General features: G+C 33.9%; 5 protein-coding genes across 7 annotated transcripts; 4 read left to right on the top strand and 1 right to left on the bottom strand.

Moving 5' to 3' along the window:
• Positions 1-978: 978 nt before the first annotated feature.
• LOC107609680 (uncharacterized) lies at positions 979-2,933 on the top strand. Its single transcript, XM_016311695.3, has 4 exons — positions 979-989; positions 1,200-1,312; positions 2,612-2,751; positions 2,892-2,933. Exons 1-4 carry the CDS (start codon positions 979-981, stop codon positions 2,931-2,933), a joined length of 306 nt encoding a protein of 101 aa, XP_016167181.1.
• A 13,423-nt stretch (positions 2,934-16,356) lies between these two features.
• On the top strand, positions 16,357-17,801 carry LOC148550756 (protein FAR1-RELATED SEQUENCE 4-like). The gene is made up of 3 exons (XM_088494613.1): positions 16,357-16,508; positions 16,593-16,602; positions 17,271-17,801. Exons 1-3 carry the CDS (start codon positions 16,357-16,359, stop codon positions 17,799-17,801), a joined length of 693 nt encoding a protein of 230 aa, XP_088350739.1.
• A 14,766-nt stretch (positions 17,802-32,567) lies between these two features.
• Positions 32,568-34,495, top strand: LOC107610110 (uncharacterized). The gene is made up of 2 exons (XM_016312185.3): positions 32,568-33,012; positions 33,106-34,495. The coding sequence occupies exons 1-2, from the start codon at positions 32,851-32,853 to the stop codon at positions 33,775-33,777; spliced, it is 834 nt and encodes a 277-aa protein (XP_016167671.1). The 5' UTR covers positions 32,568-32,850; the 3' UTR covers positions 33,778-34,495.
• Positions 34,496-38,648: 4,153 nt separating this feature from the next.
• LOC107606920 (DNA mismatch repair protein MutS, type 2) lies at positions 38,649-49,090 on the bottom strand. 3 transcript variants are annotated; one of them, XM_088493613.1, is made up of 22 exons: positions 48,700-49,090; positions 48,487-48,615; positions 47,827-47,994; positions 47,656-47,739; positions 47,435-47,485; positions 47,133-47,189; positions 46,969-47,051; positions 46,727-46,850; positions 46,590-46,649; positions 45,775-45,978; positions 45,206-45,353; positions 44,017-44,144; positions 43,716-43,763; positions 43,498-43,628; positions 42,714-42,796; positions 41,946-42,049; positions 41,383-41,453; positions 40,237-40,538; positions 39,634-39,820; positions 39,319-39,483; positions 39,114-39,231; positions 38,649-38,938 (listed from the first exon to the last, which is right to left on the bottom strand). In XM_088493613.1, the coding sequence occupies exons 1-19, from the start codon at positions 48,988-48,990 to the stop codon at positions 39,663-39,665; spliced, it is 2,424 nt and encodes an 807-aa protein (XP_088349739.1). In that variant the 5' UTR covers positions 48,991-49,090; the 3' UTR covers positions 38,649-38,938; positions 39,114-39,231; positions 39,319-39,483; positions 39,634-39,662. The 3 variants fall into 3 exon arrangements, with proteins under 3 accessions (XP_088349739.1, XP_088349740.1, XP_088349741.1); XM_088493614.1 differs by having other exon boundaries at positions 39,428-39,483; XM_088493615.1 differs by lacking the exons at positions 38,649-38,938; positions 39,114-39,231; positions 39,319-39,483 and having other exon boundaries at positions 39,700-39,820; positions 40,166-40,538.
• An 8,038-nt stretch (positions 49,091-57,128) lies between these two features.
• Positions 57,129-69,385, top strand: LOC107606921 (uncharacterized). The gene is made up of 4 exons (XM_016308924.1): positions 57,129-57,239; positions 57,345-57,675; positions 57,760-58,221; positions 68,973-69,385. The coding sequence occupies exons 1-4, from the start codon at positions 57,129-57,131 to the stop codon at positions 69,383-69,385; spliced, it is 1,317 nt and encodes a 438-aa protein (XP_016164410.1).
• The last annotated feature ends 2,704 nt before the right edge of the window (positions 69,386-72,089 follow it).

Below are 72,089 nucleotides of genomic sequence, written 5' to 3'. Positions count from 1 at the left end.
TCTTGATTTGGAGATTCAATTTACCTATTGAATTTTCATCTTTTTTGCTGGTCACTGTGGTTTGGTAGGGTTCCTATTTGATTTATTTGTTTTGGTGAATTTATACTTTGGATTTACCAGCTTATTGTTTATTTTACTGTTGTTAATGTGGAATCATGAAACTAGAATCAGAACAGTTTCGGTAATGAAAAGCTTCTAGAGAGAAAGAACTTCTGCAAGTATGCCAAGCTTCCTCATTTTTTCATGATTTTGTTTAATTTGTTCACAATACTTTCAACTAACTTAAGGTGATAAAAATTTGCTACTTTTTCTTCAAAAAAGAAAAAAAAAGGAAAGTGTGAATAAGCACGAGTTAATACTTAATTTAGGGTACAAATTATCTACTTCTTTGAAGCTTTCAAACAACTCATATTCAATAGGTAGAATTAGTATACATAGATGGCCATGCTTAGCTGGACTTGTGTCTTGTGCTAGTATGATAGCTGATCATGATCAATCTAACACTTCCCAACATGATTTACCTACATGCACTGCATTATTCTCTATGGCCTTTATTGGTTCTATGTTTTGTGAAACAGTTAAGGAAGGAGGGAAGGAAAAACGAGTTTGAAAGGCACAAGCTGCAAGAATTAAATCAGCGCCAAAAACTGGTGAAGGTTCCTAGTTGTTAGATGATAGTTTTTATATAATTTTTAACTTGGACTTTTTTGTTTACACTAGAGATAAATATATTAAGATTGAAGATTTTGTGATGGTGATGGTGGCTTTATGTGCATTTATTTTTTCACCTTTTATATGCAACACCTGTACTTAAAAATAATAGCCTTTTACTTGAATGAAAGATATGGGGAAGCTTGAATTTATTGCATCACTACGAAGGTTTTACTATGCCTGAGTTGGCCTGTTATACTTTTTTAAATGCATTTTAATGCAGCAAGCAACTAACTCTATGTAGCTGGTGGAAGTTCTGATTCAACTATGCATGAGATGTGAGTATAAATATTAGAATTGAGTTGCTATTGTCTAGTTAGAAATTCATAGACAGGGAGGCATAAATGAACTTTGGCTTTGAGTTGTTTTGAAAATTATTGCAGCTGTGAAAATTTATCTGGTTTACTGTTAAGTATAAGATACAAGCTACATCTTCAAAATTTGTTTCTGGTGAGTCTGTCTCTTATAGTTCTTATAATTTTCTTCAGATATGCCTCAAATGTGAATTTAACTGGCTTGTGTCGTACGTCTCAATTAAAAGTTGTAGATTTTTCATATAACTTCTTTGTTGGAGCTTACCGAAATGTTTGCATGTTCCAAGGTACTTATTTTATCCTTACCTTTATAATGCTCTTTAGCTATTGGATAAGTGTGTGATGGATAGAGATCTGATTTACTAATTTTCCATTATATATATATATATATATATATATATATATATATATATATGAAGCTTGTTCTGTTTTATTTCCTTAACATATGGATCAAGGCTTTCAAGAGAAGAAATACTAGATAAAAATTTAAGGTGAAAGGCTAGCAGGTAGAGTGGTAGTCATATGCAAGAATTTGTTATAAACTTCATTGCAGAATGGGGAAAAAACTTACTATCTCTCACTAATTTGTTTTCAATTTCTGTTTCCATGTATGCATGTATTATCTTTCTTTTTGTGATCTTTGTATAGTGCTTTGATTTAGACCCATTTAATGGAGAAAAAATAAATATTAATAAAAATAAATACGTAGAGAGAATATATAAAGAAAGATTAGAATATACGATAATAGTAGTTGGAAGGAATAAGGAGAACAACAAAATAATGCACCAATTGTACTGTAGTATGAGAAAAAGCTTAATAATGAGGTAGCTCTATTATGAATTATCCATTAGCATAGGAAAGGTTACAACAATAAAAAGGTTTGAGAAATTAGTATATATGGATTTGTTTACTACACCCAACATATTTTCTATTCTGTCTGTCCCTTAAGGGAACCAATTTATAAGCCTCTACTATTCGCACCATACCAATACTCAACAAGAACAAGTCATAAAATAAGCATTGCATTGTAAATCATTTGATTAGTGAGCCCCTTTGACCTTACAATACCTTAAATTCACCTACTAATATTTTTAAAAAAAAATCTTACTCTAAATACCAGTAAACCTGTAACAAAATAGCAACACATATAGTACAACATAATATGAGTCTCAATTGAACTCGTTTTGATTTCAAGATAGGAAAGAATTTCTTCAGACATTACATATAGCTGATGTGTGCTTTCTTGAATTACAAGTTTTGAATATCATGTTGGAGTTTTTTTCCTTATTTTTTGTTATTTTTATTTTTCCATATAAAGTTAGGATCCTAATCATTTTTCATCTTTAGTGCATTCAACTACTGCCGAACTATAATATTTAATATTTTAATAGAGGCAAGAGTGGCATTCAGTTCTACAGTAGATGGAAGTTTAGCTGAGGAAGCCAAGTCCATCAATACTAATTTTCTTCTTCTATGTGGCTCAAGAAATCCAAAAAACAAGAACTAGTGATGATGTAACAATCATCATATCATGAATTTCCATTGTCAAGATCAGACATGACAAATGTTTATTTTGTTCCTTATAGGAATGAAAGTTCCAAGGGAATTAGCAAGTATTGCTTTGAGCATGCACACGAAGGCTGCATTGTGGTCTCGGTTGGAAAATTCGCCAAAGCAGAGCAAGGTTCCAGTTGAGAATCCCCTTTGTTTTAATTTTATAAGAAAGGTCTGTATTATCATATGATTACCATTGTGTTCTTATGGTGGAAAGTTAGAGCATTTGTTTTTGTGCAAATTTGGTTCTTTGAGCTATCAAGTGTTTTTTCTTTAGTCTGACAATTTAGCCAATTTGCATATTGTGCTTAGGTACAAATTAAAGAAGAGTTTCGGTCATGGATTATATGGTGAAGTATGGTTAGCTTTTCATTGGAATTGTAATGAAGGGATTAATGCTGCAGAAATGAGCAACAATGACAATAATAGAAATAACAGCTCAAACACCAATGATTGCGAGGATGCTTCCACTAACTATACTTTGTACATTTTGAAGCGTTAACGATTTAGAAGCGTTAATGAAAACTCGCAGGCGACATTTCTGTCTTAAACAACAGTAGTACCTGTTCAGGATGGTTTAGAAGTCTTAATAAAAGTTCTAAATTCCTCATTTCATTTCCATGTGAGTGCCTGCTCTATTAGCAATAATGATATATAATTTTTTTTTGCTCAATTAAGTCCAATTCTATCATATTATATGCATTCTTTATTGCTTTGTTGATTATTTAGCATGAGAGGCAAATGCTTACTTAACTCTATATATGCTTGCCGAACATTACAGTAATAAACAATTGTATTAGACTTTGCATATGCTATATACCATATATATTGCTTTAGACTTTACCTAAACGGTTTACTTTAATAATTTACTCATTTTATTCAAAGGGAAAGAAGAACAGAGGGTTATTTATTTAATTGTTGCCTATAATTATTGCACTCATTACCACATGTGAACATATAGATCGATCAACTTAAGAATCCCCAATATACTTTCAAATTGTAGTTTATTCTTTTATGCAAGAAATTGATCTTATGGTTGTGAATCTTCAATATACTTGTGAACATATGTTATGGATAATAACTTGCTTATTTCAATGTGTACATGATATGGTTGATAGAGACCGAAATCGCGGTCGTGGACGTGACTGAGGTCGAAAGGGGAGGATCACGTGTCCCCCCACCTCCTCCTTTTACTTTTTCAAACTCCCAGAAAAGCGCAGCCTCAGGTAAAAAATCCCCACCTATTTTGTAACCACTAGGACAATCACAGAGTTCTCAAAGGGAGGATGATTCTAACGATCTTGAGGACTCAGATGATTGTTTAGATGAGTACGAGTTAAGGTTATTTACTTTACTTTGAATATTTTTGTTGAGTCTACAGCGGAATTTTGACTTCTAATAGATACAAAGTAATATGAAATTGAACACTACTCACAATAATGCACTCGCTATATATTTTGTAAAGAGGAAAAACAATATGAAAGATTTTTTTAACTAACTCTATAAGATGATGTGAATAAGGATATTGTTATTGTTACTGATATCAATTACAATTCTTGAGACGTATATATAGTATCTCTATGCTATAACTTCAACGAATAAGAATAAAATTCTCCAACAAAAATTCCTTACTAAACATTTTTTTTACTTCCTAAAATTACTCTTATCCTTCCTTTATTCTCACAATTCTCCACCTCGGTCACAATTTGAAATCTATTCAAATTTTGGACGATCAAAGTGTGGTATTCATATCTGGTTGCATCATTTTTACAATGACTGCCTATGTACCCTTGTTCAGGATCAAACCAATCGTAGTTCTTCTATTTTTCCATGTATTGCCTAACATGAAGCAATATTGAGCAATTCCAAACAGTGTTGGAACTTGTTTCCTGATACTACTTTAGTCAACATATCAGCAGGGTTTTCATCTGTGTCTACTTTTATAAGAGAAATGTTACCTTTCTCTATAACATCGCGCACGAAGTGATATCTTACATCAATATGCTTGGTACGAGCATGATGAACCTGATTTTTAGCCAAATGAATTGCACTTTGACTATCACAACTCAGATTCACGCAATCTTGCTTCAACCCCAAATCATCTAGAAGATCCCTTAGCCACAATGCTTCTTTCACCCTTCTGCTACTGCCATGTACTCAGCCTCTATAGTAGATAGTGCCACTATAGCTTGTAACATTGATCGCCAACTAACTGGAGCACCTTATATTTTATATACATAACCAGTCATAGAACGTCTTCTATCTAGATCACCAGCATAATCAGAATCAACAAAGCCGCTCATTTGACATGATTTTCCACTAAAGCATAAACCTGTGTCAATGGTACCCTTCAAGTATCTTAATATCCACTTGACTGCTTCCCAGTGTGCCTTACCCGGGTTTGCCATGAACCTGCTAACAACACTGACTGCCTGTGAAATATCTGGGCGTGTACACACCATAGCATACATTAGGCTACCGACTGCACTAGCATAAGGTACATTTTCCATGTAAGCCTTATCCTCTGCTGTTGTGGGAGATTGTTTACTAGAGAGCCTAAAATGTGGAGCCAACGGCGTTACCACCGATTTAGCATTTTTCATTTCAAACCTTTCAATGACGCACTCAATGTATCCTTTTTGGCTCAAGAACAATTTTTGGCTTGATCTCTCTTTTTTAATTTCCATGCCTAATATTTTTCGTGCAGCACCCAAGTCTTTTGTTTCAAATTCTTTACCAAGTTGAACCTTTAACATATCTATCTCTACCTTGCTCTTAGAGGCAATAAGCATGTCATCCACATACAATAGAAGATAGATATAATCACCTCCAGGAAGCTTACGAATGTATACACAACAATCATAATTATTTCTGGTAAAACCTTGTTTTAACATAAAGGAGTCAAATCGCTTATACCATTGCCGAGGAGATTGTTTCAATCCATATAGCGATTTCCTCAAGCGACATACCTGACTTTCTTTACCCTCAACCTTGAAACCATCAGGTTGATACATGTAAATTTCTTCCTCTAAGTCACCATGCAAGAATGCAGTCTTCACGTCTAGTTGTTCCAACTCAAGATCACCATGAGCGACAAGACTTAAAAGCACCCATATGGAAGTGTGTTTCACCACAGGAGAAAATATCTCATTGTAATCAACACCTTCTTTCTGTGCAAATCCCTTTGCTACTAACCTAGCTTTGAATCTTGTACCATCTGACTTAGTAGGATCTTCTTTTCTTTTATACACCCACTTACAACCAATTGCAGTCTTTCCCACGTGCAATGGGACCACTTCCCATGTCTTGTTCTTATAAAGAGATTGCATCTCTTCCTCCATAGAGACCAACCAACTCTCTCTATCTTTGTCTTTGATAGCATGTTTGAAGGTGACCGGCTCATCATCCTCCACTGAGAGTGCATAATTTACCAAGTTTAGCTGCCCATAATTTCTCAAAGGCTTGTCTGACCCAAACTTCTGAACAAATTTATAATTCCTCTTTGGCCTAGTAGATGCCAAAGAATTCTGCTGCTGCTGTTGTAATGCATGTGCATTTTCTCGCTGAATTTCTTCATGATCAAGTTCATCCTCTGCGTCATCTCGAGTAGCATTAGGATGCTCCACCTGAACATTATTAGAGTCTATTTGTTGGTATTTAGACTCTATCTCCACCACTTGAGTATTTGAAGTTTTTCCAACATCACCATCATCTGGCACCACATCTTTAGACAAAGCTACCATAGATCGTTCATCAAAGGTAACATCCCTGCTAATTACAAACTTAGAATCATTTACACTCCAAAGGCGATAGCCTTGAACCCCTCTTGGATACCCCAAAAAGATTGCCTTCTTAGCTCTATCATCAAGCTTATTATCTTTGACATGATAATAGGTTGTGCATCCAAAGACTCTGAGTTTCTCGTAATCTGCATGTTCCCCTTACCATACCTTATAAGATGTGTCTCCATCTAGAGAAGAATGTGGGGATCGATTCACTATGTAGCAAGCTGTAGCAACCGATTCTGCCCACCATTCTCTGCCTAACCCAGAATTAGAGCGCATACACCTTGCCTTCTCAAGTAGCGTACAATTCATTCGTTCGGCGACTCCATTCTGTTGTGGTGTTTCTCTAACTGTCCAGTATCTTGCAATGCCTTCTCGGTCACAGAACTCCTTGAAAGCCCCATCTGTGTACTCTGTGCCATTATCAGATCGTAGAGTTTTCAGCTTCCTACCTGTCCGGTTTTTAACCATTGCTCTCCACCGCTTAAAAGTATCGAATACCTCATTCTTATATTTGAGGAATTAAATCCAAACATACTTGGAATAATCATCAACAAAAGTAACAAAATACCTGGAACCACCCTTGGAAGTAACTTTAGCCGGGCCCCAAACATCAGTATGCACGTAGTCTAACAACCCTCTGCTTTTATGCTTGCTTGTAGAAAACTTCACCCTATGTGCCTTTCCATACACACAATGCTCACAAAATTCCATTTGTGGTTTCTTCATATTCTTCAACAAACCTTGTCCACAAAGCAATGATAGACCTTTTTCTGACATATGTCCAAGCCGCATGTGCCATATTCTTGTGCAATTTGTTTGATCTCTACTTCCACCGATTTCAACTGCTAACTCACCTGTGACTGTTGTCCCCAAAATAGAATAAAGATTACCGTGACGAACTCCCTTCATCACTACCAAAGAACTACGAAAAACCTTTAGTACCCCTTTTTTCACAACTATTTTGCAGCCATTTTTCTCCAACAAACCTATGGAGATAAGATTTTTCCGCAAGTCTGGAATATGCCTCACATCCTTTAAGGTTCTTACTCCTCCATCATGCATCTTGATTCTTATAGTACCCAACCTCACAGTTTTACAAGCATGATCATTGCCCATTAAAACTGTGCCACCATTTATGCTTTCATATGTAGTAAACCACTTCCTATTTGGACACATATGGTGAGAGGCTCCTGAATCAAGAATCCACTTACCGGAGATTCATAAGATTATTCTGTTATAGAGTAACAATCCTCCTCATCATTTGAGATGTAGCTTGCTTCTTGCTTTTCTTTTGGGTTGTCGTTGTTCTGTTTCTTGAAAGTTATCTTCTTATTTGGATAATTTGCTTTGAAATGTCCAGCCTCACCACATTTAAAGCATGTTCTCTCCGTGTGAGGTCTAGATTTTGGCCTAGACTTTCCACGCTCATTACCTTTTCCTCTTTCATTAGTCCTTCCCCTAGCCGCGAACAATCCTTGTGCTTGATCATTATACTCTCTTCCATTTGAAGATGACATTACACTTGTAGCAACAGATCATCTGCTAAAAGTGATGCCCTCGTCTCATCTATGGTCAGAGTGTCACCCACCAGCATCAATGTATGCACCAGATTTTCATAGGACTTCGGTAATGAAAGTAACAATATGAGTGCTTGGTCTTCATCATCAACCTTCACATCTATATCCTTTAAGTTTGATATGATCCTGTCAAACTTATTAATATATTCTCGGATTGAGGTGCCTTCCTCCATCTTGCATGTATACAATTTGGATTTTAAGTAGATCCTGTTAGTTAGAGTCTTCATCATGAAGTTACTCTCTAACTTTAACCAAACGCCTGCTGCAGTTGCTTCTTCATTTACCAAAAAAGCAACATCCCTCTCAAGGCATAAGATTATTGCAGCCCGCACCTCAAGATCTAATTCTTCCCAATCCTCATCTTTCATTTCCTCCGGCTTTTTCTCTTTTCCTGCTAGTGCCTTGTGTAATTTTTGTGATATAAGCAGATTTTTCATCTGCATCCTCCAATAGAAAAAATCATTTTTCCCATTGAACTTCTCGATTTCATATTTGCCTACTTTGACATTACTACTAGTAGAAGCCATTATATTCAAAATTAAATTTTATCACTCAAATAATGAATAATATAACGTTGACTCTTGATACCAATTGTTGAGTCTACAGCGGAATTTTGACTTCTAATAGATACAAAGTAATATGAAATTGAACACTACTCACAATAATGCACTCGCTATATATTTTGTAAAGAGGAAAAACAATATAAAAGATTTTTTTTAACTAACTCTATAAGATGATGTGAATAAGGATATTGTTATTGTTACTGATATCAATTACAATTCTTGAGACGTATATATAGTATCTCTATGCTATAACTTCAACGAATAAGAATAAAATTCTCCGACAAAAACTCTTTACTAAACATTTTTTTTACTTCCTAAAATTACTCTTATCCTTCCTTTATTCTCACAATTTTGTATTATTAGTGTATTGCAATTTAAACGAATATAAGTCTAAGTTTAGTTATTTATCTTGTCTTGAGTCTTTATGCTAGAAGATTATTTATTATTTTGATAAGTTTGTAAACTCATTATCTAATATTTAGTATAAATTTTATTTTTATATTTAAAAGTTTATTTGTCTTGTTATCTAATATTCTGTATAAATTTTATTTCTATATTTAAAAGTTTATTTGTGTTAATTGTTTACTATTTTTTAAATAGAAAAAATAATTAAAAAATATAGTTATTAAAATCGATGGTAGTGTTGTCGCTTTTTAAATTTAAAATAGACACACACAAAAAATATAGACAAAGAATTTGTCGGTATTTAAATAATTAAATCGACGGCAATTATGTCGATTTTATTAAGCAGGTAAAATTCTCAAGTTCATATTATAGACAAAAATATTGTCGATTTTATTGAATCAAATATCGACATAAATGGCATCGATTTTATATAATAATATTGACGACAAAGTTGTCGATTTTAGTAAGAAGGTCAAATTCTCAAACTCATATTATAGACGGAAATACTGTCGATTTTATTAAATTATTATCGACGGTTAGGCAAGCCGTCGATTTTATTAAATTTTGAAAAATCGACAAGCTTAATAGCGACCACCTCCGCCGTCCATTTTGCCATCGAATTTTAATATTATTGACGGCTTAGCGGTCGATTTGCCGTCAATTTTAACGATGTTTCTTGTAGCGTAATCTCGCAAACGCCAGGTTTCAAGAAGACAATAAGCACACATGTGATCATCTCGAAGATGCGTCTATTAGTACCATAAAATATCTAAAAAATTCACATGGTGGATGAATAAGTCCGCATATATCATCTTGAATTCTTTCTAAGAATTTAGGAGACTCAAATCCAATCTTTACTGATGATGGCCTTAAAATTAGCTTTTCTTGAGAACATGCAGCACAACAAAATTCACTAAATTTAAGAATCTTCTAGATCTTTAGTGAATGTCCATGGGAGTTTTCAATAATTCTCCGCATCATAGTTATTCTCGGATGACCCAATCAATCATGCCAAATTATAAATTCATTTGGGCTGGTAAACTTTAGGTTTACAATGGCATGTGATTCAATTGAACTAGTTTTAGTATAATATAACCCAGATGAAAGTGAGAATAACTTTTCTAATATAACCCTTTTATTTGAATCAGGAGTTGTTGTGATACATAAGTACTCATAATTTTCCTCCTTCATTGTTTCAATATGATATCCATTTCGGCGTATATTTTTAAAACTTAACAAGTTCCTTAGAGACTTAGTAGACAATAATGCATTATTTATTATAAATTTTGTTCCTCCAGAAAATAAAGAGTAAAACCCCTCCCCAGTCCCTAACCATTTACGAAATTGACCTGGCGCCCCCTCACCATTGGAAATTAACAACGCGGTCCTTAACCATTCTCTCTGTGTGACCAAAAGGACCCTCTTACCGGTACTTCTGGTTAAGAGGGTCCTTTCGGTCACACAGAGAGAATAGATAAGGACCGTGTTGTTATTTTCTAATAGTGGGGGACTAGGGAGGGATTTTACTTAAAATTGGAAAATAATAAAAAAAAATCATTGTTTTAAGTTTTGCATCTAATACATTCTGCCATATTTTACATGTGAACGGAGAGCAAATAACGTCAAACTTAATAGATAGCACGAAATCATTAACAACGAGACTTAACACAAAAGTGATAATTATTTGGGTTGATTAAGCATTATTATGTCTTGGATTTAGGGTTTTAAGAACAACATGTATGTTTTATATTGTTGAATCTAAAAAAAACTTAGTTCAAGATTATTATTCTATACACCTTTTTCTAGAAAAATTAAACTGCTTTTCTTATTAGTGAAATTAAATTCATCAACCATAATTTTAATAGTAGGGTTACATGTAGAGACTAAATATTCTTTTTATATTTTTAGAAGTGATATTTGTTTCATCCAAATGTTCGTGATATGACTAATTAATTTTAATTTAATTTTAAGTATTTTAATTTTGTTTATTTAGTTACTAATTTGAATTTTATGTCAGAGGATTTAGAGTTTTCTTTATTTAACCTAAAGTTGAGTGAGTTTCTTCGATTTAATTTCCAAACTAGTGAACAAATTATATTGAGGTATTTCTTTCTTATTGCATCGAGTAATTGAATACAAAGAGAATCAGTTGATCTTTTATTCAATTTCTTGATGCAACAAGAAAGAAATACCTCAATCTAATTTGTTCGTTTGGAAATTAAATCGAAGAAACTCACTCAACTTTAGTTTAAATAAAGAAAACTCTAAATTCTCTAACATAATTAGTAACTAAATAAACAAAATTAAAATACGTAAAATTAAATTAAAATTAATTCATCATATCACGAATATTTGAATGAAACAGATATTACTTCTAAAAATCTAAAAAGAATATTTAGTCTCTACGTGTAACCCTACTATTAAAATATTTAGTCCCTAACCATCTAGAAAAGGACCTGGCGTCCCTTGACCATTAGAAAATAACAAACGATCCTTATCCATTCTCTCGTGTGACCAAAAGGACCCTCTTGTCGGTTTTCAAGTAAAAAATAACCGGAAGTACCGGTAAGAGGGTCCTTTTGGTCACACGGAGAGAATGGTTAAGGACCGCGTTGTTAATTTCCAATGGTGAGGGGGCGCCAGGTCAATTTCGTAAATGGTTAGGGACCGGGGAGGGGTTTTACTCGAAAATAAAGTTATAACTCTTCCGAAGCCTTTTATCACATTGCCTGAGCCAATAATAGTATTAACATATTCTTCTTTTGGTACAAGATGTGTAAAATATATATTACTTTTGAGAATGGTATGCAAACTTGCACTATTCGCAAGACAAACATCTTCACTATATGTCCTTGTCATTTTTTTCAAAGACAAATAATAATAATAAAATGAGTAAAAGTATATGTGCAGTAAAATTATTTTCTTGATTATTTTTCTAAGAAGTACTGTACATAGTATCATATACTAAAAATTTTATTATTATTATTTTAGAACTTGGGCCATTTAGTAATTTTTAAATTTATAAACATAAATATTTTATTAAACATTTTTTATATACGTCATACTTAAAATTCAAATGCATAGAAAATAAAATTTAACAAAAAGTTTTTTATATTATTTATTTACATGAGTACTTAACAAAGCCACATATTAAACTATTCCATCATTGATTAAATGAATATTTCCTTCAGGATCCTCAAAGAAATCAGATACTTCATAATGAGTGGTGTAATTTTCAGCAACATCATTTGAAACAAAATTCGTCTCTTTTCCTTTGTTGTCCTTTTTTAAAGATGCTTTATAAAGATCGACTAGGTGCCTTGGGGTACGACAGGTACGTGACTAATGGGCCTTTCTACCACAACAGAAATATTTATCCTCTGTTGATTTATTTTTCCCATTGTTTCTTTCTTTATCCCACTTCTGGTGAGATTCTTTCTTGTGAACATCATTTTTCTTCTTTCCATAATTTTTCTTGTTACCAAAATCTTGCCATTTACCTTTTATAGGATAATGATTTGTCGCATTCACTTCAGAAAATGGGGCGGCACCAGCTGGGCGCGCTTCATGATTTTTTAAAAGCAACGCATTGTTGCATTCAGCAACAAGAAGGCAAGAATTTAGCTCAGAATATTTTTTAAATTCTTTTTCTCGATACTGCTGCTGCAGGAGCATATTCGAGGCATGAAAAGTCAAGAAAGCTTTTTCTAACATGTCATGATCAGTTATTTTTTCTCCATATAATTTCATTCGTGAGGTAATTTGGAACATTGCTTAATTGTATTCATTTATAGATTTAAAATTCTGTAGATACAAGTGTGTCCACTCATATCGAGCTTGAGAAAGTATCCCTGTCTTTTGATGATTATACATTCCTTTAAGATTTTTCCACAGATTTGCAGGATCTTTTAGTGTGAGATATTCATTTTTCAATCCTTCGTCAAGGTGACGACGAAGGAATATCATGACTTTGGCTTTATCCTTTTGGGAAGCATTATTTTCAGCTTTAATAGTATCTCCAAGATCCATTAAATTAAGATGAATTTCAACATCTAGTATCCATAATAAGTAGTTATTTCCAGATATATCAAGAACATTAAATTTCAGATGAGAGAGCTTTGACATAATCAAAATTTATTACCTTAGTCTTCCTAAATTTTTATTAGAGTCTCGTGCTGATAACATGTTATAAAATGAATAAATAAGGAAGATGTACTAAATATAAAATAAAAATATGTAAATAAAAAACTCTAGTATTAATATTCACTAATATAATTGACTTAATATAATAGAGATTATTCATACATTTACTTAATATATATAGTAACATAAAGAGAAGAAGAGGAATATCAACAGTATAGAAGGAAAAAGGATTATTGTTATTAATGTGTGTTCTGACTTAACTACGCTACTCTATTTATATACATATAAGGGGTCACCATTTTCAAACCTAATTAATTATAGAGTGATGTTAGGTAGCCAAAAAATAATTACAATATAGAAATGTCAAGTAAAAATTTCCATTCTTTTGATAAACAAGTGACATACACTTCCTTATCACTTATTCTTCCTATCACCTACCATTTTGTTGCATGCTTGGAGTCATTAATGTTCTTTCCAAAATCAATTTCAGTTTCTCCCAAATCAAATCCCTAACATCTCTCAATCACATTATTATCCATTAAAATGCAATAATTCTCTCCAAAAATTATGAAAGTTAAATTAAAAATTTTTAACAACTTCTACTATACAACTTATTTTACATATAAACTATTAAAAAATAAAATATAAAATATAAACAAAAATAAAAAAATAAATTTTTAAAAATAATTATTAACTCGTCATATTAAAATCAATAAATAAGCATACATATGAATATTAAATAAAAATATTAAAATAATTAAAATCATGACCTATTAATGCACATATGAGATAATTTAAAGAATACAATAAGACGTATAATTTAAAATTTGATAATATTAATTATAAAAATTTATTAATTATAGACATCATATGTATGAAATTATGAATATTATGAGTACAAAATTATGGATGTTATTAATATGAAATTATAGATGTTATGTGTATGAATTTATGGATGTTATGGGTAAATTTATCAATTGAATAAATTAATTTAAGAATTTGATAATTTTTTTAAATTCAATTATGATAAAATTTAAAAACATATGTGTTAACTTTATAATTACTTATGCAATAACTAAAAAATGATATGTGTATGGATGTAATATCTAATAAACATGAATTTAATTTTTAGATGTTAGTTGTATGTAATTATGGATGTTATGTATATGAACGTATGAATGTCATGTGTATGAACTTAGTTAGTACAATATAATTATAAATGCACATAAAACAAACAAAAAAATTAAATCAGTTTATTACCATACCTTATCAAAACTAGTATAGTTTTCATATTCTCAAAAATTGGTTGACTAACAACAACTTTGTCGGGTGAGTCCGTTTGTTGTTCAAATTCTTCAGCACCTTCTACCATAGGTACCGTATTCAGGTTGAATTCAAATGCCATATTTGCAATGATAAAGATGACTTCTTGTAAAATTTCTTAGCCTATTCTAATTGTGCTTGCAATGGTATTAGAGTTGTGAATTTTGAATGAAAATAATTGAATTAACAGAAATAAAATCATATTAGGATAGCTTTTAGATTTTATATCTCCATTAGATGATGATAAATGACTTAACAAAAATAAAAAATTAATTACAATTAATTCGTTTAATACGAATTATCATTGCCGTTCTTTATAATTATTATTAGTCTTTATTGTATTCTTAAATATAAAAATCAAATTATAAAAGAAAATATTTAGTATTGATTACAAGAATGCCTAATAGTAAGGAATATAATACTATAATTAATGTCATTAATAAGTGAGGATGATAAGAATATGATAAGTGGATTGATAGGAGAGTGAGATAAAAAATAAAACTGTTATTAAATTATATAAATGAAGTAAATTATAGAAAATTTTGACTAATTATAGCTAAAAATTTTTCTTTACCAAACTTTATTCTTTAATTATAATCTCTCTTGATATCCTGAGCAATATTAAAAAATGGACATCCATCTCATACTTATCACAAGAGTAAAAAACATTTTAAACGAAAAATACATTTTCGAAAAAGCTCTACATCCATGTAAAAATTACATGGATGGTATCCAAGTACCTTCCACCCCACACACTCGTTTGTTTTACATGCGCCTTACATAATCTATATAACGTAATCCTTATTTTTTCAGATCAACCTTTTTCAACGTAAACATTTCCATATAATATAAACCTTTTTCGCGTTTTTCTTCTTCTTCTTCTTCCTGTTCTCTTTCTTCTTCTTCAACCTAATTAAATTCGTTGTTCTCCTCTATTCACATTTTTCTTCTCTGTATTATGGATCTGGATTGACTTCAATGCAATTAGCTTCGTCGTTTATCTTCTTCTTCGTTTTCTTCTTCGATCTGCACTTTTGAATTGAAACAATGAATGAATCAACTTCAAATCAGTTGAATGAGTGCGATTTGGATAATTCTTTCAAAACGCATCAATTTGATGAGGTTTGGATTATTGAATTTTGAATCGAATTCAATGGAATGAAATTGCTAATTTTATTTGAAGTGAATTGAATGGACTGAGGTGATCTATATCTGAATTGAATTGAATTGAACTGATAATATGTAACTGTGAGTGTGAGTAACTGTGAGTAAATGTGTGGTTCGGTAAGTACTAAAGAGTTGATTCACCATGTGCATGTGTTCGGTTCGGTATGCAGAAAGGAGTCTAAAAAAATTAGACGAATATATTCTGTTTTGTTCCCTAAGCACTATATAATTGTTTCACCGTAATTAAGATTTTGGTTCACCATAATTAAGATTTCGATTCACCATGCAGACGAGCTGTGTTGTGGATGAAAAATTTGTCCCAAAGGTGGGAATGATTTTCAAGACACTAGAAGAAGCTGGAAAGTTCTACAAATATTATTCCAAACTTGCCGGTTTTTCTACCAAAATAAGGAACACGACTCGGGACGGAGACAATATTAAGAATCAACTAATTGTATGCTCTAGAGAGGGGAGGTGGAAATCAAAGATATCTCAAACTTTGAAGACAAACCCTTCAGCTGGGTTAAATTGTCTGGCCATAATTTACATACACATAACATCCTTGTTGTCCAGACCAGGCTGAGATGCTCAAACAAAACAGGGAGCTTAGCATGTTTGTACGTCGCACCATTGAAACCCACGAGGAAGCAGGAATCAGACTGAGCAAAACTTACCAACCATTTATGGCTGCAACTGGCAGCCACCGTGAACTAGGTTTTATAGAAAAGACGTCAGGAATAACACCACAAGGGAAGTATGGAATATTTCCGAAGAAGACGATGCCAAAGAATTTGGGAAGTACCTAGTAAGAATGAAAGAGAAGAACCAAAATTTCTTCTTTGAGCTCAACCTTGAAGGCGATCACTGCATTAAACATGCATTCTGGGCTGATGCAAGAAGCAGAGCTGCATTTGATTATTTCGGAGACGTGGTTTCGTTTGACACCACCTATAACACAAATAGGTATTCGGTTCTTTCAAACATATTTTTGATGTTCAGTGAGTGTATATATTTCGGTTCACCACCTTGTGCTTGTTATTTATGCAGGTACAATTTGGTTTTAGGTTCTTTTGTTAGCGTGAATCACCATGGCCAGTCGACACTTCTTGGATGTGCGCTGATGAAAAAATGAGGACATCCAATCATTCAAATGGCTATTTGAGTGTTGGCTACGTTGCATGGGAGGGAAGGCACCAAAAGGTATTCTTACCGATCAATGCGCATCAATTCAAAGGGCAATTGAGCTGTGCATGCCAACAACAATTCACTGCTGGTGCATCTGGCACATTATGAAGAAAATTCCAAGCAAATTGAATAGCTACAAGGGACACAACGAAATTGAACAAGAGACGAGCCATGTTATTTGGAACTTGTACACAAAAGAAGCATTTGACAGAAATTGGATCGATTTCCTTAGAAAGTACAGCCTCGGAGGTAACAAGTGGCTTTCAGGTAGTTGAGATTTTAATTCGAATTACTTTTATGCTTATATCTTTTTTCCCAAAGCATGCACTATTTTCGGTTCACCAGACCTAATGGTTTCAGTTTGGTTTGCAAAGCTGTACGAGGATCGCCATATATGGATTCTGGCTTACTTGGATCACCACTTTTGGGCCGGGATGAGAAGCACACAAAGGAGAGAGAGCATGCATTTATTTTTCAACAAGTTCATCACACAGAATAGCTCCTTGAGATAATTCATGAAGCAATACGACAATTGCCTAGCAAGCAGAGAGAGAATTCGATGCTGCAGATTTTCACACCGTGATACCGTGTGCAACAAAATCAGCAATAGAGGCACAGTTTCAGCATGTATATACCCATGAAAAGTTCAGGGAAGTTCAAGCTCAACTCAGAGGTAAAGTGAACTGTATCACAAGATCAATCCATTCCACCCTAGGTTTCACAACATATGAAGTAATAGAGCAGGTTTCTAACTCCACTAAGTTTGTCGTCACCTACGACGCAGTATCACGAGATGTAAAGTGCCATTGCTTGCTGTTTGAGTCTAGGGGCATATTGTGTCGCCATCCCCTAAGTGTCCTAAGCTTTGAGCGAGTGGATAACGTGGCACTGAAATACATATTGGAACATTGGAGAAAGAACATAAAGAGGAGGCATACACACATCAAAAGCAGCCAAGATGAACCTCTACTGGAGCCAAGAAGTAAGAGATTTGACGAATTGGTGTTTCGGTCACACAATATATGTGAATTTGCATCCGAGTCTGAAGAGTTGACCGGAATTTTGCACTGAGCATTTGACAAGGTCATGGCGGAGATGGAAGAATATCAAGGGAGAAGCAAAGGAAAAAGTTTTTTAACCCACGAAGAAGCAACATTAAGCAATGTGAATGACCTTCAAAGCCTACCACTTGTCAAAACAAGAGGTCGGCCCGAGAACAGACTTGGATCAAACCTGGAAAAAAATATCTCAAATGCCATGAAGAAAAAGAAAAAGACAGCTCCAAATAAGGTAAAATTGACTTGCTTTTGATTATTTAAAAATTCAATTGTTTATTTTGCTAATATACAATTATGTCTTTTCAATTGTAGTTGAACCTTTTAGACTGCGGATCATTGATTCAGTCAAGCTCCACTCTTTATAATGCACCAGATATGAATTATCCAAGAGAGGATTGTACAAGTTTTAGTTTTTATTAATATAATTTTTTGTTCACCCATGAGCAAATTTCGGTTCACCATGGTTATAGCAGGTTTAATTTCTGAATGTTGATAGTCTTTAATGAATAGTCACTTTTTTTGTGAAATTCTATATTGATATATGCAGTTTTTCGATTCGTCTAGTGTATTAATTTCTAAGTTGAATAATTAGAATTTGTTTTTCGGTTCAGGGTTTAGAGTTCGGAGTTCAGGGTTTAGAGTTTAGGGTTTAGGGTTTAGGGTTATGGTTTTAGGGTTTTAGGAATTTAGGGTTTATGGGTTCAGGGTTCAGTGTTTAAGAGTTCAGTGTGTTTCAAACTTTCGGTTCGCCCAGTGTATTAATTTTGGTTCACCGTGTTCATGGTTGAGGGTTTAGGGTTAGGGGTTTAGGGTTTAGGATTTAGGGTTCAGGGTTTAGGGTTCAAGTTTTAGGGTTTAGGGTTTAGGGTTCAGGGTTCAGGATTTAGGGTTTAGGGTTTTGGGTTTAGGGTTTAGGGTTTAGGGTTTAGGGTTTAGGGTTTAGGATTTAGGATTTAGGGTGTAGGGTTTTGGGGTTATGGTTTTAGGGTTTTAGTGATTTAGAGTTTATGGGTTCAGGGTTCAGTGTTCAGTGTTCTGGTTTTAGTGTTTAGGGTTTAGGGTTTAGTGTTCAGGGTTTAGGGGTTCAGTGTGTTTCCAACTTTCGGTTCGCCCAGTGTATTAATTTCGGTTCACTGTGTTCTTTTGGAGTTCGTAATGTATTACTAAATACAGTGATTGCAATTACTGAGAACCTGGAATAAAACAGTAGCCAGACAGTTCCAACAGATGAGTAATTCATCTTGAATCAAATATAAATATTTACATTTGATACATACATTGATATTAAGAATAGATATATACATTAACATTGACATATACATTTGAAAGAAGCATTTTTTGCGTTTTTAACAAGTTAAACAAAATATATACAACTAGTATATGGATTGTTTGATACATACATTAAACAAAATATTGTTAATTACAACTAGTATATGCTATTCTCTATCTAAATCCCCATATGTGAATTTACAATAAGGGCTGGAGAGGACATCAGATGGCTTGGAAAGTCTTATTACTTCAGATTCCCAAATCACTTGGTCTCTGATTTTGTTCATTTCATGCAACAGAAGATTTGGACTATATTGGTATCTGAAGTCATCAATCTCTTTCTATATTTCAAGTGAAATGAATTAGTTACATAAGAAATGAACCCAAATGAAATAAGAATAATATCATTCAAAGCCCTAATCATATTGTAAAAATGCAATCACAATAACCCTAAACCCTGAACACATTAAATATCAAGTAAATCAAAATCACATTAAATAATAACAAATTTCATTCAAAGCCCTATTTATACTGTAAAAATGCAATCACAGTAATCCTAAACCCTGAACAAATTAAAAGGAGGCCACCAAACCGAAAAACATTCACTTGGTGAATCAAAATTATAAGAGCCACCGAACCAAAAATTGTTTATGTGGTGAATAAATGGTGATCAAATTTCAATCAACAAAAATAGTATTTCTGCATGGAAAAGAACTAGTCAATAGAGTAACAACCAACTTCAAAGTCCTAGTTACACTATCAACTGAACTGCATGAAATAAGAAAAGAAAGAAGTTTATTAATTTAGAAAGTACTTACTTGTGTCCAAGCTTTATATTTATATCTCTTCCCGCTTTTGATTTTTCGTGGATCTATTGTTTCGAGCCATTTCATCATGTATATTTCACAATCATAGCTAAGCAAGAATTGAGTATAATACGATCAATAGTATACAAAATAAAATATATTAAAAATAGCACTATAGAAGAGAAAGATTCGTACTCTGTACGTTAACCATCCAATTGGATATACGCTGCTTCCTCTCTCAGTCCATCCTCCATTAGGGGTTCCGCCCAGCGTACACCCTCATCTGGGAAAATTATTAAACCCTAAAGAGACAAAAAAGGTAAATAAACAGAACCGACAATAGTGAACCAAACTCCTCTCATGTAAAGAATAATTTGAATAATTTACAAGAAAATAACTTACAACAAATTTGTTCAGTTGCTTCTTCGAATCAGGTATATGTTCTGGCAGCTTATTGACAGGGTCAAGGACATAGAATTTTTTTTTGTTGACATCAGCAATCTACGACTACCAATGCCCTCCATTGCAAATTGGGACAAATAGCTGAAGTTTTGAAAAATTATAGAATATTTCAGTCGAAACAATAGCAAACAAGAGAATTATCAAAGAATTTTTAGAAATTACAACTTACAAGTGGATGCGATGCAAGTTTCCTTTTGTGAAGAAACTGGCGGTGGTGGGCATACTGCTCAATATCAAACCTGTACGCCTTGTTTGTCCTCTTATCAGTGCACTCCATGCCATGTGTTCCCAACATAAAATTCTACAAAATGAACATCAGTTAAATAACATTTCCACAGAATCCAACACAATTCATATGCTGAATAAAACGTGAAAAACATTCAATCATCAAGAGAGAAGTTTTCTTCATGCAAAAGAACTCAACAGAACACATAAGAATCAGGTGAACCAATATTAACATTCTGACCGAACCGAAAACGAATCAGCAGTGAATAAGAAATTTAGCTTACCACAATATCTAGAGGCACAATGTATATTTGTTCCTGATACCGCCGAACTTTGATTTGGTTGAGAATCATGCTATGTATACTGACAACCTACACAAAGAAAAGTTATGAGATATACTATATAAGAATGTTTAGAAAAATTATTATTGTTAACGCAATTGGGAAAGAATTTACCGAGGCATGCACTTGTTCTTTGGGCATTATGAGATATACTGTATAAGAATGTTTAGGAATTTGCACATTGAAAAATTCACACTTCCAAAGGTTGAGAACGAGTTTCTTGTCGAAACTCAATGATTTGTAGCTCAAAATCAAGTGTAGCTCTAGTGGCATTTAAACACATTTTTATTGTGATTAATTAAACAAGAATTATTACCTAAATCTAAAAGAGTAACATAAATATTTTTAACTTACACTGGTGGAGTTTTAGAAGTCTTTCTTGGGAAGATTTTCTTTTTTCTAAAATATTTTACTGGGCTTTCAGGCGTATTTTTCCTAAAAAAAAGATAACAAATTAAAATTTGAAACCAAGATTCAAAGCAGAGGTCTAGAAACACGTTAAATTCATTTTTGGGCAACCACTGAACCAAAAGTATAATATGCAGTGAACCAATTTACCTGGTATTGCTCACGGTATTTACAGAAGGTGTAGAGCTTCCTTGAGTCTGTAACAGTTGCTCGCTATGCAGATTTACAGTCGGCACTCTAAGCAAGATAAATAAATATCAGTAATTCATTCTAGAGGAATTAGAAAAGGTTGTAGCAAAAGTAAGCAAAGAAAGAAAAAGAACTTGGTAATAATAAACTGAATCTTACGTTTGAGAGAATTCATTTTGTGCCTCTGCTGAGTCAAAGTGATCCGGAGCAATGTTTGTTGACTGAGCTCTATCATTTCTTTTCTTTGATCTTTTTTCCCTTATCATCTCCAATGCTCATTTTCTTCTTTCGGCAGTATTGTCTTTTGCTTTTTCAGTTCTGAAAGTTCATAAAATAAGTATCAAGGAACCTAAAATGTAAGTATCAATAAAAAATGATTCGAGAAACTTACTCCTTGTTAGATTGGGCTTGTGTTTTTGACACCCTTTGCAGTTGTTTTCTTTTTATTACGGGTGTTTTTTCGATTTCATTTTCTCTGGAATACAAACAAACACATTGAATTTATACCGAAGACAAGACACTAACAATGAAGTCAACCAAACTGACAGACACTATCGAACCGAACTAAACTAAAGTGCTAAACCGAAAGTTAGAATCTCACCAAATCGAAATTAATTCATTTGCTGAACAAATATTGATACATATGCAATCAACAAAATGTCTCACAGAAATTACGCAATACTTACTGGCTTTCAGATTCGCTTGTGTTCTCTGAATCTATTGGCACATGCTTTGTTTTTTTGGTTTGTTTTTTAACCACTTTCGGTGGTTGTTTTCTTTTCTTTGTTTCGGTTTTTTTTTTATTTCTTCTTCGCTGCAATACATATGAACAAGTGCATAAGAACAAATTTAAGCAAATAAAAGTTAAATGAAATCAATATCAAAATTAAACTTACTGGCTTTCGGATTCAGATTCAGAGAATCTTTCCTCTTCCGAAGAAGAATCCATCTCGATCGTTTTCTTTTTTATTTTCTTTTCTTTTTCTTTCTTGTCCAAGTTAATTACTTGTTTTTGTTTTTTTTTCTTTCTGTACAGAAGTCCCTACAACAGAAACAAAGACTCAATTATTTAATCATCAAGAAAACACATTAACAATCTGGTGAACCAAATGAAGCAATCCCACCGAACCGAAAAATATTCATATGGTGAATAGTACATGACAACTATTTAATCATCAAGAAAAATATTTCTTAATGCAGAAACATTCAAATCAACAAACTAAGAATTGCAAGTAGGACAAATAAATTAATTATAACCTAAAACAGAAGTTTATTTAGTTAATAGAGTATTTTAAAAGCATTTGAAAGCAAATTTTTCGGAAAATTTTAGTAGAGTATTTACCAATGGTTCTGTTGCTTCGGTTGAAATCCGTTCAATCATCATTTCCCTTGTCCAATGGGCCACCTATGGTGCAGGGGGAGCATCAGGTGCAAACGGGCAGGGAAACTTCGTTTCGTGGAAGTATATCAACATTAATACAAAAACGCAGCCATCAACAGACTGTTTCTTCCCCCCTTTCTCTTGTTTTCAACTCATTTCATCAAGAAGTTTAGCACATGCATTGCCCAATCCCATTCTCGAATGTTGTTCACATGAAAGATTGGTGGCTTATGGATTGGGGAGGCCATACTTACCGTTGTGGGGGGCAAGAAGCACTTTTGTATGAAGACAACAAAAGTCCTCTTGAATTTTTCTGGTTCTCCTCCCCTTCTACACTCATGTCCAGCACATTCCTTGTCTGCTAGATTCAAGTTGTTGTAATCAACCTTTTCAGAAAAACGATTCCCTACAATATTTTAATAGCAAAAATTAGTCAAAAACAGTCAATTTAATTTTCTAGACACCAATGAACTGAAAATAAGCAGTAAGTGGAAAATGTATTACCTCTGTTGGTTATGCCGAGGGCAGCTGTTACTTTCCGAGGAGTGATGTATATTTTCCCCTGGAGAGTTTTCAAGCATCCTTTCTCTTCATCAAACCGATCAAGCAATTCTTTCAACAGTGTATTAGAGACATTCATTTCTGGGACATTTGTCAGGGCACACTACAAAAAAAAAGGCCTATGGTCACGGTAAAAAACCGTGACCATAGCTAGTAAAAAGGGTGACCATAGATCTATGGTCACGGTTTTGGACCTATGGTCACGGTTTTTTACCGTGGCCTATTCCGTCGTGGCCATAGGTCTATGGTCACGGTTTTTTTACCTATGGTCACGGTTTCTATGGTCACGGTTACAATTTTCAAATTCTGACACTTTAGGCCACGGTTTTTAACCGTGACCATAGGGCAATCTATGGTCACGCATAAAAACCGTGACCATAGCCATATCTATGGTCACGGTTTTGGCCGTGACCATAGCCTCTATAGTCACCCTTCCTTAAAACTATGACCATAGCGTCTATGGTCACCCCTCCTCAAAACCGTGACCATAGCCTTATCTATGGTCACGGTTTTAGCCGTGACCATAGAGCCTATGGTCACCCCTCCTCAAAACCGTGACCATAGCCATATCTGTGGTCACGGTTTTGGCCGTGACCATAGCCTCTATGGTCACCCCTCCTTAAAACCGTGACCATAGCCTTATCTATGGTCACGGTTTTGGCTGTGACCATAGCCTCTATGGTCACCCCTCCTCAAAACCGTGACCATAGCCTTATCTATGATCACGGTTTTGGCCGTGACCATAGCCTCTATCACCACTCCTTAAAACCGTGACCATAGCCTATTTTGTTTTATGAGATTTAATTTTATTTTTTAAAGTATAATCACATCCCAAAATGATGATAATCACAAAATAAATCTAAAAATAAAAAATAATAATCAACAATTAAGATAAGTTGTGATTAAATTAACCAACTAACATATCAATAAAATTATACATAAATTAAGTTATAAGTAATAACATTTTTAGATCTATACTACTAGTATAAGTAATTCAGCTCCATGTGCATTGGGCTGGTCTTAGTCTAATATTATACAATGGGTGCGTGAATGTGTTGATTGATGGTGTTAAGGTTGTCTACACATGCCAGCCTCTTCTTGTTAATTAGGCCTCAAAGTGGGAGCATGATCGCCACCATAGTAGCTTCTGAATCCAGACACCATTGCTGAGAGTTGGTACCAGAATCTGTCATGGAAAATACATCAGCAGTTGCACATGCAATAAAGTCCAAAGCAGCAAGCTGCATTAACATCAAACCTTCATTGTTAAGTATTAGTAATCATGCTTCAACTGAATTTGAAAATTATTAACATGAATATTTATTACCTGAGAAGAAAAATTCTTAAAAGGTTCAAGTTCATTGGGAGCAACCGAGCAAGGAAATCTTCCTTTGTAATAGCATTGACATGAATTATTTATTGCAGAAGTATTTAACTCACTTGGGGTACATCTCCATTCTTCCTTTCAAAAGTAAGCAAACCAACTTTTCAGAGTAATTCAGAACCACATCCAGCTTCAATCATAATTCAGAGTAATCACAACAACTAACTTTTCTCAAATATATTTCATTCAATAATTAACTAATCATATTTCAATTTAATGACAATTAAGCAACCTTACACTCCCACTTTTGTATCTAAGCCTAGAACTCTTCCAATATCACAATTCCAACTTCCATTTCATTAAACACAGTTATTAGAATTAGTAGTATAGTTCCAAGAATTCGGAATCAATAATTCACAAAATTACACATACATATTCATAATAGTTCATCAACTTCCAACAGCATTTCAAGCATACCCTCATCATCATCAAATCACATAACCAACATAAATCATCATCCTCAAACACAACTACAAATCAATCTCATCACAATTTCATCACATTCAACCATATTCACAATCACCAACAATCTCAATTTCATCAATTTTCATCAATTAACCAAACAAGACATTTATAAATTATTTGCAATTACTCACTAAACTTCATTGGCATTCATAAATTAAAACAGTTAATTTTAAAATAAATTTCCTACCTCAAATAACCGAAACTTGAAGAATTCCTTAACCGTGACAAATTCCTTTTTCCTTTCTCACAGCAGCAGTAGCCTCGAACAAAACCAGCAGCAGCCACAACAGTCCCAAAACCAATACGAGTTACAACAGCAATTTTGAAGCAAAGTGGCAGAACTAAAATAAAAATATGTGACTAGGATTAGAACAAGAACATGGCAAAGGAACAAGTTTGAAGCAGAACAAGAATGAGTGTTACAATTTTAGAAATGGAGGAATCGGAACCAGAACAAGAAGGCTGATGCTGTCTTCTGACTCTGATGGCGGTGCACGACTCACCAGCGACCGTGGCAGCAACAGCGAGGACAGTGCCTCCTCTGGCTCGCACGGCTCTGTCTCCCTCTCTCCCTCGTGTCGTTCTCTTCTCCACGGTGGAATCCAACAGGCACGACGGCGACACCAACTGCGACGGGTTGGCTGCGATGGAACCCTTGGCGGCAAGACGCGACGGCTTTTAACGCACGACTCCTCTCCTCTCGGACGCGTCACAGCGGCGACAACTCATCGGCGGCAGCGGCTTCCTCTGGCTAGCACGAATTGACGATGATGGAAGCTCCTCTCCCTCTCGGCGCTACTCTGTCTCAACGTCTCTCTCTCTCCTCTTTGCGAACAGTGGCGGCAACGACGTGGAGGATGGCGGCGAGCTGGGAGCGACGATGGCGCGACGGTGGTGGCGAGGCGGCTGGACAGCGGCGGCAGCGTGGCTCTTCCTCTTTTTCGATCACAGCTCTCCTTCTCTGCTGCTGTGTTACGTTTGAAAGGGATTAAAGGGAAAGGGGATGCGGCTGAGTGTGGTGAGGAGGGATTAGGGTTAGGGTTCTTCAATTTGGGAATTAGGTTTCTAATTCAATTTAAAAATTAAAGTTACAAAATTAGGAATTTTAATATTTTATAAAGGAATAAAAATAGATATGAATAGATATTTTAATAAAATTGGAGGATGGAGTAATTTTAAAATCAAATATATTCTATCAAAAATATTTAAGAACATTATTTATCAACATATTACTAAATTCAATTAATTATTTTTAATTTAAATTATAAAATAAACATATTAATCACATTTTATAAAATATAGTTTATTATCAAAATATTAATTATTCAAATTAAATGATATAATTTTTCTTTATTTTTTTATCATCGGAATTTTAATTTCAACAAATATAACAAATTTAATTATTCAAAAACTTGGAATATTACACCAACTCACAGCAAAGAAAGTATTGATGGCCGAAGCAGAAAGACGAGCTTACGATGGTGATAGAGCAAGACAAAGGACGACGAGCTGCGACGGCGACGACAAGGGCGACAATGGCGAGGCGGGATGGATGGCGGCAGCAGCGCGGCTCCTCCCTCTCTCATTTAATTAAAAGTATTTTATTTAATATTTTTATTTATAAAATTAAATTTAAAATTTTAATATTTAAATTAAATTATATAAAATTTGAATTAGTTTTCAATTATTAAAATTTTTAAATTTTAATTAATTTAAATTCAAATTATCAAAACTCAATTTAAGTACAAAAATATTCTTGAATAGTAATTAGGCTTAAGGTTAGGGTTAGAACTAAGGTAACCCTTTCGTAAAACTGTGACCATATACCTTTTTAGGTCACCCTTCAAAACCGTGATCATAGACCCCTTTAGGTCACCCCCCAAAATCGTGACCATAAACCCTTTTAGGTCACCATTTTTTGAAAAACCGTGACTATAGCCCCTTTTTTGTCACTGTAAAAAATTGTGACCATAGACCCCTTTAGGACACCCCTAAAACCGTGATTATAGACCCTTTTAGGCCACTCCCAAAAACCGTGACTAAAGACCCCTTTAGGCCACGCTCCAAAACCGTGACCATAGACCCTTTTAAGCCACCCCCAAAACCGTGACCATAGACCCCTTTAGGTCACCCCCAAAACCGTGACCATAGACCTTTTAGGTCACCCTTTTTTGAAAAACCGTGACCATAGTCCCTTTTTGGTCACTGTAAAAAACCGTGACCATAGACCCTTTTAGGCCACCCCCAAAAACCGTGACCATAGACCCTTTAGGCCACCCCCAAAACTGTAACCATAGACACTTTTAGGCCACCCCAAAAACCGTGACCATAGACCCCTTTAGGTCATCCCCCAAAACCGTGACAATAGACCCTTTTAGGTCACCCTTTTTTGAAAAACCGTGACCATAGCCCCTTTTTGGTCACTGTAAAAAACCGTGACCATAGACCCCTTTAGGTCACCCCAAAAACTGTGACCATAGATCCTTTTAGGCCACCCCCAAAACCGTGACCATAGACCCCTTTAGGCCACCCCCCAAAACCGTGACCATAGACCCTTTTAGGTCACCCTTTTTTGAAAAACCGTGACCATAGACCCTTTTTGGTCACTGTAAAAAACCGTGACCATAGACCCCCTTTAGGTCACCCCTCAAAACCGTGACCATAGGCTCTTTTAGGCCACCCTTTTTTAAAAAACAATGACCATAGGTACTCTATGGTCACCCTTTCCAAAAAAACCGTGACCATAGCTTTTTTTTTTGTCACCCTAAAAAACCGTGACCATAGAGGGTCTATGGTCACGGTTTTTTACCGTGGCCAAAAAAACCGTGGCCATAGACCCAAAATATTGTAATGGCACCAAATCCCATTTCTTCCACAATATCTTTCTTTTCTTGACTCATTTCCCTGTACACTATTGCTATTGCCTTTGTTTGGCATCTGCAATAGTGAGTTTTCTGCAAGTTTTGAAACAGAATGTGAGGATATATTTATAATACAAAATAGATATTATTCGAATGAAAGCGAATAAATATATTTAATTTGCTTATGTTATAATGTGCCTTCTCCTTCATTGTTACCATTTTCTTGTTGTGTTTTGCTGTAATGAAAAATTTTGGTCAATACTTCATTGAATATATCAACAAGCACAAGCATGTATAACTTAATCAAGTCAATTAAAATGCCACAACCCACCGAACCGAAAATAGTTCATTCACAGAACCAAAATCACAAAGGGTACCAAACCGAAAAATGTTCATGTGCTTAATAAATGATAATCAACTTTCAATCAACAAGAATACTATTCCTCCATGCAAAAAAAGTACTGAAGATAGTAACAATTATTTTTAAAGTTCTAGTTAAACTATCCACACAAATAAGAACAAGCACGCATATCTTAATCAAATCAACATCTTCCAAAAGAAAAGTTTTTCAAATTTCATGAATTAGGTGTTCTTTCAAAATGACATTTGCAAATTGTCTTCTTTAAAAACTCTTACTGAAACTTGATATCTTTCTTTCAGTGTCAAGGTCAACTACCATTTGTGCTTAAATCTATCCAATATAATGAGACAATTTTACAGTAGTATGGCTTATCAAAGTGAAAGAGTTATCTCTAATGTCAATTGTCCTAAACAAAACTCATTCAATACATCATCAAGCACAAGCATGTATATCTTAATCAAGTTAATTAAAATGCCACAACCCACCGAACCGAAAATCATTCATGCACAGAACTAAAATCACAAAGGCCACCGAACCAAAAAACATTCACATGCACAGAACCAAAATCACAAAGGCCACCGAACCGAAAAACGTTTATGTGGTTAATAAATGATGATCAACTTTCAATCAACAAGAATAGTATTCTTCCATGCAAAAAAAGTATTGAAGATAGTAACAAAGCTCTAGTTAAACTATCCACACCAATAAGAACAAGCACGTATATCTTAAAGCCCTAGTTACACTATCCACTGAATTGAACAAAAATAATAACAAATTTCATTCCAAACCCTAGTTATACTGTAAAAAGCGTTCATAATAGTTCAATCTACTAAACGAAGCAAATCAAACCAGTAAAACTAAAATGCAAGTAGGCAAAACGTGATATTGCAAGATTTTAAATGAACAGTAGTTTTCTCATACCTTTGGTAGTCTTTGTTGCTGTTTTCGTTTGTTTCTGCTTGTTGCTTGCGAAATCTTCTTCCGATTTTTTTGCAGTAGTGGTTTTCGCAGATAATGTGATTGAAGTTTGAGTGATGTTCAGAGAGATTCGAAGCGAATGAATGTTTTGGTGTATTGGTTTCGTGTTGAAGATGTAACGTTTTTTCATAATGAAGCGCAAATAGAAAAGGAGGGATTTCTTTCGTGTCTGGCGCGTGTTTTTCACTCTCCATTTAATGCGCTTGATTCTATTTGAACTTTGACTAACTTGGTTATATGGTTATATGAATCTATTTTACCCATCAGTCATAGTTTAATTCCTAAAGATACGATATCCATTGCACAAAACACGAGGGCTAATGCTCCAATTATGAAAAACAAGAATGGTCCCTGAAAAACTTGCTCCAAGAATTCAGTATTTTGACAATGACCAAAGGAAACAGTGCCATTAAGAGAAACAAGATGTAAATATGACTCTATGGTCCCTTTATCATGGAATGCGATACCAATTGAATGAGCTTACTCCAACCATTAACTGCTGTCTGCTACATCATATGTGTTGCAAAGTATGTGGAGGGATAAGCCATGCAATTGATTTAAGGATAGCAAAGAATCTCATATCACATGATGACCTAATCCGTCCAATTGCTCTTGTTAATCTTGTTTCAACTTTCCATATCAGTTATATATTACCTACATGAAAGCAACAATAAGCTACATCGAAGGGCGAAACTTCTGTAGGACATTGAATTGATCCCAGAACTGAAGTCAGATACAGTTAATTAGCTTGTTATAATATCTGCTCTCGCATCAAGTTTATGGCACAAAATCATCAGCGGTGTATTCATTACTAAACCAACATTTGTTTCTGCACATTTATTTTAATTAAAAACCATTTAAAAGCTTTTCTTTTTTTGTGGTTAAATAATATAATTTTCATTGATCAGGTCAATTAATTGTCTATAATACATTATGTTTGAATGTTTTTTCACAATAAAAATATTATTTATCCTAGTTTATTACCTTTTAATTTTTTATTTCTTAAAAAATTATAAAATTTTCTTTCATATACCATTTAAATAAAATACATATTAATTAATTTAATCATTTCATATATTTTTAATATATAAAATATTTTATATTTAGATATTCATACATATGGTGATGCACAGGATTATTTATGATAATAATCCTTAATTTCTTAGACATATTAGATCAGAGACCAAACTTTTCATCGAGAGTTTTATATTCGAAGAAAATGCTCTCTCTCTGCAAAAAGAAAATCATAAATAAATCTTCTTAAGGGTTGCCGTCGTCGCCGTCTCAATTTTAGACTTCGGTGGCCATCCTCTCCTCCTCGACTCCTCTCCTCATCAGCTCCCTCCCCCCCCCCTTCCCCTCAAACATTCTTCTGTCTCTTCTCTTTCCCTTTTTTTTTCCTCCTCCCTAACCATCCATCATTCTCCCTTTTCACTATCTTACTCTCACTATCGCCAAACACATTTTTACCATCACCGCCATTCCTTTTCGCCGTCTACACCTTTCCACCACCCCTTGTTTAACCCGCCTTTTTCCTTTCTTTTGTACTCTCTTTCTCGATTTTTCTGTTTGTTTGTTTTTTAGAGATCTAAATCTAAAATAACCCATCTGTAGTTGTTCTTTTTTCTTTGTAGTGTATTGATCTCTTTTATGAATGTTTTAGATATGATTTTACAGATCTAGGATAAAGATCGAACGAAAAAATTTTTTTGTCTAGAAAAATATTTTTAGATTTAGAAAGCATTTAGACCTATTCGAAGAAGAGATGGTACTTTTCTGTGTTGCAGCACTTTTAGTGTGGAATCAGAAATAAAAAAAATTGTGATTTACTTCTGTTTCTGTCTTATAAGATTCTTTATAATCGAATTTTGTGTCTCCTCTCAGACTACAGTTCAACATAAAATTTATCTATTTTCTTACTTGGTTTTAGATTTAATGTGTAATTTACAAATTGTAAGTATCGCTTGACTATTTCTTTAAAAGATAATTTATCTTCCATTAAAAAAAAAGAGACCAAACTTCTCACCAAAGATGTAAGAAGTTCAAGAAGTTAGCTAGCGAGCTAACTAACTATGATGAGCCTAGTGCTTATATTTACTTAGCAAAATTTAGTCGAATATTTTATTTTTTTAATAAATTTTAATCATTAAATCAGTTCTCAAACTTTTATTTCCTTAGACGAATTAGTCCACACATTAATTGTTGGTATATATGAAGAAACTGATATGAGAATTTTAAAAAATTTTAGGAAAAAAATATTTTTATAACAGATATTAATTTGTCTAACTTTTTAGTAAAATTTGACCTAAAAATTAGTATATTTAACAAAATAAAAAGTTAAAGACTGATTTAGTGATAAAATTTATTGAAAACTAAATTGTGTGACTAAAAATTTTTGGAGAATAATTTAGTATATTACTCTATTTTAAATTTCACAAGATAAATTCTCATACAAAGTAAAGTAGTATACTACTTTACAATCATATTACGTATATACAAAAAATTAATTATTAAATTAGTTATTTATTTAAAATATAAATTAAAATATAAAATATATATAAAAATAAATTAAATAATATATATATATATATTTATACACAAATTTAATAGCTGATTTTTAGTGTTAACATGACATTTTTTATTACTTTATGATAAAGTGTTACAATTTGACCGATAAAAGAAATGATCTTTAGTTCAAGCTTAATCAATTAAAAAATAACATTCTACTTGTTAATTCTCTTTCAATGATTTTTAGTCATACTTTATCATAAAATATGAAAATAAAATTTTATAATAACAATTACCGTTTTATATACATATATGCTGTGAAAATTTATAATCATACAACATAACTATTAAAAATCAACTACCATATAAAAACACATATTTGATGTTATAGAAAAACAATTTGATTATGCCTATTATAAAAATATTTGATTATTTCTTTGATTGAAAAATATACCAAAACATGTTTATACACGTAAATATGTAGAGCTGAAGAAGCTAATTTTTTTATATTTATAGATTTTTTTTTTTTTAAAAAATTCTCGTGATCCTATATAAGGGAAAAAGGGTCATAAAAGGAAACGAGTTCAGGAAAAGGTTACATTGGAGTGGCATGTGAGTTACATAGTTTGGTGTATGAATGCATTATATATACAAAACCCTCTCACGTTCTTCTCTTGAATCCGATCCGCACGTTTCACTCTTCTATTCACATCCGTGTCCAATTTGTTCTCTTCTAATCTCTTTCCATTCAATTTATTAATCTCACTTCTCATCATCTTCCCCAATTAGGCTACGCAAAAGAAGAGAGCTAGCGTGCATCAGATTCAATCTCAGAATCTTAATTTGAGTTTTAAATCTTGAAAATGGAAAAGAAGGTTCTTGATCTCGTTCTCGTTCCGTGTGGTCTCCTTGCAATGGTAGCATACCATTTATGGCTTCTTCAGAAAGTTGTGAGGCAACCCACCAAAACTGTAATTGGTGTCAATGCATTCAATCGCCGTTTATGGGTTCAAGCTATGATGGAGGTACCTACGTGGTTTTGGAATTTAAACATTTTTTCAATTTTGGATTATTTATATTACTTTCTTCATGATATTGAAATTAATAATTTAATTTAGGATGGGATGAAGAATGGGGTTCTTGCAGTGCAATCTTTAAGGAACAACATAATGGCGTCAACACTTTTGGCCTCCACCGCCATAATGCTTTCTTCACTAATCGCCGTCTTAATGACCAGCGGCGGAGTCTTAATGACCAGCGGCGGAGGAGCAGCCGGCTTTGACGGCAGCTACCACGGCGGCGGCTTCAACGGCAGAAATCCAGCAACCATGACGGTTATCTCTGAGGTTTTTGGTGATAGAAGTGAATTATGCCTCTCCTTAAAGTTCTTCTCAATATTGGTATGTTTCTTGCTTGCATTCTTGCTCAACGTTCAATCCATAAGGTACTATAGCCATGCAAGCATCCTCATCAACGTCCCATTCAAGAAACTATCCACCAGCCTTCGCCACCAGATGCTCACGGCGGAGTATGTTGCCACCACCGTCAACCGGGGGAGCTACTTCTGGTCCCTCGGCTTGCGCGCCTTCTACTTCTCCTTTCCTCTCTTCATGTGGATCTTTGGACCTATTCCCATGTTTGTTTCAACTTTTGTTCTCATTTTCATTCTGTATTTCTTGGATTTTACCTTTGAGTGTGGATGGACAGGGATATCTGATCATTCTTGTGATGATGTTGAAAATGGAGATCATAATCACAATGGTGATATAGAAATTGGAAAGCCTAACTAGGGAACCCAGTTTCTATCAAGGTGTTTACATGTTACATTACAAATTAAAGTTTTACTTAGTTCAGTTATTTGTGCTAGTTTATTAGGATTAAGATATGTTTTCAAGTTTCTTCACTGTCTTAAAAAGTTAGTTTTCAAATTATGAGTAAATGGCCTTTTAAGTTTCTGATTATTTAATCAAAAGGACAAAACACTCATTCACAATTCGAAAATTTTTAATTGATTTTTAACTATTCAAATAATTAGTTTAAGCGGATTCTGTAAACAGAGACTTGTTGAGGTTTCAAGAACTGCTTAGACTAGTAACAGAAATTACTTATATCAATTACTTGAATGGTTAGAAACCGATTAAGAATTATCAAGCTGTGGAGGCCAAGTATATGTACTACCAAATTAGTGAGAAACTAAAAAGGATATCTACTACCAAATTACTTATTAGATTTCTTATGTTGATTAGTTTCTTATATAGTCTAGCAGTGAAGAGAAATTGTAACGTGGCCAACTTATAGTGTGTTAGAAATTTGGAATAATAGTAACCATAATAGGTTTGCTAGGAAAGTATGGAATTCGAGTTCAACATAAGTTGAATTGTGTTGCCTTTGTCTTCAATATTGCATCATGTAAACTATTCTCTTGAAATGAGCCCATGTATGTATGTTATAGTTAAGAACACTTGAGAAATATGAGTAGTACTAGCTGCTCTTTGTTGTTAGCAACAATATTTATCTGAGCTGTGCTATATTGTCTATATTTGTGTTGATAACTCAATGAGGGTTTAGCTTTCGTGCTGAGAATGACAATAGGGAAAATCCAAAAGGAACAAAAATCAAATGACGCAACTCCACCATTGTCCTCTAGTGATGGTTGGTAGGATAAGGCAAAAGAATTAACAACTATTTAATCATTATAATGATGCAAAAAAATTGACTATTCTGATTATTCAGCTACGTTAAATTTAATTATTCTAATAATGATTTTGATGAAAAATATGGGAAGCAACATATAAAATATGTATATTTATATTATGACTAATTTTTTGTATTTAAAAGATTTTTGAATGCCAAAACCATTTTTTATGATTATTTAATGCATTAATTGATAAGACCTTTTTTTAAGTAGAAAGTAGAAACACTTGACTTGATGCGTACAGATTCAAATGAAGTGGCTTTTATATATAAAAGACAGCATTGCTACTTTGCTAGAAACTAAAATTTGCCATTAATGGAGTGTTATGAACTATTTAGCGGTGGAGTGCGTTACACATACACACGAGTGTGCTATAAATTACTAAATGAGGAGATAGAGGCAAGCAAGAAATTAAATAGATAGAATTATTTGAGTTTAGCTAATATGATTTAAAGATTACAAATAATAAGATTATTAATAGATTTTTTTTATAAAATATGTAAATTTTAAATTTTTAATATATTTATTATATTTTTCTTAAAACTTATATTAATAATAACTTTAATACGTGCCCTTACACCTATAAAATAATGTTTAACCATCATCGTTTAGTAAATTATTATTTTTATTCATAAAAGTTCAAAATGTAAACAAATTTATTTATAAGAAAATAAAATTAATTATAAAAGTTTAGAATATTGATAAATCTAGCAGAATAAAAGTAACATTTGATTATTTTTGTCACAAAAAAATTATTTTTTTATAAATATAAAACTAATTTCATTTATTTAAAATTAAATTTATCAGTATTTTAAAATTTGAGGAGTGCTAGGACTAGTAAGTTTTGTGATTTGTAGCCATCAATTAGTCATCATTGGTGATTTCAATGGTACGGGTGAACACGGGTAGATTTGGTTCGGGTTTATGGTAAAATTAGAACCGAACTGATCAAAATGTAATTAGTTTGGTTTGGTTCAGATTTGTATTTTTTTTTACATGTAGCCAAACCAAACCAAACCGATTAAAAATGGATTGGTTCGTTTCGGATGATTGGGTACCCAATGACGGTGAAATTCATAAAAAAAAAACCAAATTTTTATCTTAAAAATTCAACAAATAATCCAAACATGTTAAATACCAAATACATTAAAAAGTAAACTCATTAAAATTCAAACATATTAATAGTGATAATTTTTGTCTAATGAAAAAGTTATATATATATTTTTTATTTTTTTATTTAATTAATATATGATCGGGTTCGCAAGTTGGTTCGGATTCCGCACTCTCATAATTGATACCCGAACTAATCACTAACAAAGATCATCGATTTAGTTTGAGTTGGACCCGATTACCCGTTAGTTCCAGAACCAATTTAATTGGTTCAGTTTAAGTTCACACGGATAATCGGGTATCCGTTACCTGTACTCACCCCTATTTAATGGTATGAGATTTTATTCAAAAATATAAAATTACTTACTTTACTTTTATTGATTAAGTGTTGAGCAGATTTCAATAGAACTGTTAGCCTAAACTTTTCCTTAAAATTTTATTGTTAAAACTGATAGTTCACTACTTCACTCTGTTATCATAGCTTCTTTATTTGTTAGCGTGGACTTTTCATCAACCAAGACGAATTAAAGCAGCTTTCCGCTAACATGGCGAACAACAGAATATTCATAGCAAAATGCCATTACTCATCTGCACATGCATCTTTATTCTCTACCTACCAAAAAACTAAATTACACTTACGAATTACCTTATATAATTGTGAAAATCCACAATCGATGCACTAGATGAGTTAAAAATAGAAAATGTTCCCTTACAGAAAAATAGTGTTTTTTTTTTAATTTGTCACAGTATCTTTTAGTTCAGTTCAGCAAATCAAAAACTAGTCTTTTGTAGATTTGAGTTTTATTTATAGGTCTGTCGACTAATGAATTATTGTATATATAAAACGAAATTTAAATTTCTAATACTTATTTAAACAAACGAGTAAATTAATCATTTGACCAACTTAAATTAATTTATGTACATCTGGTACAAAGATATAAGGGTTGTTATTGATTGATGTTGAAACATTAGGTGTGTGTTTGGATTTACGTTGGACAAACTGGAGTTTGAATGAAAGTGATTTTGTAGAATTGATTTTGAGTAGAAGTGAATTTGTGCTAACATAATTTATGTTTGGCAATTTTTACTAAAATTGATTTTAATAAAATAAATATTATTTGAATAATATTAGTTAAAATCACTTCTAGATAAATAATTAATTAATTACTAAAAAAATATAATATTGAATTATAATATTATTTTTTTAAGTATATTTAATTTTTTTATATTTTTTAATTTTTTTATATAGTATTTTTTTATAGTACTCTATTTTAGTATATTATGATTTTTTATTATTATAATAAAAATTAATATTTATTTATAAAATAAAAAATAACATATAAAAATGGATAAATTTTTAAATATTTTTTATAGTAAAAATTAATATTTATTTATGAAATTAAAAAATATATAAAATAACATATTTTAGTACCTTTTTAAGTATTCTTAATAATCTTATTTTTATTATTATTTTAGGTTCTAATTTTTTAAAAGTTATATTTTATTATTATTTATAATTAATTTTTTTATTTAATTTATCATTTTTAATAGGAACAATAATACATATTATAAAAAATTAAAATAATAAATAACTAGCAACAAACCTAAACGTAAGTTGAATAAACGTAGAAGGTCTTACTTCTAGTGAATGAGCTTTTGGGATACAGAATCACGTAAAAAAATTGTCAAACATCAAAGAACAGCATTCAAAACATTAAAACGCACTTTTATCTTCTCCAACATATTTCACGAACACACCCTATATGTACACGAATTCAACACCTAAAAAACAATAAAGTTATCCAGTTGAATAATATATATGTGGGATTGGGGGAGACATAGCACAACAATAAATACTTTAAAAACCAAAGTACATTAATGTCATGAGATTGGAAAGTGTGCGCACCTAATTTTGCGTGATATTGAGCATTAAACAAAATCAAACAAACTATAATGCAGAAGGAAATGAAAATGCTACTATTTCCACCAAGTTATGTCTCACATTCTTTATATGATATAAGATAATGAATAATAGAAGAAATCACTCGTAAAAAAGTATGCATGGAATACTAAACGAGTTCAAGACTTGTGGAAGACAAAGAAGCAATTAGTACTATTACTTGGACATACTTATCGTGCTTTTTAGGGGCGGAGTTTAGTTAAGATAATGGGGAGTCATGACCCTTCTAAATTTTTTATAAAAAAATAGTTTAATTGACTCAAATATTTTACTATGACTTAAAGAAGATAAGTATAAAAAAAGATATTCATATCTCGCAATTCTCTATTCAACAAGAAACACTTTACCTTTGAGTTTAAATATAAAAAATTAGGTATTTTTTATTTTTAATTTAATATTATTTTATATTTTACTGTTTATTTAATTTAATTTTTTATATAATAAAAAATATTAAATATTCAATAAATATTGATATTATTGTATTTATATAAATTGATAAAAAATTCAATAAATATTATAAATTGATAAAAAATTTAGTTCTAATTCAATTATTAAAAATTTTAAGTCACTAAAGATTCGAAGAATACTATTATAAACTATTTTATATTTTTTATCTGTAGAATTATTTATTTATTATATTATTATAGTAACAAATTTAGAGAATAATTATATTTATAAATTTTATTTTAATATAAATATTATTATTAAATTTTTATGTTAAATTTTTTGTCCCTCCAAAATTTTATTTCAAGCTCCAAGCTCCGCCACTGGTGCTTTTCCCTTTTCAACAACCCATTTGTGCTCAAGGATTAATAATTATTCCACTAACTTGGTGGAACTGTGGAAATCTTAAAATTCAACATGCTTTTGTATTGTAAATATGTATCAGCCATCCATGAAGTCTAGAAAGTAGAACTCGGTCACACTTTTATAACTTTTTTTCTTTAGTTTTTTATACCTTAAAAAGTACAATAGATTTGTCTCATCACATGTCTAATTACAAAAACCCATGAACACAGCATTCTTCAATTGTCATAATATTTTACCACTCAAATGGACTCAACCGACCTTCCCATTGGAGTATGGAGCAGTTTTCTTGAATAAAGGAACCAAAGCACATAACAGGAATCCGTTAGTGTCTTGGAGAGGGTGCAAAAACATTCCATCTACATTCTACAAAAAAGGCCTAAAAATAAACAATACAAACAAACTAGCTTAGCTTAGCTTAGTAATCATATAAATCCAAAGTGTAACAAAAATAAAGGACCCTAACAAACCCTCCAAGAAGGGTGCATTTCTCAATAAAAGTGAAAGCAAAATAAGCGAATAAAGGGTATTACCTACACCCTTTTTCAGCTTACCATGATTCTGAATACTTGTCATTGTTCTTTCCACTAAGAAAGCACACACCATCAGTTGCCCATCATTTTTCTTAAAAAAATAATACTTTGTTTACTATTCTTGCAGCTTCAGTTCATTCTGAAAAGAAAACAGGACCAATTTGAGTAGTTATTTTTTGTTTACTTTTTAGTTCATTGTATACACTCATATAAAACAAAAGTGTACCTTGCACAATTAACACACCAACTTTTGGCACTGCTTACAGTATTTTAAAACCGGAATTCCTGATGCATGCATCTAAATCAAGGAACTGAAGTTTCTGAAAGTCACTCACCTCCGTTTCAGCAGATACCAAAGCATATAAATAAATTTCTTGGAGGTTTACAGTTTCTGTGAAAATAAATTACTGTCAAGCATCAGGGAAGTCAAATTACGCCGCAACAGTGAAGTTGTAACTAGCTAACAAACTATATTATGTGGTTAGAAACTAGAAAGCAAGAAGGCACAATATGTGATATTGCGTATAAAGGCAATACTTACTTATCTCGGATCATGTAATTGCCAAACATCTAGGATCTTTGAATGTCCATTACATTTAGTTTCAACTTCATGTTTCCAGCTTGAACCACCACCTCTCCTTTGGACGAATCGACTTTTAAAACAGACACTTTTTTACCAAGCGAAGAGACATGTACCATATCACCAACCTTGGGAAGCTTTGACCTATCTGAAACATCAATAGATAAAATAGCAACTATGTAAATATTCATATGAAACTATTCCTAATTATACCGAGTTACTCTAATTTAAGATTTAGCAATCAAACCCCTATATTAGATGATATATCGTTTTTTTTTTGCTAAGTTTTTTGTATAGAATATGGTCTTGATCTTTAGTTTTAAGTTAGAAGTACCTGATTGGAAAAACTTTGCAGTGTAGGGATTTAATTGAAATATCCAAGCCAGAGTCAATTGAAAATTTTTGTAAATACAGGGACTTAATTATAAACTTTAAAAATAAAGACCTAATTAAAAATTGAATGAAACTAAAGGAACATCCAAAGAAATCAAACCTGAAATAAAATAGCTCATCAGAGTTTAATTTCCTCTTCTTTCTATAATGTTTCATTATCTTTGAATATACCTGATGATGATTGGTTAATATTTTTTACAGCAGGAGCCTTTCTATCAGTGATGGTAGGTTCCTTTTTATCTATGGTAATAGGGCTGCTGCTGGTTGCTGACAACTGAGAGCTCTTGCCGGTTTTATTGTGCGGCTGTAGCTTAGCTGATGCACTCAGCTGCCTTACTTTCTTGTGAAGGATGGACCTCGCTGATGCTGCAGCCTCAGATACATCTCTCATCTTTTTGTATCTTAGATTAATACCATGTTCCGTTATCTTCCTTTTCGTGTCCAACAGACTATTGTAAAGTTCTCTGGAGCGCCTACAATTACAAATGAAAATAACGCTCTAATTATATACTTTCATATGTTTCCTTTTTGCTACAATTCTATGGCAAAATTTGTTAATTCCTTTTGCAGAGATTAATTGTTACCAGCCAAGGAAAGATTTGTGGTAGCTAGTGGCTATGAGATGAGTAACTTAGTTAAAAACTAATTACTATGAAATTTTTGAATTATTAGACATCATGTCTAAATGGAAATATGGCTTTTTCTTCTTCTTTTTTCTCTCTACTCTCATCATTCTTGCTTTTGGCTAGACCTTACTACAAGATCTATAATGGAAAATACTAAACAACTAGAATTTTTAAACGAATTTTGTTGCTAGAATGAAAAGATATCATCCTTAGTCCCATTAATTTAGGCATAGATTCTGGTTATAACATTTTTCATAAATAATATTATATTTCACAATAAAATTTAGTTATGACTTATCTATTAGTATAATGCAGTAGAGATTCTTTTATTTATTATAAGCCATAGTTTAATCTCTAAATATTATGGTATAATGCTCTAACGAATCGTCCCTCATTAAGCAAGGTATTCATTGCACAAAACACAACATGGCTAATTCTCCAATTATGCAAAACAAGAATGCTCCCTGAAAGACTTGTTCCAAGAATTTAGTATTTTGACAATGATCAAAGGAAACAATGCCAGAAAAAGAAAGATGTAAATATGACTGCCTGGTTCACTTATGATTGAATGCAATATCAATTGAATGAGCTTACTCCATTAACGGCTGTCTACTACATCATATGAAATGCAAAGTATGTGGAGGGATAAGGCATGCAATTAATTTAACTTTTGGATAGCAAAGAATCTCACATCAGATGATGACGTGAACCGTCCAATAGCTCTTGGTAATCTTGTTTCAACTTTTCCATATCAGTTATTACCTACATAAAAACAATAAGCTACACTGAAGGGCAAAACTTCAGTAGGACATTGAATCAATCCCAAAAACTTGATGTCAGATACATGTAGCTGCTCTAGCATCAAGTTTTAAGGAACAAAATCAATGGTGTATACATTACTAAAATAACATTAACAGAAAAGATATTAGTTATTGAATAACTAAAGCAAGGAGATAGCGGTCACTGATAATAGGGATGGCAAAAAAACACACCGTGATGGGTACCTGCGGAGATTACCTGACACGGGGACCAAAATGGAGACCCGCTAAGGGCTCATAAAAATAGACACCACACCTATTCATAATCTCGGACGCGGTGGGGATACCCACCGCACAGGGAACCGCCAAATCCCCATGAATATGCAATTATGCATTATAACCCTTGAATCCATATATATATATATATATATATATATAGCGAAAATTAGTATGTGTTTAGTGTTACAATTATGTTATATATTACGATTACAAATACCTCATCAATCTCTGCACTGGCAGAACCATATAACTTACGGGTGGTATCCACAACAACAGAAGGTAGTCCCAATCTCTCTGCTATATTGATTGCATTTGAGCGCCCTGCAATGAAGACATCATCTTGAGTTAGATGATTAATTTACTACGTATTACATTAGAGTATCATTTAGAATTGACCTAAAACATAAATTTTCATCCTATGGTGACAAAAATTAATAAATTTCTTCTTACAAGCAACATACATCAAGGAATTCCTTAGCCTGAAAATTTGCCACTAACATAACCAGAACCATATAGTCTTGATTTATGTAGATTAAAATAAACCAAGTTTTTAATAACAAACAGATCCAAATTATGACGTAATTTATAAGCAGTTAGCACCAACATAGCCTTTGATTATTTAATTTGTATTTCTCAATTCTGTGAGAAGACTATTTGGAATTACCACCGGTATCAGTGCAAAAATGTAACGAGATCATTCCTCGTGAAAACGATACCCGTATTCCTTAGACATTAGAAACCTTAGAAAGGAGCATTATTGTTTTTTTTGGCTTAAACTTATTATCTCAACCCTCTTTTGGGATCACAATCCTCCGAGATTAGTCTCTAGGTTTAGGATGCTTCAAATGAACATAAACACACAGAACGGAAGGAGGAATTGAAATAAAATCAAGAAAAAAAATATATATATTTAAAAGCCTGAATTGAGATTTTAAAATAATACTTGAAATCATTCTTGTTATTCATGAGCTGAGGGAGTGCTTACCTGGTACACCCCAGAGAACCTTGTAAGTTGGCTTCAAATTCACCTCATCAAACTCCATACATGCATTTTCGAATGCTTCATTACTGCTCATGAAATAACATTCAGAAATGTTAACACAACTTGAGACTTTTTTTTAATTTAGATAAGAACCCTTTTCTTTTTTTCCCCCACATTAGAAGAGAGGGAAAATATCAAAGGATAACATGCACTTTTAGTGCTTCATAAGAAAAGAAAGAAGAGTAGAGATACTCAGAAACTGTAAATCAAAAGAATGGATTTCAATTCATTGATTGTGTAAAAAGTTTCAAATCATTAGTGAATGATATTATGCCATTTGTTTAGAAACAACCAAACTTTTATTACAAGTGAAAAACCAGAACTTTTCCCTTTATTGTTTGATTGCATAAATAATCCCATATCTAGATCCATTTAATTCAAGTTGGGATCTCAGAAGGTGTACCAAAGTTATTTAGTTAAGAGAAGGAGCACCTATCATACAAACAAAAGACTGATGTTTGGTTCATGTGGATCTTTCTTTATTTGTAGATAACATAAAATTTTGAAAGCAACAATGTATTAAATTTAAATTACAAAACAGCAATGCATCGACTACCGAGTACGCATAAAGAACTAATAATAACTTATAATTGAGAGTTGCTATGAATTGCTATGTTCTCCTGCAATCTTTTTTCTTTTCTTTTTTCCTTTCCTTTTACAAGTGATAATATCATCCAGAATATACCAATTCAAAGTTTTAAAGTTTGTCTTCATTTGTAATGAATACCTGTATTTCAGAGTTTTCAGTTCACCATGATGAGTTGTAGCTATGGTCAGCAAAGAACCATCTTGAGCAAAAGATTCCAATAATGACATGCCTAATGCTGCTCCTTCAAGGGGGTTTGTTCCTGCACCAACCTAACAATTGCAAACAGTCATAAAATTTGTCAGACACATATATGATATTTCATTTTGAACTTTGAATTGAACTCATAAAACACATGCCTCGTCTAGTAGCACCAAAGATTGGTTTGTTGACTGCAATCTAATATTCTGCAAGATAAATTAGAAAACCAAAACAAAAATTCCTTATAAAAATGTTAAAGTAAATTATATGTGATTGATGAATACAATGATGACAAGCCTAAACTCAAATGTTTCTCTCATTTTGCTAAGGAGATTTATTATGGATTGAAACAGAGATTTATTTAGAAATGCAAAAGGTGAATTTATAAATAAATAGATAATTGAATCATGGATGTGCCTTTGGTATTTCAGTTCTACAAAATTAAAACATTTTCCTTACACTTATTTGTCTTAGGTGGCCAGAGAAGGTAGACAAAGACTGTGATAAGGACTGCTCATCACCAATGTCGGCAAAAACTGAATCAAACCAAGGAATTCGTGCAGATTCAGAAGCAAGAACATAAAGACCTGTGGCATGATTGGGTTCAGATCATGAAAAGCTACAATGAATATTCAAACAGAGTGAGCATAAAAATCATTTCCATTTAATATCCTGCTTCAATTGTCAATACAAATTAGGTTATTCATGAATCACAGTACGATATTGAGAACAAAATGAAGATTCTATCATCATGAATAGGTTATTGTATAATAACAAATTACTCATGCTTGATGCGAAGCAAGATGCCTATAGAATTTTGAAACCCACAAAGGGACACAAAACATAAGAAACTAGTTTGTAGTATTTAATTCTCGCTTAATCTTTCTCTGACACTCATGATTACAGTTCCAGTATAACTGTCTAATACTCGACAACTTATCTATTTCAGCTAACATTACTTGATGATGAGAATGACTTAGCCTAGCACACATGTCAATCTCTGAATCTCACTTTCTATCTCTATATATTATAGCATATACCAATTTGCTAGTTCCATGTAAGGTAGCAAGATACTTGCAGATTGCATATTGTTAGAGTAGTGGTTGGTCTAGTTTCATAAGCTCACTCATATTGTGGCTTGTTTGGTTCCTGTTCAGTTTTAACTAAAAATATACCACCCTATTTTCAATTTGTTTTCTATTTTCAACATTTTGTGATTGTTTTCAATATTTCTTTTGCAAAATCATGAAATGAGTACAAAAAAGTAAAAGAAAATGCAAGCTTTTATTTTCATTTCCTTTTTTCTTTTAATTACAAATCCCAACATAATACTTTTAGTGCATTATAATTTTCACAATTGAATATTGTTTACATAGCATAGCCTAAGGTTTAAGCAACTTTCTCATTAAATCACGCTGTTTACTCATGTCTGGTTCGGGTAGTTGGAACAGGATGTAAGTGCTATGGAAAGATATGATAGAACTCATATCCAAACAGTTAACCGTTTAAGTGCTCACGAAAATAGCAATAACAAAATAACAACAATAGTACAAAGTTTAATTTGACAGGATATAGCAATGATTCTATTCATGTGCACACAAGAATGCTAAACAAGAGAGATAGACAGCGGCCGGGGGAGAACATATACCTGATTTTGCCATCATAGCAGCCAATCCGACAGTCTTCAGACATATGGTTTTACCACCAGTATTCGGACCAGTTATAACTATAACACGAGTTTTACGAGATACCAAAAAATCAACTGGTACTGGTGAGGCATTCTCCACTGCGGCAGCCTGTTAAATAGAAGTGCATTTATCATGACTCAACCTCCAAAACGATTTTCGGATGCATAACAAGGACATAAATTATATACATATAACACGAAAAATTTGAACAACACTGTTAAGCAACATATCTATCAAACAAATTCCCATTTTCCCACTTCATTTAGTTAACCCCTGACAAAAGGCTATGATTTTGTCCTTACATCCAAGGGTCAAGTATAGTGAAAGAAGCCTATGTTTCTCCCCTCCGTGATATATTATTTCTTTCTAGTCTTACTTGTATGTGTAAAATGAAAAGAGGATAGTATTACTGAATCAAAAAGGAAGACCGTTTACTAAAAGGCAGAAGGGCCGAACCAAGTAATGGAAGCCACTCCCCTCTCCATCACAAATAAAGAAGAAAACACAATAAAATTCTCTGTGACTTAACTGAAGAAGAAACGTTTACATCCTTTTTGGCCTTCTGCAAATTCTCCTTATGCCTTTGAAGTAATAAAGGATGATATGCTTTTGGCAAATACAATGTCCATTCCTTGTTATTGCCTTCAGATTTAGAAGGGCTATTGAAATCCGGAAGAAACATATTAGGACTTGACCCTCCAAATGAAAGACCATAAGTCGCTCGAGCATTAATCTGCATAATATGAATTTCATGATTGAATATCTTTTACATAGTAAGCATGTCTATACTGTATTTTCAAAGATATTAACTGAAGTCACCTGCCAAAGCAAGTGTAGTAAGGTCTTCTATTTGTACAATTAAGCTGGTCACTAGCCTTGTAGAGGCACTAAATCCTGAGTTTACGTTGAAATGATCGCTCATGTCTTATATGGTGGAAAATTGTAAATTTAAAGGGTTATTATGCATATAGTCAATTGACTTATCTCCATTTAATTACCTTTTAAGCTAGATGTATAAACTGGCCATACATACACTCACACATGATGTTGTGGAAGATTTGTCTTCAACTTATATTGTCATGTCATTATGAAGTTATAATGCTTTAATAAAGCAATGTTACAAATTTCAAATTTATAGATATACAGCTATTATTAGTGTTTTCACTAAAAGGGGACTTGTTCTATGAATTAGATTTTGTTCATGAATTTGAAATTACGTCGAAAATCAGTAAGCAAAATACGAGCATCTCTCAAATGTGAACAAGCATATAGTAGAGGAAACATAGAGCGGAAGCAAGAAAATGGTGATCCACTTCTCTTACAAGATTACAGGGTATTATTTACCACATCCAGATGAACCAAACTCTTCAATATCTTTTCAATATCATCAAGGTCCGGATGCATCTGCAAAAAAAATTATAACAACATAAGAAAAATAAAGAAAACAACCAGAAGAATCTCTATCGGATCATGTTCACAACCTTTTTGGTTAATGCCAAAAGCACATCTGACTCAGCCTTAGCCACCAAAGTTCTTGTTCTCTGCAACTCATCATTTAAGGGAACAGCGGAAAGTGGCTCTATAGTACTCCCTACTCCTGAACCACTGTCAAAGATACAATCTGTAAGGAATGGAACTTTATGGCTGCCTATTATCTTTATTGACAAACAGGTTATTTCGCAAGCAATGAATAGATGAAGACATGCTGACAAATTTTATGCACCTGGACAACAATAGACCATTAAAACTTGTCTTCTGTCCAGAATTCACTTTTATGCACCACCTTCCATCAACTTTGTTCACTTCCTATTCAAATTATTATAAAATTAATAGGAAAACAATTGAGCAGGAGGAAAAGAAGTACAACTACAGTTTAGTGAATCTTACAAGAATTGATGATTCACTCCTTTCGTTCCTGATTAAATTCTCCATTAACTGTTGTATCTGGACAAAAGAAACAAACTATCTTACAATAATGGGCATGTATTAAATGGACTTCTTTAAATTAAAAATAATGACTTTAGTAGTATGTTTGGCCATCACGAGCTATCGCTAACCACAAGAAACAATCCTCCAAGTCAAAGCATAAAAGGTCTACTACAAATATGTCATTCAATTTATTGGTTGCTCCGTTACTGCAAGCTCAAGCACCAACATTATAGAACATAGTAAAAGTAAGATGGAATTACCTTTCCCTCTAGTACTCTGACTTGCTGCCGTGATTGTTTAAGGGCTGGACTCTGCAACAAGGAGAAGTAATGATGGTCAGATTCAATTAAAGAAGCAGGAAATAAGAGATGCAAGATAAGCCATCTCCACTTTTTAAAAGAAGTTTGCATCTTATCATTTTAAATATTTTAATGATGCGTAATTGATGGAAATGGAAACTTGCAAAAGATATAGAACAAACCGCAGAGTCCTTAACAGAGCCATCTTCATCGATAACTTGTTCTATCATTTTAACTAGAGATCGATTAACGACAAATTCCATGATCTGCAAGCACATTTAGGTAAGAAAAAGCAATCAGAGACTCAATAATATTCATAATTTATAGATCCAAGAACTTCTTTCACCATTTACCACTTCTGTAAGAGGCATGAAACGACTATACCAGTCCTTGTCTTCCTTTATGGCCACTTTTAGATCACCCTGCAACGTCTCAGCACATTGCAAAAGAGCCATGACAGCCCTTGCCTCATATCCATTAACCGGCATACTTCTCCTGCCTTGCCGAATAGCAGCTTTCACCTAGAAGAATCTTAAATCAACAACTTCACAGAAAAGAAAGCAGAACTTACGAAAAGTGTATCCAAATTTAAAGAGCTATAATCAACGAAGCAGTTATAACATCACTACATTGAAAGATTTACTTGTATGATCACTTCACACAATAATACAGTCCACAGCTATAGTTTCCCAATGCTTACTCAATTTTGGGCCATATGCAATCTTTAGGTAAAGCCTTCTTCCTAAATTGAATACTAATCAGAAATGGTTGAATATTTGATAATTGACATTGCAGGCAAAGTTAACTTGGTATTGTTGCAATCGAATCATATTGTTACAAACCCATATCTGTATATAACTATCGAATCGAGAAATGATAAATGTACTAGCTTTGCATGGCATACCGAGCTGACTCACATCACGTCCAATGGCAATGAAGATGTGAGTTGGCCTGGTATTCGATGCAAAGTGAGTCCTTTGGAAACTTGCTCATAACTATATAAATCAACTAACCAGCATAACATCAACATGTCCAAATCGCAATCTACAGCTTCCATGCTTGTTCATCTCAACTGCTGCATTGGTTTCACCGAGAAGCCTGAGACTTTCCTCGTACGTTCTATTCAAGGACCATAACTGGGCCTATCAAATCAACACCCTTTAACATTGCAACATCTATCTAACCAAAAAACCAAAAATTGAATGAAAACCATAGAAAGGGGGTACCTTGAGAGCTTCACGACCCAATGAAGTTGTAGCAAAGGAAGCAACCAAGTCAGAAAGCTTGTCCCATTCAAGCACCCTGAGGCTATCATAGTGAATGGAAGAAGAAGAAGAAGAAGGTGGGACTGCCATGATTATCAGTTTATTGTAGTTGAATTTGTTGATGATGTTAAGGGTACATGGGAAAGCAGAGAACGATGAAGTGGTTGTGGAACAAGGTAAAGGTAACATCTTTATGGGTTTTGTTGGTGTTACAACAATGGAGTCAAAAGGGTAGAAAAGGTTATGCAACATGGTTGTGTTGATATGGGGTTTAGCGGGGAAGAAAAAGAAGAAGAAGAAATTGTGAAGTGATGGTTGTGCCACAACACCATGGATTTGGAATTTGGATGGCCGTTGAAGAGTTGAAGGAAAAGAATTTGGGGGCCACTGCTGTGGTGCACCGAGCTAATTATGGTGCACCATGCACCGGATTCATCTAAGTTAGGCTTCTTTTGGCAAAGGAAAGGAGTGGAGTTGAAAAAATTAAATGAAAAGAAAATGGAGATGGAGTTGAAGTTTTGTTGCAAAATAAAGGATTAATTATTCAAATCAGTCTTGACATTTTTAAAATGGAATATTTTAGAGCTTTAAATTTTAAAATATATAAAATAATTTTTAAATGTATATTTTTGTTAGATAATATAATTTTTTGTTTTTTATTAAATTCTAACTATAATTATTAATGTCGAATGTTAATTTACACACTTAGCCGTTAAGTATTTACGTATATAAGTTAGATAAATCAGTCTATAGAATAAAATATAAAATAATTTTTAAAAAATTAAAAAAATTTCAAAATAGTTCTTAAAAATTTTAAAAAGTTTAAAACAGTTTCTTTGAATTTTTTTTAATCTTTTTAAAAAGTCAACATTATATAATATTTTTATTAATTAAAATAATAAAATATTATTAAAAAATATAATAATAAAAAAATACAAAAATAACAAAATAGATACTAAAAAATAATTTTATTTATTAACACTAAAATTTCATAAAAAAAATAATATTATTTAATCATTCACTTATTACTTTTACATATTATGATACCTATATCGAGGTGAAGTAGAAATTATAATAATAACTAAATTTAAGAGGTCATTATATTATGAAGGTCATTATATCTCTCAAAATATTGATACTAAATAAATTTAAAAAAAATATTCCTAAAAAAAATCTATTTTTTCTTAACATAATTGCTAATAGTTGTAGCACAAATAACTTTAGCTGAAAACCTATTTTATATATTATAATCAAGGAATCCTAAAATTTTCTAAGAAACATGAACAACAATAACAACAACAAAGCCTTGTCCCACTAAGTGAGGTCGACTACATGAATCAAACGACGTAATTGTGCTCTGTCTTGTGTCATGTCTAAGAAACATGAATAAAACACTTAGATTTACCGATACATTTCTTCTTCAAGTGTTGCAAAGTATTAAAAATTTCATATTGGAATTATGAATCATCCACATTAACCTCGTGGTTGACCAAAACTTACAAATTTAATTTCATAGATGATTTAGTTCGTATTCCATGCAAGTTTTAAAATGTTGCCTTCATAAACATTTGCACAAATATTTTCAATTATTTATGTAAAAAAAATTATACTAAATGAAAGTTTTTCTATTTTTTCAAACAACACTAATTCATTCTCTTCTTTGTCATTAAAAAATGATCATAGAATATAATACGTATAAATTGACTTAAATTAATATCTTCCATTGTAAAAAATAAATATGAATTTATTTATTTTAAATTATTTTTTGAAAAATAGTGTCTTTTTAAAATTAATTTATAATTTATTTTGAAAATACATAGAAAATTTTTGTAAATAAAAATTAAATTTGAGATAAATAAATTAAAAATTTATTAATTTAAAAATAATTATATATAAATAATTTGAAAGGACTATTTTAAAATTTTAAAATTTTTTTAGGAATTATTTTAAAATTTTTTGGAACTTGTTTTGTACTTCAATGTGTGAATTATTTTTGTACTTTATTACTTTATCTTGGGGATTAATTTGTCCAGCTCACATACATAAACACTTAATAACCATAAAAGTGTGCAAGTTAATGTTCGACATCTGTAGCTACCGTTAGTAACTGACAAAGATAGATTGTATTGTCTAACAGAAACAAATGTTAGAGATTATTTTGTGTATTATTTTGAAACTTGAGAAACTAAATTTCAAAAACTTCCAGAACTAATTTGGGTAATTACTCAATAAAGCAGGTCACAACACACAAGTACTAGTTTGTCAATTTTATTCTTAAATAGAATTTTATGCATTTGTGGGTTATTATTTTTTTAAAAAGGTAGTTTTGGATAAATGAAAATTATTGATGTAACAAAGATCTTCATTTGAAAAATTCAGCTACTGATAAAAAGGTTTCTAAAAGATATTATCGATAAAATAGTCTCTGAATGATTTGAAAATACGATAAAAAGAACCAATAAATATTATATTTTTTGTAAGTAACAAAAAAATTTCATATTTAATAAACGGCTTATCTATTATATCTAAATTTTTGTGATAACATTTGAATAAATATTTAGAAGATGCAGAAAAAAATTGTATTATGATCTTTTGAGGTTCGTTTTGTCAACATGCGAACTTTCAAATACCATTTTAGTAGTTTACTCTTTTTTTTAATTAGAGTTATATTTGTATGTCTTTTAAAATAATTTAAGAGTAGATTTTATATATTTTAAATAAAAATGATCTAGTTTAGTATATTATTAGTAATTAATATTTGGGTTAACTACCAAAAATACTCTCGAAATATTCTAACACTGACAAAAATGACTCTCATTTTTATTATCAACAAAAATACCCTTAATTAACTTAAAAATGTGCCAAAAGAAACCCTTGTAAAAAAAATTTTCGTTAACAAAAAAGAGTGATGTAGCAAACGAAATTGGTATATGACACACTCTAACCTTAGAAATTACCCGTCTCCTCTCTCTCATTTCTTCCTTTTTCTCACAGTATCTTCTTCATCACCATTATCATTTTTATTACTTCTCATTCTCTCTCTCCCACTCTCATTTTTCCTCTTACTCTAAAGTGTCTTCTTCATCATTGTTTTGTTCTTCGTCCTCTTCATCTTCTTAAAAAATAATTTTTGGAGGCAAAGAGCTTCTGAAAGGCATTGAAAGGCTATGGTGGTGTCACCGCTTGTGATGCCACCAGCAGCCGCTTGCAAACCGTCTTTTCCATCGTTCGTCTCTCTCTCTTTTGACCATCAATGACTGCTCCTTGCTTGTCGTTGCGAGCTCCTTCTTCTCCTCCTCTCTCTTTTTTCTTCTTCTTCTTCATGAAGTTTTGTAGCTTCAGGAGATAATAGCGCTGATTCTTCTATTTTTGTAGTCCTAGTATCACTGTCCTCTTCTTTTCTTTCCACACTGCATCTTTTTCATCTTTTCCCTCTTAATATTACTGGAATTGAATCAGTATTCTGTGCAAGAATTTCAACAAAATATAGTGATTTGGAATATGAGAAATAGAGATTTTTTGTTTAAGAAGAAGGTTTTATAAAGTGAGGATGAGAGTGGTGTTGAGGATCTGAGAAATTTGGGAATTACCATCATAAATTATTTAAAAAATGGGATTTGATTTTATTAAAATTTAAAAAAATTATAATTTCAACTTGAAGTTATGTATGATTTATTTTTTAATATGATCTCTCCTTTATTCTGTTGTTGTTAAAATAATTCTAGATAAATTATTTTGAGTCAATTTGTTATACTATCTTTAAATAATTTTTAATTTCTTTTTTTTTTTATTTTTGTGATTTTAAAGAGGACAATAGATGCCTGTATTAATGGTTATGTTGATGGTTAGAATGTGAGAGAGAAAAAGTAAGTGTAGAAAAATGGAAAAAAAAAAAAGAGGTGTTGGTTCGCTGACGGTTCTGTCACGACTGATAGAAGTGCTGTGGATATTGAATTAGAGGGTTGATAAGTGAGAGAAGAGAAGAATGGAGAGAAAAGAATATTGGGAAGAGATAAGAGAAGAAGATGAGGTCCACGTCATCGTTCTATTTGTCACATCACACTAAAATGTCAATGGACCACATCTATCTTTATAGATGGACAGTTTTAACATATTTTTAAATTAATTAAGGGTATTTTTATCGATAATAAAAATTAGAATTATTTTTGTCAGCATTAGAATATTTTGGAGACGTTTTTGGTGGTTAACCATTAATATTTTAGACAAATAAAAGATTATACTAAAAAAATTATATTTTATTGAAGAATAACACCATCAAAGATTGGGTTGTGTGCTGAATCTGCTGACCACATTGTTCCATATATCCAGGCTCTCCTTGGATTGTGTGTTGAGCCACTACTTGGCTCGGTTTCATACAACAAACAGAAAGAGCAACAACCAAAAAACATCAAGATGGACTCTATTAGTCTTGACTGTATCACAAATTTACAGGAAGTTAGAAATGAACAAGTTTGAATCTTCTTGTGGGAGTCTATGAAATTGACAGTTTTGTTGTACCAAAGTGATGAGTTGAGGCTTCAACTCAAATTATTAGCATTTACAGGGGACACAACAATGCTACTGCCATAGAAAGGATTTGGAGTAGTTTAAGAACCAAGAGTTCTCCTAGGTTGCTCAGGAGCATTAGGAGTATAAGGAATAGCAATATTGTTGTTGTTTGGCTCCATAGTGATGTCTTCAATTTTTACCTCAGAATTCTACTTGAGACTTTTAGCAGCTCTATATCTAGCCTGCTGTTAGCGTCTTCTAACAGTCCTTTCAATGATGGAAAAAAGGAAATAAAAGTTTATTCTGATCCTTTTGATACTGAAGCCAGTTTTGCTTAACCATATTTTGGTGTGAATATGGTTAGAATGTCTTATGATTTTGATATGGCTATGGAGAATTTTGAGTCAGATGTCTATGCTGTCTATCCCGATGTAGGAGATGGGTTGTTGGAGTTTTTGATGCAGCAAAAACTCAAGGATCGGGACGTATCTCTGTGTCCCCGATGCAATGCAGTATTCGATGCTGAAGTTGCAGCAATTTTTAAAAAAGAAAGAATGAAGAAGGAACTGGCTCATCGAGAGGAGCAAGCTCATCAAAAGCATCCTATTCAATGAGTAGAGGGTCAAAGTTCTAGTGACCCTCAGAAAAGTACTATGGCTCCAATAAGCCGTTCTCAAGCTGTAGGTGTGCAATGGATTCGAAATTGTCAGGAGTTCCAAAACAGAGATGCTCATTACAGGCGTAACCCACAGTGGGAGCATATGGGGCCTCCTCGAAGTTGATATCCCTATTTCCATGGCTGAGCCAGGGAAAATCCAAGGGGTAGAGGAAGAAGGGGGCAACAGCAGTCTAAAGTGGCTCATGCTGATAAGGGCAAAGGGGCAACTCTATCGGTGCATTCTCGAATAGTCTTTTCGGCTGATAGAGAGACATATCCGAAAGGAATTCCTTTCCCCTGTGAAATTGGACAAAGGTAAAGCAGTGGTTAATATTCCATTCATTGATAAAGACAAAGATGCTAACCTGGATGAAGAATATTTCAAAGAAGGAGACGAGAAAATGGTCGGTACCATTTTGATTATCCCAACTGAGTATTTGGGAGAATATGAAGGTGATCCTGAGGATGATTATGACATGGATGATGAGGAAGCCTTCTCGTTCATTCGATATGAGGATGAACCAAGTTATTTTCGGAGGCCTTCTGAGAAACGAGAATCCCATCTGCACCCACTTTATATTACTGCAACTATGAGTGGGATTAAGGTAAACAAAGTTCTGATAGATGGAGGGGCCGTTATAACCTTATTGCCTGAGAGGATGCTAGTGAAGGTAGGAAAGTATCCTGATGATTTGATCCCAACCAATATATTTCAGTAACGGACTTTAGTGGTGCATCGACCCCTGCTAAAGGGTTAGTTACTCTTAGGGTGAAGGTTGGATCTTCTGATCAAAACACTGTCTTTGTGGTGGTGTCTTCGAAGGCAAGTTATAATGCCTTACTGGGTCGAGATTGGATTCATGGAGTTGGGGCTGTACCATCTACTGTACATCAGAGCGTCCTTCTTTGGACAGATGATAGAAAACCTGAAGTAGTTAAGGCTGATTCAAATTTATATGTCAAACAATTGCATGTCGATTTCAAGGTGTATAGTCCAAAACTAAAGCCTTTGAATGTTGACAGGGTACTCAATTCGTACAATTGTGAAGGTGCTATCTGACTTTAGAGGGTTTAAGTGTGAAGCTTTGTTATCCACAACTTAGCGTTCCTCCAACTGGGTGGGATTGTTCCACATAAGTGGTGATTCGATGACGCTCTTCGATGGCAAATGAGCAAGACGTCTCGGATTATCTGGTAACTTTAAATAAGTATCTAAGTAATTTCCTTTTAGTAGAAAATAAAGGTGATTCTTCTGATGAAGTTGAATCATTTAGGAATGTAATTTCTTTTTCTTCTCATACTAAAGATTCGATCTCTTATATCAAATTTAGTCATGGTTTAAGCTCTTCTTATTTACATAATTCTGATGATATTGTTAGTCAAACTGTTGTTGAAATAGCAGAAGTTCATTGTATTGAAAATGAAGCTGTTGTTAATCCAGCAAATAATCAAGTTTGTTTTAATCCTAATGAATCAATTGATTTTTCTTTTGATTGCATCTATGATTTAGAACCTTTAGGTTTTGAAAAATACTCAGTAAAAGATAATGAACATGCAAAAGGGTTCAAATCACAGAATCCCTTAGAAGAAATTAATTTGGGATCTATTGATGATGTTAGAATTACTTATATATGCAAAGGTCCTGTGGCCTCGTTTCGAACTGAATTATACCATCTTTTACATGAGTTTAGAGATTATTTTGCTTGGGATTATCATGAGATGCCTGGTCTCGATCGTTCTCTTGTGGAACATTGATTAGCGCTGAAACCAGACACTCGATCTGTAAAGCAAACGCCTCAACGATTTGCTCCTGAAATTAATCAAAAGATTAAAGAAGAGATTGAACACTTGATTAAAGCAAAATTCATTCGAACTGCTCATTATGTTAAATGGGTTTCGAATATAGTGCCTATGATGAAAAAGAATGGAAAATTAAGAGTGTGTATTGATTTTAGAGATTTGAATAATGCCACTCCGAAAGATGAGTATATTATGCCTATACCAGATATGTTAATTGACTCTGCTGCAGGAAATTAAATTCTAAGTTTTATAGACGGTTATTCAGGGTATAATCAGATCTTCATTGCTGAAGATGATGTGTCCAAAACTGTTTTTCGATGTCTCGGGGCGTTGGGCACTTATGAGTGGGTAGTTATGCCATTCGGTTTGAAAAATGCTGGTGCAACATACCAACATGCTATGAATACCATTTTCCATGAGTACATTGGGAAATTTATAGAGGCATATATTGATGATGTTATGGTTAAGTCGAATTCGGCAACTCAACACATCGATCATTTGAGAAGAGCATTTATTACTATACGGAAGAAAGGGTTAAAACTGAATCCTTTAAAATGTGCGTTTGGTGTGTTAGCAGAAAACTTTTTAGGATTTGTTGTCCATAAAAAAAGGATTGCTATCGATAAGAATAAAACTGATGCAATCCTGGCATTATCCCCTCCTAAGTCAAAAAAAGCAGTACAATCTTTTCTTGGAAAGGTTAATTATCTCCGAAGGTTCATATTGAATCTTTCAGGTCGAACTCAAATATTTGCACCTTTAGTAAAACTAAAAAATGAATCACAATTTGAATGGACGGAAGAACATCAAGAAGCTTTCGAGTCAATTAAAGCTTATTTGTCCAAAGCGCCAACAATGGCGAATGTTCGCCCTCGTGAACCTTTGAAACTATATATTACCGCATCTTGGAACATGATTGGGTGTATGTTGGCTCAGGATGATGAGAATGGCCATGAACGAGCCGTTTATTACCTTAGTCGAGTTTTGACTGATATCGAGACAAGGTATTCACCTATTGAAAAATTGTGCTTGTCTTTCTATTACGCTTGCACAAAGTTAAAGTGCTATATAGTTGCCAAACCTGTGAAAATCATTACACAAACCGACCTCGTTAAATATATGTTGACTTCTCCGATGTTGCGAGGTCGACTAGAGAAATGGATGTTGGCATTAACAGAGTTCGACTTGCAATATGTTCCAGCCAAGGCTGTGAAAGGACAGGTCATTGCAGATTTTTTAGTTGACCATTCGAATAATTTGAATGACCAGGGGGCAAATATAATTGACATCCATGTCGATTATTGGAAGTTATATTTTGATGGTTCGAAGCATAAGGATGGTGCATGAGTGGAAATTTTAATTATCTCACTAGAGGAAATTCCATCGGAATTTTTGTGAGTTAAAATATTCTTGCTCGAATAATATGGATGAATACGAAGCTTTAATTTTGGGCCTTGAAATTTTGATCGGAAAAGGGGCTTTAGAAGTTCAAATCCTTGGGGATTCTCAGTTAGTTTTGAAACAGTTGTTGAAGGTATTCAAATGTAACAATGAGAAGTTACAAAAATATTTAGCAATGGCATGGGAATTGTTAACTTCCTTTTGAAAGGTTTCATTAGTCCATATTCCGAGAATTCAGAATGAAATTGCTAATGAGTTAGCTCAGATTACTTCGAGATATAAAATAGGCCCTGAAACGCTAAGAAAATTGACAAAAATTTGCCAAATATTAGTGCCAGTGGATGAAAGAGAAGCTTTGTATTTGGATGAATGGGAAGATGATGATTGGAGAAAACCTATTGCTGAGTATTTAAAGAATCCCAGTATTCAAGTGGACAGAAAGATAAAGTTGAAAGTAATAAATTTTGTAGTAATGACTGATGAGTTATACAAGAAAGGAATCGATGGAAGTCTTTCGAGATGTTTAAGTCAAGCCGATAAAGATATTGCTTTAGGGGAAGTCCATAGAGGTATATGTGGTGCCCATCAGGCTGGGATAAAAATAAAATGGGTTTTACGATGAAATCATGTTTATTGGCTTTCGATGGTTAAAGATTGCATCGATTATGCAAAGGCGTGTCAAGAGTGTCAACGCCATGGAGTAGTGCAACAGATCCCAGCATCTGAGTTGCATACGATCATTAAGCCATGGCCATTTCGAGATTGGATTTTAGACCAAATCGGGTTAATACACCCTTCTTCGTCGAAGAATCATAAATTTATCTTGGTGGCCATTGATTATTTCACGAAGTGGGTCGAAGCTATTCCTCTTATAGAGGCTGGGCAAAATGAAATAATAGATTTTATTGAGGAATATATAATCCATCGATTTGGAATTCCTCAAACGTTAAGTACCGATCAAGGGACTATTTTCACTCGTCAGCGAATTAATAATTTTGCAGCTTCGAGAAATATTAACATGGTTACTTCAACCCCTTATTATGCACAGGCCAACGGGCAAGTCGAAGCGGCAAACAAAATTTTAATTAGTTTGATTAAAAACAGATTGGAAGCTGGTGCGATATTTTATAACCCACTAACTTACCGGTAAGTGCACCGGGTCGTACCAAGTAATACCTTACGTGAGTAAGGGTCGATCCCACGAGGATTGATGGATTAAGCAACAATAGTATTTGATAGGCTTAGTTAGACAAACAGAAAAGAGTAATTGAGAGTTCAAAAGCATTAAACAATAAAGAAGAGTTTGAAGACAGGTAGGTGAATAGGTGAGGAATAAAATATTGAGAAAGTAGTTAAGGCTTCAGAGTTATCTATTTTCTGGATTGACTTTTCTTATTAACTAATTTTAATCATGTAAGATTTAATTCATGGCAAACTATTTGTGACTAGACCCTAATTCCTTAGACCTTCCTAGTCTCCTCTAAAATTCATCAACTGCCAATTCCTTGGTCAATTAATTCCAATTAGAGGGTGATGATCAAATTCTAGTTTATATGCCACAAGAATCCTAAGTATCCAAAAATAAAGGGATTATATGTCACGTATCCCGTTAAATACAAACAATTAGAAATTCAGGATAATATGTTTTCAAGCTATTGTTCAAGTAAAGAGCTTTTCCAAGTTATACAAGAACTCAAATAGAACAAGGGTCATACTTCCGTTCCACCCAAATTCATAAAATAAAGAACGAAAACAATTATTGAAATATAAATCAAAACATGAATTAAAATAGAAAAATAATATGATCAATCCATACAATAGACAGAGCTCCTAACCTTAACAATGGAGGATTAGTTGCTCATGGAATATGGAATGTAAATTTGTATGGAATAATGTTGTGGAATGTTCTTCTCGAATGTTGTTCTGGAACCACCCTATTGGGATCCCTTTTATAACTAATCCTAATAATTTAAAAATCAAATTTCTAAAATTAAAATTAAAATAATATCTTTTCCTAAAATAAGATTTGAATTTAAATTCGTATTAATTAACAAGTCTTCAGCTGATGGGTGGGGACCACTTGATTTGTCCCTTCTGCAGCTTCTAATCTGTGATTTCTGGGCTAAGAACTGGGTCAAAACAGCCCAGAAATCGCCCCAGCGTTTTTCTGTGTTTTCTGCACGTGGCGCATGTCACGCGTACGCGTCGGTCACGCGTTCGCGTCATTTATGCAGATTCCAGTCCATGCATTCGCGTCAGGCACGCGATCACGTCATTGCGATTTCCTCCATTCCGCGCGGTCGCGTGAGCCATGCGTCCGCGTCGGTATTCGCTGATCATCTCCTTGGTTTCTTCTCTTTCTCTGCAGAAACTTCATCAAATCCATCCGAATGCTACCTAAAATGAATAAAATTGCAAAAAACTCAAAATAGCATCCATAGTGGCTAAAATATAATTAATTCTTAATTAAACTCAACAAATTAGATGCAAATTCACTAGGAAAAGATAGGAAAGATGCTCACGCATCACAACACCAAACTTAAACTGTTGCTTGTCCTCAAGCAACCAAAACTAATATAAGCTTAGGATGTGAATTTGCATGAGAATGAGAGTTCGATTAAGCCCATGTCTTCTCTTATAGTGGGGTTTACAACTGCAATCCTGAACAGTTTTAGCATCTCACTTTATCCTTTGAAGTTTAGAATGATTGGCATCCATAGGAACTCAGAATTCAGATAGTGTTATTGATTCTCCTAGTTCAGTATGTTGATTCTTGAACACGGCTACTTTATGAGTCTTGGCTGTGACCCTAAGCATTTTGTTTTCCAGTATTACCACCGGATACATAAATGCCACAGACACATAACCGGGTGAACCTTTTCAGATTGTGACTCAGCTTTGCTAGAGTCCCCAGTTAGAGGTGCCCAGAGTTCTTAAGCACACTTTTTTTGCTTTTGATCACGACATTAACCGCTCAGTCTCAAGCTTTTCACTTGACACCTTCACGCCACAAGCACATGGTTAGGGACAGCTTGATTTAGCCGCTTAGGCCATGATTTTATTCCTTTGGGCCCTCCTATCCATTAATGCTCAAAGCCTTGGATCCTTTTTATCCTTTGCCTTTTAGTTTAAAGGGTTATTGGCTTTTTCTGCTTGTTTTTTTTTTCGCAAGCTTTGTGTTTTTTACTGCTTTTTCTTGCTTCAAGAATCAATTTTATGATTTTTCAGATTATCAATAACATTTCTCTTTTTCATCATTCTTTCAAGAGCCAACAATTTTAACATTCATAAACTTCACTATAAAAAATATGCACTGTTCATGCATTCATTCAGAATTACAGAAAATACCACCACATCTAAGTAAATGAGACTACTCTAAAAATTAAATTCAAATTCTCATGCACTACATTTGTTCTTCTTTCTTTTTGATTTCAAGCTTAGTGGGCAATACATGAGACATCTTTCAAAATTAAAGCACTTAACAGAAAAATTAAACTATAACCTATGAATCTACTAATAAAGGATCATGCAGCAAACAAAGCAAACTAGCAGAAAACCAGAACATACATAATAAAAGCGGGAAGGAAAAAAAATGAAAGGAACTCAACCACCTTAGTTATCTGAGCGGTCATTTTATTCTTTAGGTTGTGCTCCTTTGTGAAGATGATTCGCCTCCCTTTCGGTGCCATAGGAATAAACAGAAAACCCTTAAGCGAAGCGTCAACACCAAACTTAAATGTTTGCTTGTCCTCAAGCAAATAAGGTCTGAAAATAGAAGAGACAAATATTAAGATGAAAGAAAAATAAAAGGATAAGAGAATAAGAGAGAATTAGGATTGGGAGAAGAGAGAGAGAAAGAAAACTGGGCGGCGCAAGCGACGCGTTCGCGTACGGCTGCGTACGCATGGGTCGCGCACTCTTCATAATGACGCGTTAGCGTCAGGCACGCATCCGCATGCCCTGGATTTTGTGCGATTCGCGCGAAGCCAGTCGTGCGCCTGCGTGACTTTCTGTTCGCATGGCTTGGGAGCCAAATTTGCATACGACGCGTTTGCGTCATGCACGCGCTCGCGTGGATGGCCATATGTGCAACTGACGCGAACACGTCAGTCACGCGTCCGCGTGACCAAATTTGTGCTTTTAGCACACTTCTTTCCCCAAGCCGGCACAACTCTCTGCCCAAACGCTCTTTTACGTCGAATTTGCAGGTCACGCGTTCGCGTCGGTGACGCGCCCGCGTGAATAGCAAACATCACAAACGACGCGAACGTGTGGGGTACGCGTTTGCGTGCGAAAGGCATGAGTCCAGCGCCACTCCCGCACAACTCTCTGTCAATTTTCATTGTTCACGCACACATGATTGATGCGTTCGCGTCAATGATGCTTGCGCGTCGTGTGTCCCCTTTTTTTTTTCAAATAGCTTGAGGTGTTCGGTTCCTATGATAAAATAGCTGCATGATCAGAAAATTAGTAAGAACTTAATAAAAACCAAACAAGTAAGAAAACTACTACTACGAAAAATAACTAAGGATACGAAATTATCGGGTTGCCTCCCGACAAGCGCTTCTTTAACGTCACTAGCTTGATGGTCAGTTCTGCTAGTTCAGCAGATGAGTGGACCTCTAGCGATCGATCTCGCCTCCAAGGTAGTGCTTCAGCCTCTGGCCATTCACTGTAAACTTCCTGTCAGAATTCTCTTCCTGTATTTCCACATGGCCGTACGGTGAAGCTCTGGTAACCACAAATGGTCTTGACAACCGGGATTTCAGCTTCCCAGGAAAGAATTTGAGCCTTGAATTGTATAGAAGCACTCTCTGTCCTGGCTCAAAGACTCTGATGGCTATCTTCTTGTCATGCAATGGCTTAGTTCTCTCCTTATAGAGCTTGGCATTCTCATAGGCTGAGTATCTGAATTCATCAAGCTCATTCAACTGAAGCATTCGCTTAATTCCTGCAGCTTCTGAATTAAGGTTCAGGTACCTGATTGCCCAGTAAGCTTTATGCTCCAGTTCGACTAGCAAGTGACAGGCTTTTCCAGAGACCAACTGATAAGGGGACATGCCAATAGGAGTCTTGTACGCTGTCCGGTATGCCCAGAGAGCATCATCAAGCTTCCTAGACCAGTCCTTTCTTGAAATACTGACGGCCTTCTCTAAAATTCTCTTAAGTTCCCTGTTGGAAACTTCAATCTGTCCACTTGTCTGAGGGTGATAGGGGGTTGCCACTTTATGACGGACTCCATATCTATGCAGAAGAGAGTCTAGCTGTCTGTTACAGAAGTGACTTCCTCCATCACTAATGAGTGTCCTTGGGATACCAAACCGGCTGAAGATATATCTCTGAAGAAAGCTCATTACCACCTTGGCATCATTAGTGGGCAAAGCCACAGCTTCCACCCACTTGGACACATAGTCGACTGCCACTAGAATATAGTTGTTTAAATGTGAGGGTGGGAAAGGTCCCATGAAATCAATACCCCATACATCAAACAACTCAACCTCAAGAATCTCCTGCTGTGGCATTTCATGGTTGGCAGGGAGATTTGTGGCTTTTTCACATCTGTCACAATGATTTACAAATGCTCTTGAGTCTCTGAAGAGAGTCGGCCAGTAAAATCTGCTCTAAAGGACCTTTGTAGCTGTCCTTTCACCACCAAAGTGGACTCCATACTCAGAACCATGACAGTGCCAAAGAATCTGCTGTTTTTCTTCATCTGAGACACACCTCCGGATAATTCCATCTGAACACCTTTTAAAAAGGTATGGTTCCTCCCAAATGTAGTACTTTGCATCAGTCAATAGCTTCTTCACTTGTTGCCTACTGTACTCCCTTGGGATAAAATTCATGGCCTTATAATTTGCAATGTCTGCAAACCATGGAGCTTACTGAATGAGGAATAATTGCTCATCCGGAAATGTCTCAGTTACAGCTGTGGGTGGTTGCACTCCTGCTTCAGGCTCAATTCTGGAGAGATGGTCAGCTACTTGATTTTCTGACCATTTCCTGTCTTTTATCTCAATATCAAACTCCTGAAGGAGCAACACCCATCTAATTAATCTTGGTTTAGAATCCTGCTTGGTTAGAAGGTACTTCAAAGCAGCATGGTCAGTATAAACAATAACCTTAGAACAAAGTAAATAGGACCTAAACTTATCAACAACATACACAACATCTAATAATTCCTTTTCTGTAGTTGTGTAATTCTTTTGAGCATCATTTAACACACGACTGGCATAATAAATGACATGTACAAGCTTACCATGCCTCTGTCCTAAAATAGCTCCTATAGCAAAATCACTAGCATCACACATTAATTCAAATGGTAAATCCCAGTCAGAGGGGAGCTATAATGGGAGCAGAGGTAAGGTTTGCTTTCAGAGTTTCAAAAGCATGCAGACAATCGGAATCAAAGACAAAAGGAAAATCAACAACCAACAGGTTGCTCAATGGTTTAGCAATTTTAGAAAAATCCTTTATAAATCTTCTATAAAATTCTGCATGACCCAAGAAACTCCTAATTTCCTTAACATTAGTTGGTGGTGGTAATTTTTCAATTACCTCCACCTTTGCTCTGTCAACCTCAATTTCCTTACTTGAAATCCGGTGTCCAAGAACAATGCCTTCTGTAACCATAAAATGGCATTTTTCCCAATTTAAAACAAGGTTTGATTCTTGACACCGTTTCAAGACAAGAGATAAATGTTTAAGGCATGATTAAAAAGAATTACCAAAAACAGAAAACTCATCCATAAATATCTCAATAAACTTTTCAACCATATCAGAGAAAATTGAAAGCATACACCTCTAAAAAGTTGCTGGAGCATTGTAAAGTCTAAATGGCATTCTCCTGTAGGCAAATACTCCAAAGGGGCATGTGAATGTTGTCTTCTCTTGATCTTGAGGGTCCACTGCAATTTGATTATATCCAGAATATCCATCTAGAAAACAATAAAAAGTATGACCAGCTAACCTCTCAAGCATCTGATCAATGAAAGGGAGAGGGAAATGATCCTTCCTTGTAGCAGTGTTGAGCCTCCTGTAATCTATGCACTTCCTCCATCCTGTGACTGTTCTTGTAGGAATAAGCTCATTCTTTTCATTCTTGATCACTGTCATCCCTCCTTTCTTGGGAACTACCTGTACAGGACTTACCCAAGGACTGTCAGAAATAGGGTAAATAACACCTGCTTCCCATAACTTCATTACCTCTTTTTGGATCATCTCTTTCATAGTTGGATTGAATCTCCTTTGTGGTTGCACAACTGGTTTGCCATCATCTTCAAGGAGGATCTTGTGCATACACTTGGTTGGACTAATCCCTTTCAAGTCACTAATGGTCCACCCAAGAGCTGTTTTATGGCTCTTGAGCACTGACATAAGCGTCTTCTCTTCTTCAGGCTTCAGAGAAGAGCTAATAATCACTGGATATGAATCATTTCCACCTAAGAACACATATTTCAGAGAAGGGGATAAGGGTTTGAGCTCAAGTTTGGGGGCTTCCTCCTCCTTGATTGGCGTGTTCATCAGCTCCTTTTGGGGTGGTAAATCGTCAACTTTAACTAATTCACACTCAGAAATAGGATCCAGAACATCATCAAGTACCTCAGCTTCCAGTACTTCTTGAACAAGTGGTTCAATAACATCTATTTTCATACACCCCTCAGAATCATTAGGGTGCTTGAGAGCTTCAAAAACATTTAGGACCACCTGTTCTTCATTGACCCTCAGGGTTAATTCACCCTTTTGTACATCAATCAGAGCTCTACCTGTAGCTAAAAAGGGTCTACCAAGTATAATAGAGGGTTTTACCTCCTCTTCCTTGTCTAATATAACAAAATCAACAGGAAAAATAAATGGTCCTATTTTAACAAGTAAATCCTCGACCACACCCACAGGTAATTTAATAGAAAGATCAGCAAGTTGCAGAGAAATACGAGTGGGTTTTACCTCCTCAATTTGAAGCTCTTTCATCACTGAAGTGGCATGAGGTTGATGCTAGCTCCAAGATCACATAAAGCTCTCTGAATGCCGACTTCTCCAATGGTGCAAGGAATGACAAAGCTTCCTGGGTCTGGCATCTTCTCAGGAAGGGTGTGTTGAATAATAGCATTGCATTCCTTGGTTAATACCACGGTTTCTTGCTCCTTCTAATTCCTCTTGTGGGTCAACAACTCTTTCATAAATTTAACGTAGAGAGGCATTTGCTCCAGAGCCTCTGCAAAAGGAATGTTGATCTGCAGTTTCTTGAAGACATCTAAAAATTTAGAGAATTGTTTTTCTTTGGACGCCTTCTGAATTCTCTGAGGATATGGCATTTTTGGCTTGTATTCAGGGGCCTTTGGTAAGGTGGGATAAGTGTCAAGAGAGTCAGGAAACGGGTTGTCTGCCCGCTTAGAAGGGGCATGCTCCACTTCTTCCTTCTTCTCCTCTGGAGCTTCCTTTTCAACTAGATCTTCGTTGACCTTGGTCTTAGAACCAGCCACCTTACCACTTCTCAATTGAATAGCCTTGCAATCTTCTCATGGGTTCACCACTATATCACCAGGGAATGTATTTGAAGACCTTTCAGGTAATTGCTTGCTCATTTGATCCATTTGCACCTCCAAGTTTCTAATGGAGGCTCTGGTTTCTTGTATGAAACTCATCATCATCTCCCATTTAGAATCTTCTTGGGATTTAGAATTTGCCTGCTGAGGTGGTTGTTGTTGCTGAGACTGAAATTGGCGGTTATTATGATTGTTCTGTTGAAAACCACCCTGAGAATTATTGTTGAAGTTCTGAGGTCTCTGAGGTTGATCTCTCCACCCAAAATTTGGGTGATTCCTCCATCCCTGATTGTATGTCTTAGAATATGGATCATTGTTGGGATTTCTAGGACCACTCCCCATGTAATTCACCTGTTGATAAGAAGGTTGAGCATAATCATGATTATCATTTTGAACAAAATTACCTGCCATGTCATAGGAGATTTCTTGGGGTGGATTTTGAGTGTTGATAGCTGAGACTTGTATGCCACCCATCTGTTGAGTAAGTAGATTTATTTGCTAAGACATAAGCTTATTCTGAGCAAGAAGAGCATTAACAGCTTTCACTTCCAACACGCCTCTCTTCTGAGAGGTTTCAGAGTTCACAGGATTCCTGTTAGATGAGTACAGATATTGGTTGCTTACAACCAATTCAATAAGCTCAATAGTCTCCTCTGGTGTCTTCTTCTTGTGCAATGAGCCACCTACAGAAGTATCTAAGCTCATTTTGGACATCTCACCCATGCCTTCATAAAAGATATCCAGTTGTGTCCATTTGGAGAACATGTCTGGAGGGCATTGCCTAGTCAGTAGCTTGTATCTCTCCCAAGCTTCATAAAGTGTTTCACTTTCCTTCTGTTTGAAAGTCTGAACCTCCAATCTAAGCTTAGTCAGCTTCTTTGGTGGGAAAAATTTAGTGAGAAATTCAGTAACGACCTTTTCCCAAGTATTCAGACTTTTCTTTGGTTGGAAATCTAGCCATAGCTTTGCTTTATCCCTCAGATCAAACAAGAAAAGCATGAGTCTGTACACCTCTGGATTCACTCCATTTGTCTTCACAGTATCACATATCTGCAGAAAATCAGATATGAACTGATTTGGATCTTCATGAGGAAGTCCATGATACTGGTAATTTTGTTGTACCAAGGTGACCAATTGTGGCTTCAACTCAAAGTTGTTTGCATTTATAGGAGGCACCACAATACTTTTTCTATAAAGATCCGCAGTAGGGGCAGAATAAGAGCCAAGCACTCTCCTCTGTTGATCATCCCCATTCGGATTTACCACATTGGCATTAGCATTATTATTTGCCATAGTGGATTCTGCAGCCTTGCAAAGTCTTGCTTGTTGTAAACGTCGCCTGAAAGTTCTTTCAGGTTCAGGATCAAAGTCTAAGAGATGTTCTTTATCTCTGTTCCTACGCATAAACAACCAGAAGACAAGAAAATATGGGACTCTCTACGTCAGAGTGTAGAGAAGTCCCTGTGAGGTAACCTGTATAAAATAATAAAATAAAAATACTAAATAAATAAATAAATAAAAATTTGAAAATTTTAAAGATAAAAATAAACAGGAAAAATAAAAATAAAAATAAAAATAAAAATAAAAATAAAAATAAATAGAGGACACCAAACTTAATTTCAGAAATTAAAGAAAAATATTAGTGCTATTTTTTTTATTTATTTAAATAAATTTTTTTAAATAAAATTAAAATTAGAACGCCTAATTTAAACAATCAAACAACTAATAGTTGTTAATCACAGTCAATCTCCGGCAACGGCACCAAAAACTTGGTGCGGTATTTTATAACCCACTAACTTACCGGCAAGTGCACCGGGTCGTACCAAGTAATACCTTACGTGAGTAAGGATCGATCCCACGAGAATTGATGGATTAAGCAACAATAGTATTTGATAGGCTTAGTTAGACAAACAGAAAAGAGTAATTGAGAGTTCAAAAGTATTAAACAATAAAGAAGATTTTGAAGAAAGGTAGGTGAATAGGTGAGGAATAAAATATTGAGAAAGCAGTTAAGGCTTTAGAGTTATCTATTTTCTGGATTGACTTTTCTTATTAACTAATTTTAATCATGTAAGATTTAATTCATGGCAAACTATTTGTGACGAGACCCTAATTCCTTAGACCTTCCTAGTCTCCTCTAAAATTCATCAACTGCCAATTCCTTGGTCAATTAATTCCAATTAGAGGGTGATGATCAAATTCTAGTTTATATGCCACAAGAATCCTAATTATCCAAAAATAAAGGGATTATATGTCACGTATCCCGTTAAATACAAATAATTAGAAATTCAGGATAATATGTTTTCAAGCTATTGTTCAAGTAAAGAGCTTTTCCAAGTTATACAAGAACTCAAATAGAACATGGGTCATACTTTCGTTCCACCCAAATTCATAAAATAAAGAACGAAAACAATTATTGAAATATAAATCAAAACATGAATTAAAATAGAAAAATAATATTATCAATCCATACAATAGACAGAGCTCCTAACCTTAACAATGGAGGATTAGTTGCTCATGGAATATGGAATGTAAATTTGTATGGAATAATGTTGTGGAATGTTCTTCTCGAATGTTGTTTTGGAACCACCCTATTGGGATCCCTTTTATAACTAATCCTAATAATTTAAAAATCAAATTTCTAAAATTAAAATTAAAATAATATCTTTTCCTAAAATAAGATTTGAATTTAAATTCGAATTAATTAACAAGTCTTCAGCTGATGGGTGGAGACCACTTGATTTGTCCCTTCTGCAGCTTCTAATATGTGATTTCTGGGCTAAGAACTGGGTCAAAACAGCCCAGAAATCGCCCCCAGCATTTTTCTGCGTTTTCTGCACGTGGCGCATGTCACGCGTATGCGTCGGTCACGCGTTCGCGTCATTTGTGCATATTCCAGTCCACGCGTTCGCGTCAGACACGCGATCGCGTCAGACACGTGATCGCGTCATTGCGATTTCCTCCATTCCGCACGGTCGCGTAAGCCATGCATGCGCGTCGGTATTCGCTGGTCATCTCCTTGGTTTCTTCTCTTTCTCTGCAGAAACTTCATCAAATCCATCCGAATGCTACCTAAAATGAATAAAATCGCACAAAACTCAAAATAGCATTCATATTGGCTAAAATATAATTAATTCTTAATTAAACTCAATAAATTAGATGCAAATTTACTAGGAAAAGATAGAAAAGATGCTCACGCATCAGAAACAAACCTTGAACTTGGCATGAGACTTTAAGTCAAGTTTTGTGGGCTTATCGAAACTCACCAAGAGGATCAACAGGTACTTCTCCTTATAAATTAGTATATGGTCATGATGTAGTTTTGCCTTTAGAAATTAATCTCAAAACATTGAGGATTTTGAGGCAAGATGAGTTGCCAGTTGATGATTATTGGAATGCAATGTATGACGAATTAAATGATTTAGACTCCGAGCGTGTTTCGACTCTTGAGAATATGATTCGACAAAAGAAAAACGTTGTTCGAAGTTATAATCGTCGAGTAAAAGAGAAATGTTTCAGTATAGGAGAGTTGGTTTTGAAAGTTGTATTGCCAATGGAAAAGAAGTCAAGATTCCTTGGCAAATGGTCCCCTACTTGGGAAGGACATTTTCAAGTAATCGAGTTGTACTCTGGAAATGCATATCGAATTAAAGATATTGATTCTGGGAACGTGATTAATTCAATAAATGGAAAGTATTTGAAGCAATATCGATGCATGCCAAATCAAGATTAATAATATATGTGAATAAGTCAGGACACAAAAGAGTCATTACAACATATCAATGTTCTCAAGAGGTAAAACATGTGGTGCTAAAAGTTCTGCTAAGTCTGAATAAAGTTGAACTCTCTCATTGTCTAGGGCAGACAGTGCTTCATTTTGCTCATACTCTTCATTCTGGGCTTTGTCAAGTTGTTTTTCACATTTTTCTTGCTTGGATTCGATAGTACAAAGTTCCTTGAAGAGCTTTTGTTGTTTGTTTTGGGCTGTAGCCAAGGGTATTTCCATGTCAGCTTTTCTCTTTCGAACCTTGGCTAGCTTTTCATTGATTCGAACCGATTCTGCTTCAAGTTCTTCTTCTTCTTTGTCATAATGAGCTCGAGCAGTGAAAGCTTGAGAAATTCTCAGATCGAATTCTTTACAAGAGGCCTTTATTGGTTGAAGAGCTGTGCCATATCCTTCTGATTTGGTTTTGATCTTGGCTACTGATGAGTTCACATTTGATGATAAATTTTGGATTGATTTGAGTGGATTTCATCATATAAACCCACATTTATTCACCTAAATAGCATGCTTTTGTGTTTTCTCTCTAAATTATATCCAATTGTGAAAACATGCTATTTTATGCTTAATTTAATCAATTTTATTCCACTTTCATTTCGTTCAATGCCTTGATGGTTTTGATGAGTGATTTCAGGTGTAATAGGTTGGAATGGCTTGATAAGAGTGGAAGAAAAGCATGGAATTAGGAGAAAACATGAAAAAATCAATGGAGAGAAGCATTTCAAAGTGTGCCTACGCACAAGGGTCAAAATCAGCAAGTGTGCCCATGCACAACTTCTGTGCGTATGCACAAGAGGAAATCCAGCAAGTGTGCATACGCACACATCTGTGCGTACGCACAGGTACCAGCGCGCGACTTCATTAAAAAGTCACGTGGCTTGCGATTTTAAGGGATTTTTGGCCCATTTCTGAAGGTGCTGAAGCATATATGAGGGGCAAGCAACACAACACAATACCATATACTACCATACATTATACTACACACTTAAGAGTAGTTTAGGGTAGTTTAGCTTAGGTTTCTCTCAATTTTCATTAGGTTGTAATTAGGGTTCATCTACAAGCTTCCAATTTTCAATTTTGATCTTGGTCTCTGGCTTATTTCTATTGTAAGTATTTCTTTAATTTTCTCTTTTATTATACTACTTGTTCTACACTTTCTTATATTTTAAGTCACTTTGTCAATACATATTTACTTTTGTAATTTTGAGTTCTAGTTCATGAATTTGATGTTTGATGGTTTTTATATGTTTATTGAGTTGCTTTTGTTGATTTTGATCATTTGTGGTTCATAGTTTTTATCATTTTCCTAATTTTGTCATATTTTATGATTATGCCCACTATGTGTTTGATGAAATGCCAATTTTGATTATGGGGTAAATGTCTACCCCTTGGCTTGGGGAAAGGAGTATATGGATTACTAGAGTCATAATGTCCAACATTTAGTGATAATTCTTGGGTTGTTAGTTGTTATTGTTTCCACTAACGCTAGCTTTTTACTAAGATAATTAGTAAGTTAGCTAGGATTTGTGGATTAATAACAATTATGCTCACTTGACTTACTCTTCGATGTTAAGGGTAGACTAAGTGAGATTAATCCATCATAATTATCATAGTTGTGGTTATGGCAAGGAAGGAATTCCATAACTTATCCCAAGTCAATATTTTATTTATGTTTTGAACCACATTTCCATCACTTTAAAGCATTACTTGTTCATATTACATGCATAGTTCTTTTATTCTTTTATTAATTTATTAATTACAATTTTGAGCGTTCTTTAATTCCTTTAATTGCTTGCTTCTTTATTGAAAACACCCTTTGCTTTCCACAACCAAAATTGTGCGCTCTTAGGCATTAGTTCCTAGGGAAGACGACCCGAGGTTTGATTACTCTCGGTTAATTTGAATTAGAAATTTTAAACTTTTATTGAGAGGATTATTTGTTGGTTTGAATTATGCTATCAACGAAGAAATTATTTTGCTAAATTTTCGAACCATCGTGATCCTTTCTATCAGCTACTTTTTCCTTGACTTCTTGTAATTTGTCCTGGACAGTGATGCAATTATTGGAGACTTTTATAAATTTCTTGACTATAGCAGAAAATTGGGGAGGAACCTGTAACTCGAGGGAAGAACTTAACATATCGGAAGAAGTGGATTCAGGTCCAATTTATTGGTCCATTTAGGAGGTGGATGTGACAGAAGTTTGAGAAGAGTGATTAATTGTTCGTGTGTGCTTCGAATTAGCTCTGATGGGAGACTGGATGTAGAAGGGTCTGTAGGAGCTGGAATTGAAATTGGCACTTTATCCCCTTGAACAACCTGATTTAAGAAGGCGACTAGTCCAGCTAAATCAGTGTCAAAAGGCATATCAGGGATTTCAGAAGGTGGTTCTGGACCATAAGGGGTCGAAGGCTCAGTGTTTTTATGTGGGCTTGGATATTTCTGAGGAGAAAGAATGGTTTCTGGACGTGAGTAGGCGAATCGGAGTCAGGGGCAATAAGAGAATCGTTTAGATTTTCGACCTGGGTTGGAGAAGGAGGATTGTCAATGTTTTGAGTTTGCGATGGTGAAGGTTTTTCTTGTGTCAGATCAACAACTTGTGTTCCAATCGAAACTGGTGGAATCACTTGTATGGGTTCAGCAGATATGACAGTTT

This window comes from Arachis ipaensis, chromosome B7 (genome assembly GCF_059453495.1).
Source record: "Arachis ipaensis isolate K30076 ecotype BB chromosome B7, ASM5945349v1, whole genome shotgun sequence".
NCBI lineage: Eukaryota > Viridiplantae > Streptophyta > Magnoliopsida > Fabales > Fabaceae > Arachis > Arachis ipaensis.
This window is presented reverse-complemented; position numbering and strand designations above follow the sequence as displayed.

Excerpts from the sequence above, each read along its gene's own strand:
- LOC107610110 (XM_016312185.3), top strand. The coding sequence starts at position 32,851 with ATGGAAAAGAAGGTTCTTGATCTCGTTCTCGTTCCGTGTGGTCTCCTT. Across the intron at positions 33,013-33,105 it reads GGGTTCAAGCTATGATGGAG|GATGGGATGAAGAATGGGGT; the intron begins GTACCTACGTGG and ends AATTTAATTTAG.
- LOC107606920 (XM_088493613.1), bottom strand. The coding sequence starts at position 48,990 with ATGTTGCATAACCTTTTCTACCCTTTTGACTCCATTGTTGTAACACCA. Across the intron at positions 47,995-48,486 it reads GACATGTTGATGTTATGCTG|GTGAAAGCTGCTATTCGGCA; the intron begins GTTAGTTGATTT and ends AGATTCTTCTAG. Across the intron at positions 39,821-40,236 it reads TATTAACCAATCATCATCAG|ATAGGTCAAAGCTTCCCAAG; the intron begins GTATATTCAAAG and ends TTGATGTTTCAG.
- LOC148550756 (XM_088494613.1), top strand. The coding sequence starts at position 16,357 with ATGAAAGAGAAGAACCAAAATTTCTTCTTTGAGCTCAACCTTGAAGGC.
- LOC107609680 (XM_016311695.3), top strand. Across the intron at positions 1,313-2,611 it reads AAATGTTTGCATGTTCCAAG|GAATGAAAGTTCCAAGGGAA; the intron begins GTACTTATTTTA and ends TGTTCCTTATAG. Across the intron at positions 2,752-2,891 it reads GTTTTAATTTTATAAGAAAG|GTACAAATTAAAGAAGAGTT; the intron begins GTCTGTATTATC and ends TATTGTGCTTAG.
- LOC107606921 (XM_016308924.1), top strand. The coding sequence starts at position 57,129 with ATGGATGAATACGAAGCTTTAATTTTGGGCCTTGAAATTTTGATCGGA. Across the intron at positions 57,676-57,759 it reads TTTAGGGGAAGTCCATAGAG|ATTGCATCGATTATGCAAAG; the intron begins GTATATGTGGTG and ends CGATGGTTAAAG. Across the intron at positions 58,222-68,972 it reads TAAAAACAGATTGGAAGCTG|TTTTGCCTTTAGAAATTAAT; the intron begins GTGCGATATTTT and ends GTCATGATGTAG.